The sequence below is a fragment of the Fringilla coelebs genome, assembly GCF_963513975.1.
Source record: "Fringilla coelebs genome assembly, chromosome: 3".
NCBI lineage: Eukaryota > Metazoa > Chordata > Aves > Passeriformes > Fringillidae > Fringilla > Fringilla coelebs.
In genome coordinates, this window is record NC_140030.1 from 43,605,805 (window position 1) to 43,677,893 (window position 72,089).

The 72,089-nt window shown below is 37.9% G+C and overlaps 1 protein-coding gene across 3 annotated transcripts; it reads right to left on the reverse strand.

Moving 5' to 3' along the window:
- Positions 1-6,496: 6,496 nt before the first annotated feature.
- HACE1 (HECT domain and ankyrin repeat containing E3 ubiquitin protein ligase 1) lies at positions 6,497-55,550 on the reverse strand. 3 transcript variants are annotated; one of them, XM_084202694.1, is made up of 24 exons: positions 55,369-55,550; positions 50,861-50,915; positions 49,674-49,763; positions 47,717-47,821; positions 46,344-46,419; positions 45,909-46,040; positions 44,965-45,047; positions 42,620-42,716; positions 39,949-40,050; positions 38,267-38,373; positions 34,356-34,506; positions 28,984-29,321; positions 27,837-27,905; positions 27,111-27,198; positions 25,818-25,929; positions 25,636-25,733; positions 25,364-25,451; positions 24,609-24,758; positions 18,494-18,690; positions 13,708-13,839; positions 12,921-13,019; positions 12,454-12,524; positions 7,775-7,888; positions 6,497-7,333 (listed from the first exon to the last, which is right to left on the reverse strand). In XM_084202694.1, exons 1-24 carry the CDS (start codon positions 55,442-55,444, stop codon positions 7,231-7,233), a joined length of 2,733 nt encoding a protein of 910 aa, XP_084058820.1. In that variant the 5' UTR covers positions 55,445-55,550; the 3' UTR covers positions 6,497-7,230. The 3 variants fall into 3 exon arrangements, with proteins under 3 accessions (XP_084058820.1, XP_084058821.1, XP_084058819.1); XM_084202695.1 differs by having other exon boundaries at positions 24,609-24,689; positions 47,717-47,848; XM_084202693.1 differs by having other exon boundaries at positions 47,717-47,848.
- Positions 55,551-72,089: the final 16,539 nt, after the last annotated feature.

A 72,089-nucleotide genomic window follows, 5' to 3' on the forward strand; every position in this document is an offset into this window, starting at 1 on the left:
AGACTCTAAGCATAGATTGCACTAGTGAGAGCTTGTACGTTTAGAAAAAAGGTAGGACCGACACAAGATGGACTTTTGGGATGGGTTCAAATTTAGATGGTTAGTCCTGGGACAGAAGTTGCCAGGTGATGTTGAATGGATACAGAAACAAACCCAAATAAGAGGAGCATAGCACTCACCATCAAGGCTTCTGAAAATTAAATTCACTTCTGCTTTAAGGAGAAAGTAAGATTTGCCATAGGATAACTCCTACTGCTTAAAAGTAACTTTTTAACTTTGTCACAAACTGGAAAGCAACACTTGGATCCTTATTTATCTGAAAGTTAAGGAATCAGCATTAAACCATGGGGATTTCCCACCTTATTAGAAGCACCCCCTCCATTCAGACCCTCACTGTCTGGGTGTAAAAGCCTCCAGCATCAAGGCTACAAAGGCTCTTGACAAGATGGTGCTTCTAGGACAAGTTAAAGCACCTGAGCCACACTTGGATGGAGCATCCCTAGCAGTCCACTGGTTATCAGACATGACTGCTTTCCAGACAGACCATAGGAATGAACGTATTCCCTCACCTTCCCCAAGCATACAAGCCTTGGAGAAAGTTTGGTTGATACCGAGCTCTTCTGTTACTTTCAAAAATTTATTGTTATTTTCAAAATTTGTGACTGGTGAGCACTAAACAGCATTTCCAAGATACCGAGGTTTCCTAAGCACAAGTTTATGACAGCCATCTGCTCGAGTTTTCTTCAGCTGCCAGAAGGGCTCAGCAGGATGGGTGGGACAGAAGAGCAAGTACACTCCTGAGACCCCACTCAAGGACAGTCCCTAAGGAACACAACTAAAGCCTGGGTAAAACCACAGACACTATGTCTGTATACTTCCACATATCCCTGCCAAACTCATCTGCTGTGCATAGCATCCCACAGACACACAGAGGCTGTCCCCATCCCTCAGAAGTTTACAGTCTAACTGCAATAGCACAGCCCACGTGCAGAGACACGAAGGGATTCTCCGAGGTTACAAAGGGGGTCAGTGCCAGACGCAGACACCAAACATGAGCCACAGCAGTCTGCCTGTCATCTGCCTGCCCATTGAACTCTGCTGTCTGTTAACTACAAAGATACATGACAGAGCAAAAGGCCCTGGTGAACTCACATCAAACCAGTCAAGACTGAGTAACTGAGAAGCTTGGTACTGGAAACAAGACAGAGAGAACAGCAGAAACAAAACCTACAGGCTAGCAGGGCAAGACACGGTCAAAGGTATTTTTTTCTTTTTTTTTTTTTCTGTAAAAGACAGTAAGAAAAACCTTTTCTTCAGGCATTTACACACACACACACAAAGTACACATTGCTATCAGCGTAATTACACACTGCTGGGCTTTTAGACAGTTTAAACCAAAGTATTAATGCACCTCACAGAAAGCATAGCTTTACATCAAAGTTTATCACAGTTGTTCACTCATCCATTTCTATTATTTTAGTCCATTCCTCTGGTAGCATTACCAGTGAAGACACAGGAGATTGTCACACAACACACAGAAACTCTAAGAAATAGGAAAGACTGAAAATACATTTGCCTGGTCTAAGACAGTTTTTAAATTGCCAGAATCCAGTCAATACTGAAGATGGAGATTCTAAATACACTAAAATAAAAACGCTTCCACAAAGAACCACAATCTAGACACACAATCAAAGACACACAGAGACTATTTCCAAAACAAACACACAACATAAATAAGGTGGATTTCAAAATGATGTCAAGCTGCTAAGGACCAAAAGTACAGATATAACTATTAACATGTCCTGCCCATGGAGCTTACATCTAGAATTTTCCTGAACTGAAGACACATTTCAGCAGTTATCCGTGCCACTGTGCTTAATGGGGAGCATCTCACCTGCACAGAAGGGAGTCCCTTCTCACATAAAATTTGAAGTGGTGCCCTTTCAGCAGAACCTTAACTCACTTTAGCAAATGCTGCCAAAAAATCTACCTTAAGGCATGGGGTGGGGGGGATATACCAAAATGACAAGTCAGCAGTAAGCTCATTCTGAGCTAGCATCAAACATAAAGAAAATCCACCATGCTCCAGCAACCCTCCTCCCTGAGCCCAACCAGTCTTCCCAATCTCAGTGGCAGCAGACTGCAGCCTTCAGGCCAGGCAGGGAAGAGAAAAGGATCATATTTCTGCAAGGCCCAGGCACTTTTCCCATCTGCCAGCTGAATGACATATCTGTTCTCAAAACACCCCTGTTATTCCACGTTTATACTCAGGACATGACTCACCTCTTTCCTGAAGATACTCTTCACTTTCAGAAGTGAACCTCTACCATTTATTTCATCTTTTTTCTTGCTTATAGTCCTACACCTAAGAGCATCCCCAATATGTCCCACAAATCAGGGGTAAAGCACAGTAGTTGTCTCCAAGCCACCTCTCCAGACGTAATATAACACAAAATTTAGATTCCCCATAGTGCAATCCCATTTTTAGCTGACATATGACTGCATGGCTTTTCGGTGTAATATCCACAGGCATCCAACTACCAATCAATAGCTGCATCACTTTGTAGAAATAAAGACAGCAATTAGAAGAATTAATCTAAAATAGTGCTTACACATTGATCTAAATACACCAGAATAAACTTACCAGCACAGAAAAGCTGTCTATAAGATACCTGTGAAATCTTTCCCCTATGCATGTTAACTAGTAGCATTCTTCAAGTATTCAGTTTTCTTTCCAATCCATGTAATTTGTAGACTGAAGGTGTTTTTATATACTGGACAGCACTTGGGTTCAGTTTCCTTTTACCAGGGCTTATAAATTTGACTAGACAGCAACAATGGCTTTTTAATCTAAGCAAACTGGTATGTCAGAGGCAATCAGTATGGTGAAGCCATCCCAGGAGTATCCTAATAATCCCAATGAATCACTTGGCGTTGTATGAAACTGAATAGTTGAACTCTTGGCACAGAATGTCACAAACACTTAATGCAGCAAGTATATGCAGCTGCAAACAGTGAGCTCAGGGACACTTCCCTTCATAGTGTTTGTACTCCTGCTCAACTTCTGCTCTTTTGGCATTAGTTTCCAATCACATTAGTGTATTTTATTTTTTTAAAACAATTTCCCATAGGAAAAACCTCACACAAATTTAGGGATGTTATTTGCTATTCCTACCAATGGTTATACATTACATTCAGAGAAAAAGATATGGAAAAATCTGGGTGGACTCTGATATAAAAGAAAATCTATCAATATAAAGCAGTTAATAAAATAAGAAGACCAAAGTGTTTCCTATGAGAGACTTTTAACACTAATGATTGACACATAAATGACATTGATTTCAGAGAAAATATTTCAGTGGACTGAAGCCCTTCTTAGTGGTGTTTGGAGCCTAATTTGTACCATTTCAAACATATTAAGTGAGTATTTCAAAAGCAATATTCTCCACCTAAATTATATACCATTTAGGGAAAGACATGCAAAAATGCCATTTTTAAACCCAAACTAAAGGTGCGGTCTATCTTAATTCCATTTTGATTAATATTTTCTATTAGTTTGAATTACATGCAGATTTTTAAAACTGAAACTAGAAATACTGCTTTACACACATAATCAGAAATGTTTCAATCTACCTAAATGCACAGAGCTATTTTCAAAGGAAACTAGCCAGTAATTAACCCAAGACTAAGTCAGTAACCTTTCACTAGGTTTCTTTATGTGGTGCGATTCCTACTGCCTCTAAACAACAGCAGAAGTACAGAAGCACATTAACTCTGTTAGTGTCATTAGAGTGTAAAATGTTGTTGAATTGACAAGTGTGTCATGTATAAAACATGTATCACAGTCTCTTGTCTATCTTGTCTCTTGTCCATAGCAAGTCTGCATAAACACAGATGTTCTGACTTGAAAATTACTTATCTTCACAACTCAAGAATCCCTGAGATGGCTTAATCTAGTTGATTTAAAGCTTTGGTTCTTAGCATCAGTTTAGTAGTTCACTGATTTTGCTTCTTAACTAGACAAATGCTCTTCTATGGACATGCTAAAAATTCTCAGTAAAAATAGCTGCATAAACTACTGACTTAACCACAATTTCTAAAGCACAGGTGATCCTAGCATTTTTTTCTACTGTGCATGTGAAAATCTCCAAGTATCTGGAAAATTCAAGCCAACCACCATCTTCCTGTCATTCCATTTTCCATCTTATTTGACTATGGAACATACAGTAGAAGTCATTAAGCTGCATTTCACAGTTTATGGTTTTAATGGTTTTGCAACATTAGATGCACAATACATTTTCAAGCATCAAAAACTAGGCTTTGCTATCTAACATTTCATAAAGACAATAAAAGCTAATGAGCACTCATGATCTATGATCTGACAAGACATCTGCTCTGTTCTTTCCAAGATAAAATACTCACCCTGCCTTGTTCTGGCACAGTGGGAGAACAAATATAAACCAATTAACCATTCTAAACTATAAGCTATATTAAGTTATAGTTTCTCAACAGGCTTTTCATACCCTGTTGCTAATAGGGCACAGGTGTCCTAAAAAACAGCCTTTCAATGCAGTAATTAAATCCTGCTAACTTCACATGGTCAGCTGCAGTCAACAGCACTGTTCAGTTTCAGCAGGAAAAAACCCTGTTCAAAACAAGCAATAACAGGGCTGATGTTATGCCAAGAGCCCAGCATCAACAGCTCCCTTCCCATTATCTACATATTTACATCATGCCTTCTTATTACAGGAGGATTTTAGAGGAATTTCATTCTAATCTCTTAGGGGGGTAAGTAGAGAAAACATTACAAGAAATCCTACAAGATACATCATAAGGGACATGACTAACGTGGGGCACAGAGGCAACAAAAAAAATTTGCTTTACCATTGTGAGGCTGTAAGAGGGAGATGTGTCATAGGAAACTGTTGAGAGTATTATTATTCTGCTCTCCCTTACATTTCAAAGCCAGCTGCCAAGCATGCTAGGTGAACTGTTTGAGACCAAACTCAGCTTGTTGTCACCTACAGTATAATACAGAAGTGGAAAAAATAATTTCTTTTTTGTCTTCATTCAGCCTTGCAGTATGACTTATTTTGAACACTGCAGGAGCATGCAATGTTTTGGCTTCCTGGAAACTGCTGTGTATTACTGTAAATAAAACATGTTAAAGGGAAAAAAAAAGCACAGATTGCATAGCTGTTAACTAACTAAAACCTTAGGTAAAGACAAAAATCCCAGTTTACATAAGAAAACAAATACCCAATGCCTGACAAATACCTCGTACAGCTCTATCAATGTACCTTGCAGAAGCACATCATTAAATAAGCAATAGAATCAGGGAACCAAGCACAGCCCAGCTGTGCAAGAAAGCCAAGTACTTTTGCTAAACTGAAGGATCCAAAGCAACTGGGATTAAATGTTACAACCCCACACATTCTCAAACATCTAACCTATTCTAATAGCCTAAGCTTCCTCAAGCTTGCCAGAGAAGAACAGCATCTCATTTCCTTTCAGGAAAGGGAATGAAGTCTTGTGATTTCAACGAGGATTAACTGGGCAAGCTTTGGTCCATTTCCCTACTCTTCTTATCATCCCATTCATTTTTATTGTTTTCACTTGATTTTGGATTTTTTTTTTCCTTAACATTTCATTTCTTTAGTTTTTACTCTCTCTTTGTTTACCTTTCTTCCCTCATTTGAGGATTTAATTGAAGTAACTTTGGCAAGTTTTGGTCCTTTTCACTGCCCCTCATTTCATCTCAGTCCATTTGGTTGTAGTCAGTTCATTTCCAAATTTTCTGGTTTCTTTCAATTGCATTTTTTTTGGTTGTATCTCCTTTCCAGAGCATTTGTTAGATTTTGCTGTATGATTTCAAGATTTCATTCCCTTTCCTGAAAGCAACAGCCAAGCAGCTTTCCCTAAACTGTTCTGCTGGAAGTGCCTGCTCTTTCCACTACCTAAAACTGGTATTCTCCTCATGTGGCAGCCACAGACTGTCTCAGAATTTAAACCAACATTTATAGAACATGTGTACAAAAGGAACAAAAAAGGAAATGAAGCTAATAAGTTCATGTATAAAGCTTAGTCCAGAGGAAAATTACTGTGGCAAGATGTCCCACAGACTTCTCTCTCACTCCTCAAGAGAGGTTATGTATGCTTTAGATTAAAATAAATAAAATCTGGAAAAAACAGCAATAAATAATTGTATATAAATTTTTGACATGAGATTCTAACTATCATAGTTTTGTCAGTTAACCTCATAAGCTCAATTTACTTCCTGGTGCATTTTTTTATGTCTATCCATACACTTTGACAATGACTCCGCAAATACTGGTTCCATGACAATTTAAAATAGAAAGATTAATAAAATCCTGGTAGAAAAAAGAATAATCTGCCCACAGAGACACACAAATTTGTCACATTCAGATTCTGGTTAAAATATTAAAATTTAATTGATACCTTTTGAACATACAATTATATCAAGGAAAGAGCAAAGGCATTCAAACAATGGATATAGATCTTAAACAATATTTACAAATTCTAAACTGCAAGTTGACTGTAAAGTCACAAATACTTTAAATATTTAGTAGAATATAGTGTAAATTCTAATATAAACTAGATAAACTCAATCTGTTGGTTTTTTCCAGTCATAACAGTCTAATCTTTACACATTATGTACATTAGAATACCAAAAAGTTATAAAATTTTCTTTCTGTTACTATGCAAAGAAATGGAAAATACATCAGCTCTGTCTTACTGTACAATATTCCAATTGAAATTTCTGTAGTGGTCTGCAAAAATAAATGGCACTTTCACATGCAACAAGGCATAAAGTACAACTCCTTCCATTTGCAGTATTCCATCTGAGTGCAAAGTAAACTGCAATGCAAATGTCATTTAACCACATGGATGGAAATCAAATGTAAACTGTGGAAAGAGATTCTGACAAACTTTCTCAGATTGAAGTAATAATGAAAAGCATGTAAACTGATTTCCATACAGATCTGTAATTTAAAAAAATGAAAATACAGCGTACTGAGAAGTTTGTTATGATGGTATCAGAGCTACCTTGACAACACAATAATGGAGGGAAAGCTGATGGTGCTGTTCTGAAATCCAGCCCTGCCAATGGGCTGCAGCATTTAAGATGCTTTTCTATTGACAGTTTCCAAAATTACTTCTGCCACTCAAAATTGCACATTAACAGTCAAATGGGTTTTCTAGACTTCATTATGCCATTGTGTAACCGTAGCTTCCACAGTGCAATGCCACAAGAAGCCTGTCTTTCAGAATTTCTTTACTTGGGTATTCAGGTAACTTCAGCATGTTGATACTGGAAAGAAAAAAAAAACAGACACCACAGTTCAGCAAAAAACTCAACAGTAAAGATTTCTGATTAAAAACCCTGAAGAAATTACATGTATGGAAGAAAACCAGCCTGTGCAGACTTTTAGTACCACTAATCATTTGAATATATGGTAGGAAATTAAGTTGTTTTTCACTTCAGAAAATTATGATACACTAATTTAACTTTAATATTGCTTTATTAATTTCACTACCTTTAATTAGACAAACTCAAGTTGCAAACAATGAGCAAACATAATGTAACATCATTTGGGATAAAACACACCACTTTCATGTGGGAGAGTGAATACTGCAGAAACTGTTTAAATTTTTTGGGACTTTCTAATATTCTAAAGAACTGTATTTTTGACTGTGACTGACATGAAAAAGCCCTGGTTTTAAGATATTTTATTGTGAATAGTTAACATACCATGTGCTTGATGTTGGTAAAAGATTTGCAGTATATGGCACAGCAGCAATAGTAAAATTTTGCAATCCGCTGCCACCCATTATATGGGCAAAGCCACCATGAGGCACCCTGGAACTGAGAAAATGTACAGAAATTAGAGCAGTGCAATAATGTTATAGGACAAAAAAATGTAATCTTTCCACTGAAAATATCTGACAGTTACTAACACTTTTACAAAAGTTCCTTTTTTCTTACCAATATAAAAATTCTCATTGTTTAAAAGTTTTTAATTACAAGACCAAGTAACATATTGGTCCACTGACAATAGGCACCATATTGTTTGGCTGACATTTAAGATAATTCTGCCTGTAAGAAGGACTCATTTCTATAACCAGTTTTTGTTGCAGAATGTTTATAGAATCAGAATATTCTGAGTTGGGAAGGACCCACAAGGATTGAAATCTGACTCCTAACTCTGCAGGGACCACACCATGTGCCTGAGACTGCTGTCTAAATCCTCCTTGAACTCTGTCAGGCTGGCGCTGTGACCACTTCCCTGGGGAGCCTGGTCCAGTGCCCACCCACCTTCTGGGGGAAAAGACTTTTCCTAATATCCAACCTAAACCTCCCTGACACAGCTTCACATCATTCCTTTGGGTCCTATCTCTGGTCACCAGAGATCAGTGCCTGCTCCTCCACTTCCCCTCCTGAGGAAGCTGTAGACTGCAATGAGCTCCCCACGCCCCGTCTGTCTCCTCCAGACTGAACAGACCAAGCGTCCTCAGCCGCTCCTTTTACAGCTTCCTCTCAAGGCCCTTCACCATCTTCATGGCCTCTCTGGATGCCTTCTAATAGATTTATATCCTTCTTATATTGTGGCATTATCTCAGTTAAGACAAACATGTCTATTTATGTTTAAAGTTTAAGCTACATCACAAAACAGTTTATTCTCTGATTACTATCTGTGGGACAAATGACCAAAGTGTCCTTGACATGTCTGTTCATTTACTACTTCAGGCCAAATATTTCAAGTAACTAATAAAACCATTACATCAGTCACACTATAGCCCAGTGACAAACTATGGCAAAACTAGAACACACTAAAAAATCACTTGCATCTTCAGGAATGCAATCTCACTTAATCATATCACTCTTTTTTTTTTCCCTTTACCAACGTATTATTCAAAGATTACTCCAGGTGTAAATGGGCAATAGCCCATTGTTCAGACTCCCTCTCTGTCATTCAAAACTAACCAATAGAATAAAATTCAAATATACAGATATTTTCATAACATCAAGCTGACATACACTACAAGATAACATCTTGCTAGCACAGCCCTTGCATCCATAAAAACCTCAAAAAAAAAAAAGCCAGAAGCAAGTGTTACAGAAGAAGTAATGTAAAACTACCTGGCAAAAATGCACAAGCATAATGGTTGCTGCTGCTGAATGTGAAGGAGATGGGACACAACTCACAGTAATACCTTTTAAACATACCTTTTAGAACTAGCTCTAGTATCCAACACATAAATCTGTATTACCCAGCTTAACAACAGCAATATTGAGCATATAGTTCAAACACTGCTAGACAAAGTAACCACTATGGAGAGAAGTGCTGATTATTTGCAGCATATAATTTCTGATACAAATGGAATTGTGCTTACAGCAACAATTCAGAACAGCAGTAAAGATGGTACATCAGTACTCTTATACCATGGTTTTGGCTCACATACCAATACAGTCCTGCCTCCCCTGCAATGACTTTTTTTTCTCCCCTCTGATAAACATCACACATTCAAATCAGCAATAAACAGAGAACTAACTGCTGAAATTTCTTTCAGTCCACTATTATCTAAAAATCTTTCCAATGTAACTTTTATAATACTTTCCATATAACAGGTCACAATCATAAAGCATGATCAAGGCTTTGAATGTTTAAAAGAAAGAGATTACTGCCAACTTGTGCCTCCAAGAATGAATTGTCTCCCCAAGCAAAACACTGCCAATATAGTGAAGAAAACCTTCTAAATAGATGCAAGAAGTATCACAATAACTGTGTGCAAGAGCAACAATATAATTTTATAACTTTGGAAATTTCTACGTTTACATCTGAATCATGACGTTTCTGTTTTTCTACTGACAAGTTTTGCATAAATTTGCTTGGAATGAAAACACTGTAGAAGAGATTTTAAGCTTGTTTCCTTTTATTATTATATGACAGCAGACACCTATATCTTTCATATTTAACAACTATGCTGAATTTTCCTTAAAAGAGCATAAGCATATTGCTCATTGCTCCACAAAAACTACAGTTCCCAAAGAAGTTCTACACAATCTTTGCAGCTGTAGACTTCAAATGAAGTAGAATTTATCATTTAGAATCTATCAAGCTGTCAACACTTCCTTCCAACTGTTCACTAAAAACTCCATCAGAAGTTGCCAGCAGAAAATTAACAATAAATTAGCCAAATACTATTATAAATATCAAACAGATCAAGAGGAGGAAAAATAAGAAAAGCCTGTAGAATTGGGAATATCTCAAGCAGCTGTTAGATGAGAAAGAATAAATGGCATCATAAGTGAATTTTCAGATCCCCAACATGAGCCACAAAAACATTTAGAATTTTTCATGAGTGTGCTAAGACCACCAAATATGTCAAACTTTGTTCATGACAATTACTTTACTATTAAAAGAGTCTCAAAATTGGTATTGACAACAAATGCAATGTTATCTCCACTGAAACTACAAAAGCAAGACTTCATAAGAGAAAAAGAGAAAGAGATGTAAAAATGGGGGAAGAACACAAAAGGAAACGTTTAAGAAATATTTAGAGATGTCAGAAAAACACTAAAGACAATCATAAATCTATTTTATTTAATTCACTTAATTAATTTTATAGTTTTTGATTGGAAAGAAAAAACAGTTACACTTCACACACGCACAAAAAAATCAAGTAAGTGAATGTACAGAAGAGAATAAGAGAAATGGAGGGAAAAAAAAAACTTTTGAATGTAGCCTGCCAACCAGTACCCATAGAAGCAAATTCTTCACTAAGGCCAGAAAAACATCATAGTTTGAAATCAGGCATACTTTTAATGTAAAATTTTACTAAAGGTATCAGCTGACTACTGTACTAGGCTCACAGAAAAGTCAGCATCTAAATCTTCCATTTAAAAGAAAGTAGGACTGTCTGGGGACTTATGTGCAAAAATGCCAGATGCCTATCACTATTAGAGGTAACTTTCAAAAGTTAAATTTTTATGGAAAAATACATCTATTGCATTTCAAACACTGAATAAAAAACAAAGGGTTCCTCCTAGGTGATACAGGGGAAAAAAAACAGATTGTTTTTAAATTCTGAACCAGAGTTCTTAAAGCCACACCAAAAATTTCTTTCCTACTAACAAGCAAATGGGTAAGAACAAGACAGTAGCTGATTTGTGACCTAAACGAATGATGCTGACGCACATATTAATCAGACAGTGTAACTGTTTACAGTTACAGAAAGCGCCTCTTAGAATTCAGTAGATTATCCCAAATGCAGTGAAAATACTGAATGCCACTTCAGTATCATTTGGAATGTTTTAAGAAGCATTTGAAACATGACCTTACATTTTAAAGATCCTTATTTGCTGTCTAGATTTAGAAATGGCCCAGTCCACTAAAAATGAAAGACCAGCAGTTGGCATGCCCCACATGCGCAGTTACAACTTCAGGAATCATTTCTTCAGAGGACAAAAAGATCAATGTGCATACAACTAGCTTCTCAAATCATCCATGATCCCTAAAACCAAGGAAATTCATAATCAATCAAGGGAAACTAATAGAATTTGGAGACCAGGCCATTTGATGATACATCCGTGGCTGTGAAATTCCTTAATATAAAAAGTAGTTTTGATGATCTTAATTTGTATTTTATCTTTGCTTAACCACAAAATTCACACACAAAAGTTCAGCTACTCTACTAATCCAAGAATATTAAGGGAACATCAAACCAAGATGTTGTGATCTCTGCCTGCTACCAGAAAAAGACTGGACTGCACAACTCAGGCGTCACATTTATGTCTATGGACCCACTTTGTGAAATGTCTGTACCCACAAGCTCGGCAACTCACCCTGCTCACAGGGGCATTTATTGCTAAAACATTCCCCCACTGCACCCAAACTATAAGGGAAATAAAAGTGGCTTTCCCTAGAGAACAAACAGAATTTAGGACAGAAAACCTTTATAAAGCACACAGTCTTCGATAAGGCTACATCTTTACTTATCTTGACACACTGCACTAATGTTGAATTCAACTCAGCTTGAGGAGAAGGATATTCTGTATATATTGACTGAATGTACTTATCTCATATATTACAGCCTCAGCTGTTTGCTGGAAAAGGCAAGAGTCACATAAACATGCAACAGGAAAAAGAATATAAAGCTCATTTAAATTCACTATGGCCTTGTCAAGAACAGCCTGGACAGCAACAAAGGCCTCTTGCAAAGTGGTCAAGTATAATAAATAAGTAATCAATCATTTTGCAGGTAACAGAGACAGCAAAAGTATTAACACATGCTTTGTCTTCTTCCATCAATGTATAGAACAACCAGTATGCAAAACAGTTTCTAGATGATCTTTTATGGTCTCTCAAGTCTCTGCCTCATTTCAGAGTATCTGGACAATGTATCTGTTCTTACAGAAGAGTCTCTCACCTGCCAGTAACAAACTGTAATAGTAACACTCTCTCTTCCTGAGTTAGTTCTTCCACCACGTCCCAGAACCACTAAATGACAAAAAAGTTAGTTTGCATTTTCCATTAAATACTTGTAGTAGTACTTGAAAATATATTGATAAAACGATAAATGGAATACATGTAAGTTTGCTATTTAAATTATGGAAATTTTTGTACCAAATTCATAAATAATTAAGTTACTTAATGTAGAAATACAGTATTAAAAAACCTCCACAAATTTCAGCCAAAATAAGTTTCCACAAACACACACAGATAATGACAACAAGACCATATTTTTTGGATTAAACAGTCTACATTGTCTTAAATAAATAAATAAAAATAAATAATTAAATAAATAAATAATTAAATAATTTTACCTGAATATTGTTTAAAATAAATATATAAATAAATAAGTAAATAAGTAGATAAATAAATAAATAAATGTACCTGAATAACTTGGTCTCCTCTCTCATAGCCACTGGTGTATTCTGTATTTTTTAACCAGTCATTCACATCAATTTCTGGCATACCAGACAACAAAAGCTCCTTCAGGAGAAGCACACAGATTGTGATTAGTCCTCCTGACTAACCACCTATTTCAAGAGTTTATGCTATTTTAAGAAGTAGAAAGCTTGCAGTGCTTTTTTATTTTATTACAACCTTATGGAACCCACAACTAAATTTTAATACATGAAGATTCTTGAATTCAGAAAACTTCACGTGATCTGTTTAATTTAAGTATGCACTAGCAAGGGAGAAAAATTATTGTCAAAGAACCTAAAAGAAAAAACCTCTGAGTCTTGCCATGGCTTCAGACATAATTTGAGATGTGCTGGTTACGGAAGATCAAACCACCAAGTATTTACCGGAATGTGACTCTGCGACTCAGAAAAAGTAAAGACAATAGACAGCATCTTACTCTTACAGGATTTCTGTCCTCCTCAAGGAAAATATGCAAAGACTTAAAGGCCACAACAAGCTGATTCCATACTGAAATTACAATTTAGGGCATTTATTACTGCCATGTGAAGTTTCAGGAAGATGGTAATCCTGAGTAACTAGAAAAAGCAGGAATACACATAATGAGATCCTCACTGATAGATGCCCAGGAAACAAAGCCAATGTGAAATCTAAAAAAATCTTTATTTTCTGGGTACTGAGCTTTACATCATTTCCACTGCTGATGAAATACGTTGAACAAAGCATTTAAAAATACATAGACATTTCAGCTTACCAGTTCATATTCATCAAAAAGTTGGATCAAAGATGGTGGAATGAACATATGGAAGCCTTGTAAAAAGGCATTTATCTGAGGCTGAATGGCTCTTGTCATTCTGAGCTCTGTCACAAGCTGGACATACTCAGCCTGCAACACAGAAAACAATATTAAGATAGACCCCAGCAAAATCACATAGGGCTCAAACTCACACACACAAATGCAGTCCACAATGCATTACAAATCTCTTCCACTGTAAGGTGTAAGAGTCCCTTTGCATTTTTCATGTGGAAGCAACCCAAAATAAGCCCCTTCTGCTCTTCCACCTTCCTTCCTAAGACAATTACAAAACATAAGTGTTTTAATTGTTACACAAACCAGTCAAAAAACAGATACTCAGACTAGGATAAAGGAAGCAAACAAAACTTGTCATGCCCACACCTAATCACTTCCATTAAGCTCAATTAAGGCCATAAACATACCAATGTTTGTAAGCAAAAATACTCCATTTAAGCAAACTGACATTACCTAGGAAAAAGGTAACTTCTGAAGCTAACTTCAGAAGCTAACTTCTGAAGGAATACTCGTGAAACAAAAAGCTTCCTTGCTTTCCCCTCCCTGCCTCTGGAAGCCTAAAATAATACATAATAAAGCCTGCAGAGTTTATTAGTCTTAATAAGAATTACATTTTTTTAAAGAAAGTCTTGAAAAATCTCCTTAGTTTTTAAAAAAGAAAAACACCATTAAACAACTTCCATCATAGCCAGGGAATAGACTATAACATGCTTTAGAGATCTGGGGACTCCTTTCCCTTTAAAAGATGCCAGCCAGAAAAGGAATCCACCAGAACTTTGCTTTTAAGAACACAAAAGCCTAGGAGGCGTTAATGGAAGAAGGCTTTTAGAAGGAGACAAGTGCCTTTCAGAAGGGAAAACTGCCTACATTAATATTCTATAAACATGTCTCATCTACCCCAACCAAATTACAAAAGTTTAATAAAGTTTCTTTACTCAAGAAAATAGTTTTCTACTTTAAAACAAAATTTATTCCTAGATTATTTAGGTACTCTGTTCAAAGAAATGCTTTGACTTTGTAATCATGACTTTTAATAAGAAAATCATGAAGTGTATCTCCCAATTAAACCATCTCAACTATCAGCTCCCTTCAAGAGAACAATCTTACGAAAATACTACTTTGATTTTTAATTTTAAAATATTTCAACCTCAACTTTTATGTTCTGAACCTGCACAAAAGCAACCCAGCATTTTTTCTTTCCTCCCTTTCTGAAAAAGAGAAGTAACTATGTAACATTTCAAAACAGAAGGATACTTTTTAAATACACCTCCTTACATTCACAGATGTACAGAGGGGTTGTTTGCAGTTGAAAGATACTTTTAAATGCATTATCACCATTTTATTAGATTGAGAGAACAATTAATTTGTGAAGTGCTCCGAAGAAGAAGAACATGACCTAATAATATCTTCAACTGCAGTACTGGTCTCAAAAATCTAGTTTCAGTCTAGTAATCTTCCCAGGTTGCTTCTACTATCAGTGGAGCTAAAGACAGCTCCCTTCTCTAAGGACTGAAGGGCAGCCAAAGGAGATTAACTGCACTAGACAAAAGTCAGTCTGTGAATACAGAAGAAATCAGAAATTTTTGCAATACCGGGATTCAAAACAATGTTAACACGGGTTGTTTCCAATGATCAGAAATGCTTGTTTTACATCTCTTAAACTGTTCTTATGTAAATTAGGCTACCCAGAAAAACAGGGCTGCGGAAAGAAAAATTCACAACCTTATTTTGAAAAATCCATTTAAAAAAAAATTACTTATTTTATGCATGACAAAAATACTACATTGAACACTTTAATTATGAGAGAAAGCAGTTGCTGTAGTTTAGGTGTAACAAGAAATGTTTAAAATAGCCTGGAACAGCCAACCATCCTGGCTATCAGCACTGGCACATGATAAAAGACCTAGCACAGAATTTACATAATACGTGTCAGTAAACAACCTGGTCAATTTGTTTTGCTTTCTCTGCACTTCATTTACATTTTTTTCCCCTCTGAAGCCTTAGGAGCACATTACAAAACAGAAATACATACATAATTTCAGATCTACATATGCATTCCTACATAGTACATAAAGTTATGATCTAGGCTTCTTTAAGGAAGGGAGATTTGATTGAACACACATTAGATGGGCATCACAAATATAATGACAAAGTCTAGTTTGGGTGAGGGGTTGTTCTGTATTTTACTTTGAGGTAAATAATACAGAGATCATGCTTCCTTGATTTCACAATCCCATATACTGTGAGAAAGGATCAATGGTTATGATCATTTTCAGATTCAGAGAGCAGCTCCATTTTAAAGCTGCCTGGAAAAAAAAAAAATACCTGCTATTTTACTGCCAAACAGAATGGCCAGCTCACAGACAGGTTCTGGGAGGACTGAGAAAGCCACGGGATTCTGGGGATCTGAACCTTTCTTTAATATAACATTAAGTCAAACCTTGACTATACCTGGTTTTGTTTTTTTCCTAAAAAGTAGAAAGCTGCGAAACGATATACAGCAAAGAGCAAAGAGAAACTCAGGACAAAGCCAGACTTTTCCCTTTGAAGTCTCTCCATTACCATGACAAAAGGCATTTGAACCAAGCTATAACTGTATTTCAGCTGGGCTCCATGGACACAGCAATTGCAAGACATGAATATTTGCATCATCTAATTGTCCCACAACCATTCTCCTATTACACAGTTGATATAAAAAAAGAAAATTACCCCATTCAAAGAAAATAACACTTTACAAATATCTCTTACTAGTCGTGCATTTATGCTGTTTCAGTTTTCAATAAGAGAAAGGGACTGCTGGGTTGTTTCTGTGGAGGGAGGGACAAGGGTGTGGTTTATTCTGGTTTTGGCACAGGGAATTTTTTTGTGTATGCTTGTTGTTTAGGTTTTTTAAGGGATAAAGATTCATGCATAATTGAATTTTAACAGGTTATCCACTAGTGTGCATTTTTAGCAAATTATTTTAGAAGTTGAATTTTCTTCTCCCAGAGGTATAATAAATACAATGAGTTTTAAACACTGATCTATTATTCCTTGGGTAAAGGAGGAAAAAAACCAAGATATCACTTGCAGGAGAAAAAGAGATTTTTGTTCATAAAGTAGAGACATTCCTATTTAAACTGATAGAATAGCTAAGCTAAAGTATACTGCAAAACTATGTTACATTAAACAAACTGGAAAAAAATCTCCCCAAACCAATAAAATACATATCTTCAATACAATGCCGTCTTACAGATATTTTTTGACTTCACATTTTGCAACTTCAAATTCAAAAAATGCATTAATAGTTTCAAAGCTACCACCAGAGCACCTCTTTCTTACCACCTTTCAAATTAAAGCTACATAAACTCTAGTCCTGCCATGTTGATGAAGGCTTGATGAGATAGAATGGAAGCATCTCTACACATTTTCAATCCCTCTTTTTAGACTGTGCCCCAGCTTTAAAATTAAGAAAGCAAATAAGGCTGCTAATGGGTAGTACCCTCATGTGGGCAAACTTCAAATATTATGCTAGTTGAAAATGGGTTTTAAATAGTTGTTATGAAACTAAATTTATGTTAAATACATCTTTTTTATATACTGAGAAGCTAAGACTGACCAGACACAAGAATCAACATTCTTGCTTGCTCCAACAGATAATAAAGAAATTAAGCATCCACTACCTTCACAATTAGACTTTTTTTACCATCACTTAGTCTTTCACGAATTCCTTCACAAATGACTGTATTGCAGGAATCAGTGCAGAACCAGGCTGATAACATGTATTCCTGCTATTGGAATGACACTCTGCCTTAATGAAAATGAGGATTAAGGCTACAAGAATCCAGTGCCAATTGCTCCAACACAAACTGCAATGTCCTTGCAACAAAGGCTGACACCAAGTGGCTGCTCCCCACTGCAGCAGCTGCTGTACCACTCCTGAGGCCAAATGCTTACTGAGCACAGAGAACAGGCTCAGCCAGCCCAACTCGAATAAAAATCAGAACACAAAGCCGACATCAGGACCAAAAGTCAATGTTATAAAAGACTACAGGTCAGGTCTACCTGTGATACTCCTGCTGTTATTCAGAACTGTTTAGTCAGGAACTGAAGGATTCAATCAGACTTGTGTCTATCATAATTTCTACACGATCTTCAAAATCTGGCTGTGTTTTCCCATATTTCTTTTTTTGAATTAATGCTGCAGAGGAATCAGGGGCTTTTCAACCTGCTACTAATTAAAGTAAATTTTAAAAGTAGGTTATTTCCATACACATCAAGTGACTTGCAAATGGCTGAAAAATCTTCCTGCAGACTTTTACACTGTCCATTATCTGCATTTTAATTAGAGCAATACAGTGCTATAGACTGACCTAGCAGGCAGCACACTTTGCAACATTACCTATAACTTTATGTTTAGCAAATGCTACTGTTCTACTTCCTTGGTATATATACCCAAGACTAAACTTTAGGAATACTTGTAACTTTTAAAATAAATCCTTCATTTAAATTGATCCTATTTTCCTTCCACAGTTCTGTCAGAAAGAAGAACCTCTAATCTGAACTATTTCTAAAATTTTAGCACTATCTCTGTAACATGCTAACTTAGAAAGAGGAAAGAGTGTTGGCAACTGCAATCTTTTTGTATTTTCTCCAAAACAGGTATACCATTCATCCTTCCATTTATTCACAAAGTCAGTTCAATGGCCTGTACTATACTACCATCTTCTGAATAAACCTGTACACTCACCTTGTTTTCCTGTGTAACAAGTATACTTGCACCCCCTGGCTTCAATGGCACTTCTTCCATTGCTCCAAACACATCAGTCTCAACAGAGAATGTCAGCTCTAAACCCAGATCACTGATATCATTATCTAAAATCCACTGCAAGTTCTTTGCATACTCTGGATCAATAGATGCTACATCCTGATAATTTACAGGTATGCCTAGGAAAAAAAAAACAAACAAAAAGACAAAACTGCTCAAATAAATAGGAAAAAGCAAAAAGGATTCTAACTTAATACATGGTAGAAGATTGCCCTCTAGAGAGAAACCAGAATAATGCAGTAATAGGAAAAGAGAAAAAGGGATGCACTGTTGCTAACTACAGCAGAACTGTGCACGCTGTATTTTTAAAATACTACAAGATCAAATTTCCTCCGTATGTTTTTCGTCCTAGTAAAGCAAATGACATACCACTCAGAAAAAAACAATTTGCACCATTTTAGTTCACTAATGGATTTCAGTAAAAGCATCTACTCATTCTGAACACCAAACATTAAATGTTTCCTACAAAGTCTTAAAGTTTTCTACCTAAATTTTAGCAACTCAAATACCATATTTCTCTATAACAGTAGCTTTTCCCTCAGAGCATTACTTGGGGGGTGAGGGGGAGACAACATTCCTGTATCCAGAAAACTATTACTCTTCAGTATTCTTATTTTTAATCATATTTGAAATTAGATCTATTATACAGTTTAAAATTATTAGTATTATAGGAATATTACATTTCAAACTGCACTTGCAACTAATTTAGAAGCATTAAAAGGAAAGTTGCTAGAAGTGTGACTTTCATCCAGGTACAGAAAGTGCCTGTTTACAAATCCCTTCACAGGCATGGCACTCAAGCACATTTGAGCAAATGAGCCCAGAACAAAGTGACCCCAGTATATGCTAGAGAGCTACCCTCTTCACAAGAAAGCAGACCTCGATTATTTTAACTCTGGTATGATAGATACTTCAACACTACCAAGACAGATAGAATATCTGGGAAAAGGGGCAGGGGGTGAGGGTAGCAGTAGGTTTAGGGGAAAGCAAGTTATTGGGAAGTACTGTCCTTGCTTCACCATCTTCCATGCACCGTGCAGTGTCATAAGGGCGCCCATTAGTAGAAGCCTTAGCACATTATGGATTGTGGATGTAATACCCCAGAGAAACAAAAAATGCAATGGTTAGCAGCCACTGCAAAACAACCAAGTGTAAAAAACATTATAGTATTTCCGTGGAAGAGCTGACAAGCGCTGCAAGAATATGTACACAGCTGTAAGGCACTGGTTTCCAAATAAAATCAAGCAACACTCCAGCCTAAGAGAGGGATAACTTACTAATTAAATATCACTGCCACTTCTCTCAAAATAAAAAAACTAACATCTGTCTAGTAGTTTCCAGAGGACTTTCACTTTTGCTAACTAGTAAGCATATGTGCACTTGACACATGAAACGTGGAAATAATGATGTCTCTGAGGGATATGCGCAAAATGTGGGAAAAGAAGACTGAAAAGTAGGAATCGGAGACTCCTTTAGAGAAGAAACTCAACAAGTGTTATGATGAGAGTACACTCATAGTCAGCATGCTGTGAGAACAAAGCACTAAGCTCAGTCATTTTCTTGACAGATATTTTACCAATGAAGTGACTCAAGCAGGCAGTTATAAAAAAATTTCATCAGATTTATCATGAAAAATGTGAATCCCTCAAAATATTATGTATCTTTCTCTTGTATACCCTTGAGGCCCCTACAGTTTGAAGAGAAATCTATCTTAGCATAATTGTGAGAAGCAGGTATGTTCTGTGCAACACAGAACTTCAAGAGATACAGGTAAGTTCTGAGACAAGCTTATAAATTATTCAAGATTTAAGGCCTCCAGTTCAAAATACACTGAGCCAGAAATTAATTTTCACTTTTGTTTATGCCATTTCAAGGACTACTTTCTATAATAGAGTGGAATGTAAGAGTAGATAGGACAGTTAAGAATGTATATGCTGTCTTTGTAAGCTGAAGGTAGAAGTTAACAGGAAAGTAACCCTATTCGTAAAGAAATACAAAATAACTTCAAAACCGCACTAGAGAAACATCTGCTCCTCCCCTGTTTAAGCAGAAGGCTGATAGGTAAGAAGCGTGAGAAAAGTAAACCCAAGAGGTGTGGGAACCCATTAAAATCCTCTGGCTGCCCTCGAGGGCTCAAGACCCTGCCCAGGGAGCTCAGAGACCTTGGCACAGAGCCCGAGACCCCTGTGCCTTTGATTTAGCCCTTGGGAAAAACAATTACCAACCGTTATATGAAGGATTACAAGCCATGAAGTTTAAGTGGAATGATAGTGAATTTATCAGGGGGTGAAAAATAGATTTGGGGGTTTTTAGAATGGGGGTTCTGGGGGCAAGATGGAGGAATGGGGGCATGTCTAGCCTTTATCCTTCTTCTTCTTGGCCTCCATCTTCTGCTGTGATGTTGGCACTTTTAGACTGGTTTAGAGTAGAAGCTCACTGTCTGACATAGGTGATAGGTATTGGAAAGTAATTGTAAATACTGTACACGTACTTTTTAGTATAAAGACATAACAGCACCCTGGGGGCAGGCAGAGTGCCTCTGGCTGTCTTGCTGAGTGGACCTCAGCAGGACAGGAGAAAGGGTTTTATAGACAAGATACAATAAACAACCTTGAGACCGAGAAATGAAGAGCTCTGACTCCTTCTTCGAGCGCCGGGCTGGGAAAAGAGACTTTTTAACTTATCTCAAAGTCACTCTGAACAGCGAGAGACCCCGAGACAGAGGTCTTACTAATTTTTGACTGTATTTCTTCCTGTGCTATATGTGGAATAGAGTGCAGCCTTAATAAACATGCAGACCTATGGAACACTGTTTGGTTTCACAGCACACACACAAAAAACAATCATGTGCACTACATATCTAATACCTTAAAAAGCACATGAGTGTGTTAGCGGAGTCATCACATATGTTAATGATCTTTCCTCACCTACCAGATGTTGCTGCAGGAAGACCTCAACTCACCACAGTGGAAAAAGGTAATGCATCCACCCGAGTCTCAAAGAAATGTATGAACATTTGTTTGTACAGGTATCAGCTTCTAATTAAGTCACTTCCACATCCTGTCTATTGACTAAAAAGAGAAGTTCCTCTCTAACAGTGTTCCTCAGACACAGAAGGGCTTAGCACACAACTGGTGGTTTCAGTGCTATCAACAGATGGATATACTTTCACTACAGAAAACAAGGATCTCAGTGCAAGGTGAAAAACCAAAGGAATGAAAACAGTCTCAGACTGAAAGAGATTTCATACTCCCTTTATTTAAGAACTGAAGGGAATTTCTACGTCTATAACCAGATAACTTGTATTTGACATGAACAAGAGCAAGCAAAAATAAAACAAATCTGCTCAGGAGCACCCACTGCTGCGCAACTCTAATTCCTTAAACAAGAAGACAGGAGATGTGCAAAGTTCATGGAAAAGGCCTTGGAAAGGTTTAAATAAATCACAGTGATTGAGGCAGAAAAAGCAACTACTTTGAGATGTGGAGGTGCAATTTTTCCAGTTCTTTGTCTCTAATAAGAAATAAGAAGAGATAAAGAATTGTGAGCATTTTGACCTTAAACAAGTTTAATGTGTATAAACCTCTAGAAAGTTCCAGGATGCCTGTAAAACAGAATGTTGGAATGACAAGACCAGTTAGATCTTATTAACAGAAACTAATGACTGCTGCTGGGTTTGCAATACTTTTCTAGCAAAGTGAAAAAAAAAAAAAGAAAAAAGTAATAGGTCATCTTGTCAATTCAGAAACCGACAATCAAGCATATAATCACAAGCAAAAAACAGTTAGGAACACAAAAACATTAGCAGTCCAAAAGAGCATTAGCATTTCCAAAAGAGGTGACAAGAACAACACTTCACTATCCTCAAGGTAACACTGAACAGCAGAAAAATAAGATTTTCTTTTTTGTGAATACATCACAAGGAAATTAGCCTGTGAGTGTTATTCATAGCAATGAAAGCAGTGTGGCCAGCGGGTCAAAGGCAATGATTCTGCCCCTCTACCTCACACTCATGAGACCCCATCTGGAGTACTGCAGCCAGCTCTGGGGCCCCAACATAAGGACAAAGGCCTGTTGGAGCAAGTCCAGCTGAGGCTACAATGATGATCAGATGACTGGAGCACCTCTCCTATGAAGACTGAAGCCTGAGACAGTTGGACTTGTTTCAGCCTAGAAAAGAGAAAGCTTCAGAGAGACCTTCAAGCAGCTTTCCAATACCAGAAGGCGGCCTACAAAAGAGCTGGAGAGGGACTTTCTTTTTACACAGGCAAGCAGTGACAGGACAAGGGGGAATGGTTTAAATCTGAAAGACAGTAAGTTTAAATTAGATATTAGGAAGAATTTCTTTACTGCGGGGGTGATGAAGCACTGGCACAGGTTGCCCAGAGAAGTTGTGGATGCCCCATTCCTGGAAGTGTTCCAAGACCAAGCTGTACAGGGCTTTGAGCAAGCTGGTCTAGAGGAAGATGACCCTGCCCAAGGTATCTAAGATCCCTTCAAACCCAAATCACTCATAATTCTTCTAATCACTCTTGATGTCAAAGGCCAAGGTTTAAGTCAACACCAAACTGTGCCATGCAATGATACCTCTACTTTAGAACCACTTTCCTGTGTAAAGATCAATGACTAGGGGAGCCTGAAGAAGCATTGCCAACGTGGTGCTGCAGACTGGCTGTGCTCCACTGACTCTTGCCCAGCATAGTCACTCTCACAGAAAGCAATACTGACGGAGAGGGGTAAAATACGCTCCTCTGTGAAGAAGATCTTGATAAAGATGACTGAGCCTGCACCTTTAATGAACAGCAAGTGTTCTCTGAACACTTGCAGGGAAGATAAACAGCAAACCTGAAGTTAAGAGTTAATCTGTCCTGGACTCAGCAAACATCACAGGAAAACTGTAGGTAGACAAAACAATGACAGAATACCATCAAGCTATCTTATACTTCCAAATATTAGTGACTGAACACCAAGGAAATTCTGCATGCAACAGCAAATAAATTGATGTACTTGGAAGAGTAACAATAATGCACAGGGAATCACATCTTCTTTCAAGAGAAATTTTTCACGACAACGCAGAAAAGGGGCATTTTGTTCAGCAATCAAGTGGCACAAAGGTTCTTAAAGAAAAGCAGAGTCCTAGACCACAGATACTGCCAGCTCATAGAGGTTATCCTACTAAAAAAGTTACATTTCTATAAAAACGTCTGTCTAATCCTCTTGAATACTACAGTAAAAGCCTATTAATTAACTTCTCACATTAAGGAGACAGGATGAACCTGCATTAGTTCTGAAACCCTGTTTTGGGAAATAAGTAGTATTAGTTGGAATAGGTGTAGACAGAGAGGTTTTCAACAGCAGGGCTTTTACCTTTTTAAAACCATTGCACAAGTGAAGAACTTCAGACATGATCAAGAATGCCTAATAGATTTTTGCGAGAGCTCACAAACATTCTCAGCTTTGTCTATCTGAAGTTAACTAGGGAAGATATCACCTGCTACACACTTGAAGGGCTTATTGAAGAGACGCCAAAAAAAAACAAGTGTAGAAGGTCGGTATGCCGAAATAATGAAGTTAGGGAGGAGTATTCAACCGACCACTTGTGTCTGTGAAGAGCAAGGAGGAGGGAATGGTGCAGGTTATGGCCCTGAAGTTACAACCAATAGTGCAAAAGAGCAAGTTGAGCTCGGTGGTCAGGGGGAAAGTAAGCGCTTGAAGACAATAACCTAAATCATGCATAACGTTGAATAGCTCAGTTCTCATGAGAAGCATGATTAATAGATAACCATGAGAATTATTAGATTAATAGATGACAATGAGAATTATTTTCATTTCTCAAGAATGACACTATGTAGAAGAGTAAATTAATTTCATAACTGTGATGCAAAGAATTGCTGTGACTCTGATGTACATAAAAGACTACAAAGACATTAATTTTCAAGGCTTTTTCATTTTTAACACACACAAAAGTGAAAAAGGGAAAGGTTTACTACTCAGCCAATTGTTATGACTAATAAGCAGGATTTTAATAAAACCATACCAAGAATATGTTTGTAGAATGACCTTGTGAAGTAGATGTTCACCAGCTGCCTGTGATTCAGAGCCAGCCCCAGGATCTGGCCTGCAAAACGGAAGTAGTTCAAATGATCTGGATTTACAGAAGAGTTGCTGTTTGGCTGGAATGTTGTTCCTACAAAACAAAAATACTATCACATTCCATTACTTTTTTTTTTTAATTAAGCTTTTATTTATCAAATACACTAAGCATCTGAAAACACTGCAAGAGCTTTATCTTGGGGTTTTGAAAGTCCGTTTGGGGTTTTTCATTTACACAAAAAAGATATCAGAAAGAAATGTCTAAGAATGTAACAACATCTTATTCCAATGATACTGCTTAGCCACTCTCCAAAGAACTGTTCTAAAATAATTATCATCAACACAAAGGTAATTACCAACTGCTAAATTTGGTCCTCCATCTTACTGTATTGCTATATACACATTTTACTCATTCTAATGGGCTTGGCTTCTGTCAACTATTGAACATGCTCAAAGGAAGGATGAGAATATATCTACTTCCTCTCATATGTCTCCAGCCAAATGCAGGCAGGAGACAGTCCAGTCCTAGCCTCCTTGGAGAAGACTACTTCAAACAGGCAGACCTGAACCTCTCCTTTTAGATTTCATGAAATAATCTGTGCCTCTACACTGATGCTTTGGATTATAAAAATGCTTCTATAAAAAATGACACCCTAAACTAAGGAAAAAAAAAGAAAAAAAAAAAGGAAAGAGACATACCATCAGCTGACTGGGTAAATAAGGCATAATCTGGGTTAACTATTTCACTCGATAAGATATCAAACCATTCACGCACCACACCTTGTCCCTGCATGTCAAGAGAATAAAACATATTAGTACACAAAACTTTCACTCAAAAGTTATGCTGAGTAACCACATATTTCTTTTTAAGTAATTTTAAAGTAGGCTTTAGCTAAAAACCACACTTGTGAATGAGAATTAATATTTCCATATGAAAATTCCATAAAAGAAAACCATGCACTTTTACCCACCATGCCTTCTTCTCCATGAAATCTCACAGCAATCCCCTGCTTTAATTTTGCACAGTTTGCTTTAGACACAACTTCACAGCTACTCCTAAAAATAGAATCTAAATACAAAATACCAATTAATTTTTTTTCATTTTCATTCATTTTCTTTCAAAGACATACTAATTCCATTTAGAATACAATACCTCTGTGAACCAAAAGTATGTCATTCTCATTGACAGGCCTGTGCACCATGTCTGAATCTGGCTGCCCAGCGTGCAGATGTTCATAGAACCATTCACAGCGATCTTTAAATGGCTACAAAACAAGGTGCAAAACCATATCATACAAATGCAAATGGTTATGCATAGTTTTCAATTAATTTTTGAGATGTGCAGAGTCACCCCAGCATGTTATACAGTATTTTGGGAAGAAGAAAGGACTAGACATGCACTTGAGTGCTTGCAGACAGACTGGACCACCAGCTATCCAGAAAAAGCTATTGAAGTTTTCTGCAGAAGAGAAAAATAGCACAAAACTCCTTGCAGGTTAGGGGAGAGCGTGAAGGAACTTAGATAAGAAATAAGTCACTGGCTTCTGTAAAACTACTGATAATCAACCACAGCTGAGCACAGAAGCACAAGTGATATGAACCAGCCCTATTTACAGTAAGGTTCATTGGCAATATAAAACAGCCCAAAGGAACCAGAAACCTTAGAAAGCAATTCCTAGGTGAGAAGGTTCTAACTTGTTTGACTCAGTGTTTATATTGACATTTTGCAGCTCTTTTGAGACAGATATGACACAAGTATGGCCTTTCTCATCCCCTGCAATTCACAACATGTACATAAGTTGATCTAACAAACAAGGTATCAGTTCTCAGGGTCTCCTCATTACTCATAGGCAGTGAGTTTCAAACACACACATTTCAATGAAAGATTGACTAAACAGTTCACCTACACCATGTCCCAAAAATGAAACTGCATTAATAAAAGCAATTTATCTCTAAAAACAAAAGCACAGTAAGGTTCACATCTTAGGAAATAAAGCTGCTGGAACAGACAACAAGACAACATGATGTTTCATTGAAGGAGCTGCCACTATGACCAAATCAAGCAACAGTGAAGTATTTATCCTCTGGTTTGTCACAAAATATAAGTCAGTTAGTGGAAAGTAAAGCATTTTAAAGTTCAATCTATTAGATATGCACAAGTAGATTTACAAACATAAATTTCACTCTTTAACTGAAAGTTGTATTTGTAAGACACATCCAACATTGCTTATCTCAAATGGACTCACCCATGTATTTTAGAGAATTATGAATACAGAAATCTGGCTGCCATGTCTGTTTAATATGATCTTTTCACATTACAGATGCAGAAGCATTAGAGGCCATGTTTAGTTCTTTCATCCTCCCCAAATGGAAATTCTTTAATTTTTTTTTTAAACACCCTTTGTATATTCACAGAAGTTGTAACTAAGCACCTCCTGACATTTACCTGAGCTTTTATGATGTGCATAAATCTGGACATTAATTCAGGACACTCCAGAAGAAAATGAAAGTGATCAAAAATTATTTTGGGATTTCTGAAAGAAAAATAGGTTAGAAGCCTGCTAGAGATTTCAATATAACGCTTCACAATGCAAAAAGGCTACATAAAGAAACAATGCAATTAAACATATAGAAAAGTTTCAAGAGATTCTTCTATTTTATCACTTTTTCCTAATTCTTGTCCCCAAACAACTTATACTACCTCATCTGTTAAACATGGGAGGATTAGAAGAGCTCCCTACATAGAAAGAAGGTTATAAACCTAGCAGTCCCAGAGAAACTCTGGAAAGAGCCAACTGTACAAAGATGGTTTAGACTCCTTTAAGTCATCACACATTTGAGGAAGAATAAAAGTTTTCATCTACCTTAAAAGCGAAGGCCTTATTTGGAACAAATATAAGGAAAGAATCCATTCATCAAATTATTCTGTTTCTCTGTGAAATAGAGTTCTAATCTTACAAATAGATCACTTAAATATGCACAAGAGTTCATTTAAGTCTGAGCTCTGAATCATTAATCTACACTGTTGAGTTCAGCAAGACCATTAAATCGCATATTGTTCATATATCACAGCAACAATCTAAAAATACAACTCAGCAAGAAGAAAAAAATGAATTACTTCTGGGGAGGAACAGAGGGGTGGATTACAAGATACATATTTGTTGAAGCTTACCGGTTAACAAAACACTTAAGGACATCATCATGTTTACAAACAAATTCTATAAAACGAGGTGACGTCATCCTGTTCAAAAATCGTAAGATGTTTTTGGTTAGTGCAATCGAAACTAATTTAAATTACATAAATTGCTGGTGGGTTTTTTAAATACTACACAAATAGAAACTGATGCTGTTTAACTAGTCACCATGAAACTAAATATTCAACAGCAAGATCTCATAACGAGAAATTTCAGAATTCTAACAGAAAAGGCAAAAATGTCAACAACCAATCATCTTCCAGAACATCCACAGAGAACTATGCCCCAGACAAATATTACTGGCCAATTTGAAAGCTTTTATTCAACTCAATTTGACAGAGAAAGAAAAACCCTTATGGTGATTAGGAACAACCAAGAGTTGACATGCAGTAGGACCCTTGTTTCTAGATTCCTCAGGGAGCTTGTAATACTTGCCTAATCTTCTAGTCATGAGGGCCAAAGTCATAAATATAATCCGTAACAATCTTGGACAGACTAGGACCTCAGTTACAAGTGCTCACACTTGTTTCCTTTTTAAACCAGACCTCAATGATATTAGGCTTACCTAAGCTGAACTGCATGGGCCACACAAAACTACATGTTTGTCAACCTGAGACAGGATCCCAAGTGAGCATTACTTTGAGACTGAACTCTCCTTATTATATATCATATAGTCAAGTCAGTTTTGCCCCAGCCATCATTTTCATACACAAGATAACTCACTTTTTTTTTGTCTGAGCTTATAGCTCTTCTTGTTGGATAATCACATTAAATTCAGGGTTAATTCAGCAAATATTCAGCAAATACAGCTAAGCTTCAAAATATCAAAATCCTACTACCTACAAGTACTACATGATTACAAAGAGCCATTAGACATACAAAACAAAATGTGCCCCAGTGCAGCTCATTCATAGGCAGCAGCACTATGGAAAACTTGCAGTGCTGTGCCTTTAGAACCATTGAAAAAAAAAAAGGCATTAAAATAACTGAACTAGTGAAAGCATTAAACAGCATAGCTTTGACTGTCACTAATACAATGTGGTCAGTATCAACATTCTTCCCAGAAAGTACGTATGATTTTAAAATGGTAATAGTTTGGGCAAGAAAAATTAATTGCTTCCTTACCCCTGAGGCATCTGACAGGAGCAGCACATATAGAAGGCTTGAATGACAGCACTTAGCCTGTTTGCTGTCATGGAGATAACATCCTGACAATCAGCACAAGCTTCCTGCTTCCCAGCAACATCATATGTTTTTAACTCAACAGCATCAGTGGACAGCTCTTTTCTTCCCTCAGCTCCTGCAGTGGCAAAAGAAGGCGCAGAAGTAGCATCTTGGTGATCTGGTCCTTTTTGCTTCAATAAAATAGAAGTAATGTTGGCAGAGTCCCTTTTGTTTTTCATCAGCTCTGTGGCTATCAGAACAAGCCATTCATCCAGAGAATGCCAGAGCAGTTCCAGTGGCTGCAATAAACACATGAAAAAACAGACAAAAAGAAACATGCTGACATTAGATAACATTAATAACGTGATAATCCTCTTAAGGAAAATAAATATCATGCACATTTTAAAGCTTTAAATGATCCTTTAGAGGTCATGTTAGAGATAAGAGGCAAATAGTCATTAAAAATTCTGCACTTGCAGCCAAACAGCACAAAGATAAAATTTCATATAGAAGGAAAACCAAGCAGCAGATGGAAGAAAGAAAAACTCATTTAGAAAGAACTACAGAAGAGCTATAGAACTGAATTATATGACAAAGTCTGGCTTCACATAGCACACTACTGCCTAACCACTGCAGCCAAACAGGGAAACAGGAATACATAGGTTGAGTTTCTAGAGTAAGAGAGTGCCAGTTCTCTAGGAACAACCTGGTAAAAAGAGCTTCTTCCACCAAGAAGACAGAGGAAATCCCAGACAACATCACACAAATTCAGGTTCATGTCTCGTAAGAATGTGCTTTATGCACAATGTGAGCTCATACAGCTCATTTTGATAGTACCTCAGATGTTTCAGAGTAAGGGTCACTAACATCTAGCTTTACAAAATAGAAACAAGTATCAGCAGAATCCCATATCAAATTATAAGGCTATACATTTTACTTTACTTTAACAAAGACATGTTTTTTTTACTACCACCTGCTAAAACCCAATATAATTGAAATCCAGTACAATTCCCTCATTACACATTTCCTCTGAGCTGCAGGCCTACTATGGAGGAGTAGTAGTACAAGCATAAAAAAATCCACAAGGGCTAACTGTGCTGCCCCTTAATGGTGTTTAAGGGCTTGTTTCACAAGCCCACAGCCTAGTGAGCAGAGGGATATGAATCCTACAGGGAGGTAATCTACTCAAGTACTTCACAGCAATCCAAAAGAGTGAACTTCTCCATGGATTCCTTTTTCCATATGTTACTGCTGCATCAATGTTTTTCATCAGTGAAAACATTCAAAGACTTAGCAAACACTGAGAGTTATGTTCTCATATTCTCAGGTTGCTTTTGAAAATAAAGAGCGGCTCACAGCATCTGTACACTATCTGGAGCACTGTCAGTTGCACCTCATAGTTGACACGCTCTCAATACACAATAAATTACTTCTCATAAGAGCTCTGTATTAAAAGATTCTGCTGAAATTCACAATTTAAAAATTTACCACTATGCTTCCACTTTTTCCCAATAAAAGTGGGGGGAAGCCAGCCGGATCTCTAATACTGGTAGGCTTTGCTCAATACTTTGTATGTGACTCAATGCTTGTGCTCCTAGTGACCACACATTTCTCTACATGGTGATCTGAATACCTCCAGCACAGGTAGCATTTTCTACATAAATGCCTGCCATACAGGATCAAGTTATCCTCCTCCCAAGACCCATCTGGCAGACTTTTACCACAAAACATAACAAAGAGAAATTTTCAAATGGAAAATCGGATTAATTGAATACACAGAAGAATGAAAATGCAGATGTACTCTCAACCTATAACTCAGGACAAACTAGGTAGTTATTTACTGGAATACTAGGTTTTTTCCCCTCAAACTTGTCAATGTTTAGCTTGCCAGACACCATATTCCCCCAATATCTTGTGGTTTATCTTTTATTTCTGACAGATTTAGCACACCTTTCAGAACTTTTCCACCCAATTTGTTTTTTCAAAGCTAGTTCTTCACAGCTTCTGATCATAAATATATTTAAAAGTCTAGTCAAGCACAGCAGCTTTAACATTTCATTTTCTTTCTTTCTAGTCCAACTTCAGGATATAAAACACTTCTAAATATTGCCCATCACCTCTATATCCATGACTGTCAGCATTTTATATTGTCATCCATGACCAGATCTTTTCAAGTGGCATATGGACATATTCAATCATACCACGAGCAATGTTTTTTTCGAACTACTAGTCAGCATTCTTCAGTTAATTCTTACCATGAACCTCATATTAAACAAAGACCTCCACTTAAACTTCAGTTGTATTTCACAGTAGAATTATACAGCTGAGTCTGATGGAGTACCCAGCTTTTACAGCTGCACACCTTACCTCCCAAATGCAAGAATTTACCTATGCAATGCCTTCCTCTTTACTCATCTAGAAAGCAAGACCAGTAACCAAATCCATAATCAAACTGCAACACTGAAGCAAAATCTTTTGGCAGATGTCAGAGAGCTTTTTAAGACACAGGGTGCAGGAGATCACTAATCCATGAAGTGACTTTGTCACAGCAGAGAAGTTACCTCAATTCTAGAAAAGAACAGTATCTGAAACAAGGAAAAAACATTAAGCACTTCCCAACCTTGTTCAATTACAGAGAAATTTTGCAGCAAGTTTCCCTAATATGCGATCACACTGAACAGCAATTGGAAGAGCAATACATGGAAAAGTAACAAGCGTAAACCTGGTCAAATTTACTACTCAGAGTTTCTCACTGGTAAGATCTTGTTCGGGTTAGCAGCTTGTTTCAAGCTTAGGAGACAAAATTCAATGATTCTTTTGTATCTTCCATCAGTACAAGAATGTGTTATCATTAGCTAGTGCTTCCACTTTAAAACATCTGGATATGCTGAATCACATAAAGGGAATTCCACGAAAGCAAAGACAGCCCTGTGATTTTCTTGACCTCATAAAGCAATAACATTTCTCTGTAGGCTCAGATCAAGAATACTCACTTTTTTAATCACTTCCCAGCTACATTACAGTGACAACTCTTCAAAATATGTTCAACTAGTACATTGATACAGAAAAATTTAATGAAGCATTACAAAAAGTCAGGTCTTTTTTATCTCCTCCCAAAAGGTGAAAAAGACCATCAAAAGCACATTTTCAAAGAAAGGTCAAAAAAGCAGAAGGAAAGGCAGGACTAAGAGAAAACTGGAAGTCATCCAATTCACTCAGCATTATATCTGATCTCCCACTATCCAGTCTACTGTAAATTCAGGGAAGAACAGACTAAACCAACCACAACTGAAGATAAACTTAACATTGCCAGACCTGTGTGCCCATTCCAAAACAACAATAAGTTCTCATCAGCACTTCTATATTTCTGAGTTTGAAATTTATATCAATCTTTAAAATACCATGGACATAACAGTGGCCCTACTGCAGGGTTGCCTCACTCAAAAAACTTCTAAATAAGTTACAATAATTGCAATAATGATTTTTAAATAATCCTGAAATTTTTGTTTTCTTAGGTAATGCAACAGTAGTATACATTTTGCTTATTTATTTAAAAACATACATATTGTTTTCACACAAGTGTGAAAGAATGATATTTTCTGGGACAACTGTGGCAGTTGTTTAATATAAGTTCACTGCACAAGACTTAAGTGCACAGTAATTTAAGAACATTCTTCAACATACAAAGTCGTTTGGGCATGCAGATAAGTGATTTTACTGATATACCACTTCCTTTGCAAATTGCAGTTGAATGCTTTTGTTTATTTCATACTGACTTCTGAAATGATGTAGAGTTGAAGAGCAGGAAACCTTTCTTTTTTCCTTTTTGGGCTTGGTAGCAGAATATCTCACTGGAGACAGTTCTTGTATCAAGTGTGTTTAACATCTGCTTGTTACTTAATCTGGTATACTTGGATCAATTGTCATTAAAACTGTTAGAAAGTGCTGCCTTTAATAAAATAATTCTTGTGATTTGGGTACCGCTTTGTTTTTTAAAAACAGAATTCTGGTTAAACCCACATTATTGCCCTATTTTGATGAACAATTCCAAAGGACAACTGTTACACTGCACACTGTATAATGCATTACATTTTGTAGAGATTCAAAATGTACAGACTCATTACATTTTGTTCAGACTCAAGCACTAGTTTTATATTCATTATATAAATCAATTTGTTCTTAAAACTATTGTGCTACCAGAAGAACAAACATTTGTGCTTGCATGTTTTTTGTTTTTAACAGTCTCATGATTTTCTTCTTTCCAAGAGAAGAAATTTAAACAAAAACTCAGATACTTCACTAAATAAACAGGAATTAAGAGTATCATCTTCCACATCTTATCAATATAGCTCTGTCTTAAAACCCCTTAGAAGTAACCTGATGAACATATATCATCAAATAATTGCAGTAATTTCAAAATACTGTTTTCACAACACGGTGGAAGAAGCGTAAAAGAAAGAAAAATCCTCAATTACTGGCATCTAAATTTCTTGGTATGAGCTGTGCTGTGTAAGAGTATGGAGCAAGATGGCAGAAGAAAAATTACCCTACAGTTTTTTTTTATTAGGTGCTCTGAAAAATATGGCAGTTGTATATCCAATGAAGACTGAGTGGCACACAGGAAACTAGGGCATCTTTACCAATAGGCAATCTTTGACTTTCTACAGAGAGATTCCTTAACAAACAAACATAAAAATACCAAACACCTTCAGGAACTAAACCTCTAAATGGCAGCTACCTAAAGCATATGTTTGAAAACAGCTATAAATCAGTAACCTTGCAAGGGTAGTAGTGAGCTGATATGTTTAAAAGCACGTAATGAGAAAAACCAAGAACAACTTGGGAAAAGATTTCATGATCACAGTGAGAACAACAAACAGATCAAGAATTCAATTGTTTCCATTTGTCTAGTGAAGCTGGATAAAGCCTACTGATCAGCAGTCCATCTGCGTATCGCCAACTACCATTTTGAAATTACATTAATATAATCAATTATATTAATATCACCACATTTTGATATTACGATACTCTTAATAGAAATAAAAACAAAATTTACCAAGGTCACCGGGTAGCTAAACCTTCCACACCTAATAAACAATCTACTAAATAAGAAATAAACAGAAATCATAACATGAGATGTGCATCAGTGGCTAAATTAATTAATTAAGTGGGGAAAAAAATACAGGAGAAGGAGAGAGGTAGGTTTAACTTAAAAAGGGAACATCAACCAAACTTACTTCCTGTTCATGAGATGTCTGATTAATGAATGCATGCTTTGTGAAATTCATCTCTTTAACGTCTATCTTCCTAACAACATCATATACTTTTCTGACCTTGAACACCTGACTTCTTGGAGTTTTATTTCCATTGTAGCCCATGTCATTTCCATTACTGGGAGAGGATGGGCCAATGCGAAAGACATGGCAAAATATCCTCACGATCCTTAAGAGACTCTTCATTTGAGCTTCATAATTACTTGACAAGCTGAGGGAAAAAAATGGCATGTGTAAGTTTCTTTTCCTAGATGAAACAATTTAGTATAATAAGGAGCAAGCAATGTAATGGTAGGGTCTGGATACATATGTTGGAAAAAACCCCAAAGCTCCAAACCCCAGAAAATTTTAACTTTCATTTCCTGCACCAGCCCCAGAACTCAAATATAAGCATTATCATTTTACTAACATGTAGAGGTAACTTTAACTAGAAGTAAGAACAACAAATTCCAGATCTTTCAAAATACTTCCTTTTTTTTTTTTAATACACTTCTTATGAGCCCCTGGGAGGAAATCCAACTTCCTAAGGATCTCAGTGCATGAAGCAAATCCATACGAAAATGTTTCTCAGCCCAGAAAAGAGAGCATCCAACAGTAAAAGCCTACTGACAGATCAGATATGCTGCCACAGTCCATCCTTACCAGCTGTTATTCTAGATGCCCATTAACTACCTCAACCAGACAAGGGATCAGGACGGTAAGGATGCCGCTTTTCTTTTCAAGAAAAATTTAATCTAAAAGATACTAAACAAAACCACCACTGTCTTATTTATTTATCCAACAAATATACTAAAAGTTCTATGTCTCCTTAATTGAACTGGCAAACACTGAACTCCATACCAAAGCAACGCAAAATATGAGATATTCATTACTTTATGCACAAGCAGAACATTCTCCACCAAACTCAACTAGGTTTTCTTTCTTAAACCCCAAGTAGTAAGAATTCTTCTGTTTTGAATGCATAACGGACTACAAGAAATTAATCCTTTTTCCATCAAAACCTACTAACTTACAAATATTACAGAAGAAAGCACATACTCAAGTCTATCCTTAAAGTACTTGCAACTTAAAAGCATGCTTCCCAGATAGATCAGTAAACAGCAGAAAACTGACATTTTATAGGGTGCTGTAAACATCTGTTGCAATTAATGATCTGTTAATACACCAACCTGAAACACAGTTAGTTGTAACAACTAGCATAGCTTTATGATGATCTCATTCACCCAATAGCATCAGCAAAATACCTATTTGTTTTCAGCACTACATTTTAATAACGAAGAGTTAACTTTTAAAAGCAATGTACTAAGAATTCTATCAAACTACCATACAAAGTACAACTTTCTCGTGACAATTTCTACTTTAACCTGGTGAGTTTTCAGTAAACCAATATAAGAAAGGAACAAAGACAGCAAACAGTACTACAGTAGGAATGTTAAGTTTTTAACCAGGTAAAGAAAATCCCCTGACTGGCAGTCTACAATTGTGTTACCAGAAGCTCTCATCACAGCTAAAAGCTAGCATTTGTAAAATCTTTGCTTTTATACCAAAAGAATCCATGAATAAAAGAAGCTAAGCAAACTTGAGAGGTTAACTATTGAAGAGAAAAAAAAAATTAAAACTTTCTAACATTTCAACTGAGGTTTATCATGTCTCAGCAGCGGTGTTTTCCTGGTGAAATTTCCTGATCTCCAGGATAAGGACACACACATGTAGAAAAAACCTTAGAGGGCTTTTAATAGCTTACTGATGATGTTTGTAAACATTCATCTGGGCCTAACCTGCACCAGCAAGACCAAATCATGTCACACGTCAATTATTTTCTTGGAAAAAGGGAATACTTGGTGAAGATAATGCTAAGTGAAACAGGATCCTTGATTGTACTCAAGGCAGAAGTCTTCAGGCAAAAACTTAGTGGCACTCCTGGATATTTGCTAGAGGCATTACAAGAAACAATTTTAGACACTTTGAACTAAACAACAGACAAACCCAAAAGCAACAGGTTGTGGGTTAATACCCAGGAAATTCATAGAGATGATATTAATTGAGCCATGCAAGAATATCACTATTGGAGGTTTTCATGTGCAAAGTACATTTTACACATTTTTGTTGGAAGAAGGAGAGAGAGGAAAGAGGCCCAAGCTCAGAGTATTCACCAAGTACTACCTTAATCCCCACTGTATTTATAAGAAAGCAACTGAGAAATACTTCTTGAAGTAGAAATTCACTGCTTCTGCCAGGAAACCAAGCTGGAGAGAAAAGACACACAGTCTTTGCAAAACTGTGAAACTGTCTTGGAATTGTTTCTTTTGCTATCACATTTCTGTATTACAAAGTACCAAAGAGAAGCTGGCCAGTAAGAGTCCACAGGACACTCCAAGTCCTGGCATCTCTAGAAATGAGTCCTCATCCAATGCATTGCAACCCTTCGATCCTGTCTTCAGCCTCCACTGGCTCACCCATACACAGCAATACAGGAGCACACAGAGGCTCAAATTCAGAAACGGTACAGGCACAGAGCTACTGTTTCTACAGCCACACTGGCATTGCTCAAATCAGAAGAGCAGTAGCAGTAACAAATCAAATCTAAAGGACAATCAATGTCATTTACCTCTGAAGACACTGAAACAGAAGCAAATACTACCTTGTATGATATAATCCAGCTACCACAACTTCCAATAACATCCCTATACAGAGCAAGTTTGAAACTCTTTCCTGCACTATGGTTTTACACCTTACCACAATTTACTTGTGGCAGATTTATTTGCTCTAAGGAAGTCTGGAGACAAAAAGGAATGTGTTACAAGTTAAGCTGATACACACTGCAACAGCAGAAATTCTTCAGAAAATTATCTTTGCAGCAACAATCTCATTAATGTCTACACACTTTAATCCCTTTAAACACCAAAGTTTAAAGGGATTCAGACCTTTACATTAATTCATCAAAGTGAACAGTCACAAGCATAAGATTTATTAACGATGTAATGAATTTCCTACCATCATCCAGGAGTTCTGACTTGCTATTTACAAGGTCCATTTAAATTTAACATGACTAATGGGAAACAAATATAAAGTATCTAGGAGTAAGAATATGCTATTTATTTTCCATCTCACTGATGGTCTCCTCAGACCCCAGCCCAAGTTTAAAAAAAGCTTCCCAAGTCATAATCCTCAACAACCTATGCTGACATGTTTCTCTGATTACAGAACACTTTCAAAGCTCTCTTTGCCAAAATCCCATCTAAAATATGTTAATAAGGAACATCACTCATGCTTTCAGACCCTTCACTCTTTCAGTAAAGATTTTCTAGTAAAGCATAAAGGCTACACCAAAATCTGTTAGCTGTTGAGAGCAGTAAGATGTTCCAATAAATTGCAGACCAAGTGTTTTGCACAAACCCAAACAGACACCACAAAAACCAAGAAAGCATACCAGGTAAATATGCTTGCCTGTGTCATGCATCTCCCCAAGTTACTGCTGCTGAGACAGCACACTGATAGATGAAATTTTTTATCTCATATATATCAGTAGCCATGAAAGGGGACCAGAGCCAGCAAACATGAGACAGGTGTCTGAACTAACAAAACTCTCCTCAAGCATACTAAGGAACCATGTACAAAAGTAAAAATGTGGACGGGAAGAAAAAGTGAGAAGGGAGAAGGTAAAAAAAAAGAATTATTTGATAGTTGTCTAAAAAGCTTCCCTTCCTAGGGCTGACATACACAAAACTAACCAAACAAAAAATACACTTCCCTGCAACTCAAGCTTCTAGATACCAGCAGCCATACAAGGGCACCAACTTTTTCTCTGGAAGCCTTTGTGAAGACAGTGATCTAAACAGACATTATCATATAAATCAGATTTGAGATCCATCTACTCCAGCATGTGCTGAGCATCAGATAGTTTGAACTATTAAAACTATTAAGTGGCAATAACTGCGGGGTAGTTTATCAGCCTGTGACCTCACACTTACCTGAGCAATTTGTGACCATTTGTTGTAGCAACTTCAGCAAGACTTGTCAAGATTTTAAGATACTGGCTTTCGCTCTGCTGAGACAAGTGTTCCAGAACTTGCCGCAACTGAAGGATTCAAACAAAAACAATTGCATTGTGTCAAGGAGCATCAGATCAACAATAATTTATCAATTATGTAGAACACTATCACCCAAGCATTATAATAATGTATATCTATACTGTACAACCTCTAATCTAGCCTCAGTTAACATTTCATTGTCATTTACAAAGATTACAAACATGCAAAGGTACACATTCTAGTGTCAATGCATGTACTACAGGGTATTTAACATTACAGAATGTTACAAACACTGAATGCTTCACCCTGTATTGTTAATTCATAAGAACAACTTATGGCATTTAAAAGATGAGTCCTGACTTGTAACACATACCCAGTTTCCTTATGTCATCACTTCTAGATAATATAGACTGGTCATTACCCAAGACTAAGCAGAACAGCTCAGACTTGGCCATAGAAAAAAATTTTCAATATATGATCACATTTTGGCAATGAAGCAGAACTATACCACATATTAGCTAATATATTTTGCATACACTCTCATTAAGATGTTGTTTTTGCACACAGCTCCACTATTATTCAGAGAGATGAAAAAATTTTCTCACTTTTTTCCTTCACTTCTACAAGATACATAAGGTCTTTTTGTTCCATTTTTTAATTTTCCCTTTTAATTTAAATAATCTGTAGCATCTCCCCTCACATCTAACATACACTTTGAGAATTCTCACCTGCATCATTTCACTCTGTAAAACTCAACCTTGTCTCAGCAATTTAAACACTGACTTGGAAATCCTCAGTATTATAGTGGAAGTAATGGAGTTATAGGGAAAATGAAAACATCAGAAATCTAGCAAACTAAATTAAGTAATTTTAATTGGTTTTTTTACAGTCTGTAAGGTTGTTTGCAGTCATTTTAAAACAAATAATGTATTAAAAACCCACAGTGAGTTAGATTAACAAGGGGGGAGAGGCATCCCATGCTTCATTTCCCTTACACAATTAAGAAACAAAACTTATTTCCTTGATTTTTCTTTGCTTTAGATTGTACTACCCCACAATAACCAAAGAAGCAAGGTGTAAGAAAATAATTTAAAAAGAAACAGAGTAGTTTCATCTACAGAAATAATAATCAAATGTAATTGTGGCTGCAATCTTTTACACTCTAATTGTACAAGACAACTTCACACAGATGAGTGCTCATACCACATACTTTTAAGTTAATTCTAGATGATTTAGCCTCAAGACACATCCTAGAATGGATGTCTGCAGATAATGACTAAATGAAGGAAAATAGGCCCTGTTACACAAAGTAACTGTATATATAGGATGCTCTAGGAATGCTCTACCAGTACCTTTGTATTGAAGCTTGCAATGTCTGCTCTTTAAACTGTCTCGATCACTTTCCCAAATGTACAAAGTTAGAACACTAAATGAAAACAGATCCTATATTTAATTCCAAATTCTTGTGTTTAAAATTATATGAAGACTGCCCATTTTCCCTGAGGAAAGAAAGATACCTAGTGGTCAACTACTGTGGTACTGATTGCCACTCATATTAAGAACTAAGCTCTCCACCAAACACAGTGAGATCCCTGGCTATAACACACAGAATCCCATATTACCATGTTTTCCCGCAGATCTTCATTCTGTGTCATTTGAATTATTGTCTGGAAAAGCCGAGGATGGTACTGTATTAAGACTTCACAAGTCTCTCCATAACCACCCTAAGAAAACATTTTAATTAAAAGAAACATTAGAATGGAGAGTTAAGACTATTACAAGCAAAAACATCTTTTTTTATTTTTATTAAGGATAACAATTTTTTTTAATGCAGGAGAAATCCTATTCTAAAATAATTTGAAATTAAAAAATGTAGCAAAGTTAGGTATCCCAAAATGTTTGGGAGAAGACAGAATCAATTTTTTTCCAGTATACTGGCTCACATATATCCACTCCCATTTTTCTGTTTTTTAAAACATTTTCCTACTTACCAAAATAAAGGTATAGTTGAAAAGAACTTCAGCCAACAATCACCAGAGATTAAAAACATTGCAATATTTCACTTCTCTTCCTCCTGATGATATCTACTTAATTACACCTAGAATCTAATTCTTCAAAACACTTTCTAAAAGTTCATAGGACACACATCTGACTTGTTCCAGGAAGAAATAGGATAAACCCATGAAAGGTTACTTAACTTTAAAATCAATACACAAGTATAATTCCTTAGACTAACTTCATGCCCTTCTGAAAAAAAATGTTTTCTGGAAAGAAAATAACTTGATTTTGGTGGTTTACTTGTATCAAATCTGCATTTTTAAGCAGACACCTAACTCCTGAATATGCCCCTGAGAAAATGACCGTGTAATGTATTAACGGCTGCAACTTCAGGGACTCCCCTGTGAATGACAGTTGACATTACCTCAGTGAAAACCATACATTAAAAGGATTCATTTAATTGTTTCTGGTACCAAGAAATTAAGTATTAAAAATAAACCCACCCAGAATCTGTAAAAATTAATGAAAGTCAAATCTTCAAGATCAAGGTAATGTTTGCAAGAAGTGTATGAGTCTATAATTTCAGTCTTCTGAAAGCATGTATTGACTTTGAAAAACAAACCTTTCAGCATAGAATAAAACCCACAATGTAAAAAGAAAGAAAACATATTGTTTTCTCCATTCTTACTTGGCATCATGAATTTGTATACTGCATGATCTTGAACACAGTAAGATCATCACTACAAAACAAACACCAGGTGTCACTACTCACACCTAAAAAAGTTAACATAAGGTTTGTGTGTAAAAATGTGCCCTAGAAATTGCAAAACTGGAGACTGAAGCAGGAACTCAAAACATTAATCATAAAAAATAATAACTCTGCCATTAAGCACACACTGGTATAGAATCACAGAATCATTTAGGAAAATACCTTTAAGATCATCAAGACCAAACATATGCCTAGCACCACCCCTATGTATGCTACTAAACCACATCCTCAAGTGCCATATCCACCATTTTTTCAAACACTTTCAGGGATGGAGACTCCACCACTTCCCTGGGCAGTCCTCTCCAATGCTTTACAGCCCTTCCCATGAAGAAATTATTCCTAATATCTAATCTAAACCTCTCCTGCCATATACTGTCTTACAGGTCTGTGGCTGTAGAGTACCTTGAAACTGTTCAGACTCCGTGTGACTTTATGTAGCAAGAAGTAATTCTGCCATAACAAATCAAAAAAAAACCTGAGTTCCACAATCGAGTCAGCAGTGAGACAGACCAGAGCTGAGGACTTACTTGGTTTCTTATATGCAAAAAGAAATACTGTAAGTAACCTAACTGGATCAAGGTCTTACACAAACAGTCTATAAAATAAAGCTTCCCAAGTTAAACATTCCAAAAATATCCCACAGGTACTGGGGACAGCACTCTTGCACAAACACACAACTACTTCAAGTGCAAGTCTTAGGCACAAAGACACCTCAGAAATTAAATAACTTGAGGTTGAAATAGTCTGAAAATACAGAAAAAAAATAGAAAATTTCAATTTTATCCTGACAAACTAATGACATGCACAAAGGTAGTGTGATGTCCACTCACTCCACTGACTTAGTTTTTTCAGCTTTCAGTTCAGTTTTCTAGCCTAATTACTAGCAGAGGTTCACAGGCTTCCATTCAATTGTGTGATTTACACACTGACCTGCAACTGATCTGACAGGAAAAAAGTGTAAGTGTTCACAAATAAAAAAAAAATCACTTTAGGATTTAGAACAAGCAGTAGGTAATGAGGAAATTGTTTTGCAGTTGAAAATGTCACATTACTTGAAAATAGGCAAGAATTTTGTTCCTCATCCAGATATAGAAATATCTTTGAAAAGTAAGAACCATCATCATGCAAGTTTTGTTTGCAATAGCAACATCTCCTCAAGAGAAAAGAAAATCTATTATTTGAGATTTTTTAAAAATCACTCCTTTCTGTATGCCTTTACTTCTTACTTGTTAACAAGTAAGCACCTAAATTGTGTACTACCATTATACCAAGGATTCCAAAACTTTCTAGTCAACTGGAGTTCAGGAAACTCTTTCTCATGATTCTTGCATCTGACTTATGCAAAGTGCAGAAATTATGAACCTGCCTGTAGGATCAATTTCATTATTAAAAATTACATTTTGCACTTGTTTTACCAAATGACTGCCATCTTTCAGAGGTCTTAAGAATAAGAAAAGGTAATAATGATCATGTGACATTGTAGTAAATCAGAGAAATTCACTGGAAAAGTGTTGCTAATTTAATACCTGTACACAGAGATCCAGTGGAGTAACACCGTTCTTGTCTGGTAAATATTTGGCTCCTCTCATCAAAAGAATTTGTGCAGTGTCTCTCTGACCATGGCTATTCAAAAGAGAAAAAACACAGTTAATAGAGCAGTTATGATCTGCGTCATAAATCTGTCTTTATTGAATCTAACAAACAAAACCAATATAAGCTAGAAGAAAATAGTAACTGCAAAAGAGCAGTGCAAAATTCAAGCTATTTATGAAGTCAGAGTCACTCTCCTCAGTCAGAAATGATTCATCTTAGCCTCGCCTCAAATATTTACGAGCTGCATTTCCTGCAAAAAGAGAGCTCTTTCTCAATTTACATTCTAATTTACTTCACAGATGAAGTTATCTTTGCCAAGTTCTTTGCTCACTTCTACCATATTTGGGGGAAAACAATCTAATTGTGCTTTAACCATCAATAAAATATTAGCAAGATATTTTTATTGATAATTCTTTCTTTTGTACAAGAGATAAATATATCACTCAAATGGCTCTAATTTCTATATATAAATGTCTTGCATAGCCTCTAGAAGTGAGAGTTTTACTTTTACATTCAAAGTCTACTCACTAATCTGCTTATAGGCTGTATAGGACCCTCAATTCTCTCAAGTTAAAAATTTCCCAACACGCTAGCATTGCCTAGAAAACAGAAAAAACAACTATTTATACCTCTCAACACTTTTCCAATTCCTTTCTTCAGAAAAAAATGAGAAATTGAGTACCAGTGATCAGAGGTTTACTTCATTAAAAACACATTAAACGATTACTTGAATATTGCCTTCACCAGAATTAAGTGCATATACTGCCAAACATAACAGAAAGTGTCTAAAGGGTGAAATGAAAAACTGATAAAAAAGACATAGCAATTAAGGTATATAAGTTTTTTCAGTGACGTTTTATTCCTCAAGCTAATTTGCAGTACACCTTTACACCAATGGATATGAGTATTTGGCATTCTGGAAGATACAAGAGGCTGCCTGCATCCTCAGCCTGATAGGTGCAGCCTATCAGTTCAGAAAGGGCACAGATAAAGTGACAACTGACAGCTGAGGGGCAAGAGGTAGCTTCACTGATCTCTCAATAACTCACAGATGAGTTCTCCTCACTCCTGTCCTTCCAGCCCAGGAAGCCAACAGGTTAATCTAATGTACCAGACTTTGTCTCAATGCAAATAAACACTAAAGGTCAGAAAGGAGCTAAGACTAATGGTCTACTTGCAGCATCTTCACTGTAATTCTCTAGACTAAGTGCACAATCCAACACTGACAAAACAGGTGCTTCAGACTCAGACTTTGAATACTGATACCCTTCCTGCAGCTATCATCTGCCACTGCTACCACATCCTGCCCTCCCTGTCATCAGGAAGCTACAACCTTTCTTTCCAGGTTTGCTTTAGTACACACCCTGTTCATTCTACCCTGCCAGATGCTCCAGTTGGTAATTTCTAAAGAATATGACTCCTGTACTTGCCACATTCCCTTCCTGTGAAAAACCTCCAAGCCAAGACTGCTTACTTCTTTTAAAGTGTGTACAAATATCAGTCCCTAAATCAAGGACCAAGGCTAGCAGCTATTTATTCTCCACTTCTCTTCTTCTTAACTGCCACAAGTCAACAAACACAAGTCAGCACTCCAGAGACCACAGCTCCCAGAATGTAGCTCTTAGCAGAGCAGCAGGTCAGTCCATTTCTCCTTTTGCTTATAGTAACAGTTAATCTTATGTGAACTATTTAACCTGTAATCAAAGCACAGGGAATGCAAAAATTGTAAATGTTCTAACAAATTGCAGAAATGCTCTAATTAAAACAAAATATCATCATATGTGTTTATCATATGTGTTTAATTTTGAAATATAACTATGAAGACAGAATAATTGATTAAAGCAACAATGTAATTTTAGTTCAATATTGTAACTTTGACACATATATGCACATTTCAAGTATACTGTAATACCATACTGTACATTAAGGAATAGCCAAACTTGCCTTATAAAAGGCTCTGGTTTTAGTCTACTCAAAATAATCTAAGTTGGCAGAATTCATTTTTTCAGAAAAGGGTTCAGCAGTCATCAATTTATGATTCATGCTAGAGCATGTACAGGTATGTGTTTAACATGTCTGTTAGAAAGAGGTACGTAAGCATGCAGTACTAACCTAAGTATTACAATAAGACACTAAACCACACTCAAAAATGAGACAAGATTAAACTCCAGTCAGCTTTTATATTTCCTATATTTTGTAATTTCTAATTAGTTATTGCAAAAGGGGAAAAAAAATATTTCACTTTTAGGCTGGTATTCAAAAGTTAGAAGTATATAACCTGCAAGCAAAATAAAGCGGAGTTGCCCCAGAAACGTTCGGCCTGTTTATGTCTGCACCACTGTCCAGCAAGCACTGCACTGTCTGCAAGAAAACAAAACATCACCTTTAGAAAAACAGCAGTGGAAAACCCTATTGGCTTGCAAATATTTAGTGCATGTCTAAAATATGAAAACACTGAGCAGACTCCCAAACAACTTTTGTTATATTTCAGTCACATAAATTTGCTACATGTATAGGAAACAATTTTTCAGAATTTGGCCTTCCAAAATCCAGCACTGACAAGGACAACAGAAAAGATCTAGGTAGAATTACAATTTATTCTTTTCAGTAGTAAATAGTTCTGGTGGCAATCTGTATAACTCTATAGGGCTCTAATGTATCCAAAATAATACCATGAATAGAAATACTCAGCCCTAATGCAAGGCCAGACATAAAAATTATTCAGACAGATCAATAATGGAAGAGTTTATTTGAGCTTGTTTACTTCTAAAGTTAAACTGTAACTGATCCAACTCTGTTTTCATTTTTTATTCACAGTAAATTAATATTTCAGATTTCAAAATCACATAATAGCTTACACAATTATGAATTAAACATATTCTGAAAAATAAGGCAAAACATTTTCAAACATTTAAAATTACATAAAAACTCGATATTGACAAGCCAATAACAGCACTACAGAAGAGCTAAACAGTATACATCAAGTCATCTCAACTCCCATAGGCACTGCAATCAATCAGCTCCACAAGAATAAATAAGTTGTTCCCATGGAAGTGCATGCAGTCGATACCAAGACACACAACAGCATTCTTCTCACTTGTAGCCATTACCATGTGCATTACTACTCTGAAGTTTATAACAAACTTCTTTATGCCACAACAACTTTGAGGCATTACCAAGGTCTTCACAAATCAACTGTGTTCATACAGTTTAGAAACTTACTGTCTTGTGTCCATTTTGACAAGCTACGTGAAGGGCTGTCTGTCCCATGGCATCTTCAACATCAACATTACTGACGTGCTGAACAAGATCATGAAGCAATTCTGTTCGTCCATTGACAGCCAACCAATGAATCTAAGCACAAAATGATGATACATGTGTTTCCTTTAGCAATGATACGTATATATCCCAAAAAAATTATTTTAAACCTGGCTGTATTATTGTCAACACTTTCACAAAGAGAAGATTTGCATAATATTAAGAGAAGCTTTGAACAATACAATCATATGCTTGGGTATTTTGATCACATCTTTTCATTCTTGATGGCACTGGACACACAGCAATTTGGTTTTATGTGTAAGATGGCAAAAGCTTAAAAACCGAATCCCCAAATTCTTCATTCATTTTATGAACATCATGATAATTAATAGCACTTACTGCAGTCAAGCCTTCATTATTACAAATGTTGACATCTGCACTGTATTCCAGCAGCTTGCTCATACATTTTTTCTGGCTGTTAGCAAAAGAATACATTAAAATTCAGTCAGGGAAAATCACTTACAAAGACTAAAATCTTCTTAGAGCTCCACTAACTCTAATTTATCATTTTTCTAAGCATAACAGGTGGTTCCAATTTATAAGGAGTACAGTACTGAGCATGTGAAAGAGAGAAGTGATCTTCACAGACAGTGCAAGGGTAGCAAACAACAACATAGGGCTAAAATCATAGCTGTTTTTGTGGAAAGTGCAGAAGCACTTAACCACTACTCTAACAGTTTCAGCTCTGCATGAACCACCCTTTCAAGACAAAAAGCATGAGTTCAGCAAACAGAAGTTCATGAAGTTCACCATCGCCTGTACATGTCAGTGGACATGTTCACAGTACGCCAGTAAATCATTACTTAATGAGACAGTCATTGTAAAACTAAGTAAATCCTTGTTAAGTACAAGCACTTTCTTAATAAAAGTAGAGGTATTTTTTCCTAATTCATGTTTTGTTTGGTTTTTTAACATTTTTAATGTTCTAAGTGCTTTACCTTTACAAATTTATTTTGCTTTTCCTTTTTACTTGGCACCTTTCACACCCTTCTTGTACCTCATTTCCATATAACTGTCTCCTGAGTGTATTTCTGCATTTCATTATATACCACTTGCCCACTTCTCTCCTCTCCTACAAACAGACCTCACACATACCCAGAAGCCACTAAACACTACCACCTCCTCACCTGAAGTACCAGCTGTGATACAATTCAGTCATTGTATCACACACATCCTAAAAATAAAAAAGACAACATTACCTTCATAGCTGCATGTTTTCACATATACAATTCCAGAAGCAGGATCTTAAAAAGGTACTTGCTCGCTGGTTTGGAGTTCTTTCTCTGCCTCTCTCCTAACATTGTGCCAGCATTGTATTCCTTTTCTTGCAGGAAAATTTTCTTAGAGACACCATCTCAGAAAAATCAGAAGTCTCTGACCTCCTCCAAGCCCTCCAAAATCTTTTCTTACTCAGCTAACTGGAAGGTGAATGCATCCCTCGTTCAATTACTGTTGTAAGAATAATTATGCCCCCAATTAACAGAAAACACTAAAATGACTGGTACTGGAATTGGTATTTTAGACATGACTTACTATTTATAAAATATTATTCTGTGAATACTCAAAGTAAGGATTTGAACCTCCATGTTCTCGATTTTCAAAAGTGAAAACCAAAAGTCTTCTTTTGAACTATGCAAAAATATTACAGAACATGCCATCTCAAGTGTATTATGCAAAAAATTTTTAAGAGCTTAAGGATTTTAAAAACTTACCCATTCCTTGCTGCTAAATGGAGAGGAGTACATCCTGAGATGTCTTGATAGTTTGGATTTGCTCCTTTTTTTAATAACAGAACAAGGCATTCAACTGATCCACAGCTAAGAAGAAAATAAGAAAGGGAAAAACTGTAACAAGGATATTTACAAATCAGTATTGGTATAAAGACAACAGCAATATTATGCACAGATCACACTCACTAGAACATCTTTACATAAAATTGTTTTACACCCTCATAGTTCAGGCTACAGAAAGCTAAAGGAAAGTCACTTAATGCAGCAAGAAGTGACCAAATACAACTGGTAGCAATGAAAAGATGCCAGCCTTCTCTTTGATTTTAATGACTATAAAACACAACAGTGAGTCTTTAGGACTGTAAATTCTTTAAACTATAAACAAAATTATTTAAGTTTTGCTTTCAATTTCCTCTCACCTCCCTCATCCCTAATCTATTAACAGGACTGAATTTTCCATTACAATTTTTGGGGTTTGTTATGCTTCTGTGTCTGGAAGTTATGTTTAGAAGTTTGAATATCAAGAAAATTCTAAAGCTCGTAAAAATATTTATTTCCTGTACAAATATTTCTTTGCTATCAATTTTGAACCTGTAATAAAGAGCTGAACTCTTTTACTTTACATAATATAGCAGCTCTTCAGGATGACCAATGTCGCTAAGAGGACAGAAACTTTGCATTATATATTTATCTTCCTCCTGAGCTCTTTAAGAGGAAGCGCTGATTGAAAAGATAAACAGAGTACTTTTGTATCTGTTGTGACCAGTTAATCCATTTTTACAAATCTTCCCAGCATCAGAACTGCAACACAACAAACCAGAGAAACTGAAGACTAACTGTACAATATGTTGCAAAACCAGCAGCTTGATGACCCCTTTGTGACCCAATAACTAAGTCAAGATAAAAGACAATTCAGAAACTAAGTGTAATACAACTTCTTGTATCTTTAGAATCAGGAAATACAGTGTATTTTCAAATATACTTCTAAAGCATATGCTAAAAATTTGCTTGCATTTTTGTAAGTACTTCCTTAGGTAAATTTTATATAAGCACTATGTAATTCTTAGATGAAAATTTGGGAAACAGCTATTTTTAATAGTCTGTTTAAGAAGCTGGAATTTCCACCTTAATTGGGACCAAATACTGCTCTATATATGCAATACTACTACTATTTTGATTTGGGGTTTTTTTTTTTTTGCACTTTTTTAACCATTTAAATGTAAGAACTTTCAAGATATTTAAAAGGGGAGATAAATACAGGGCATTCATTCATCAGTTTAAAGATTAGTTTCCTGAAAGGTCATGTCAAACACTATCAGGTTAATTTCTATCTATATGATTGTAACCTGTCTGTTTCTTGGCAGAGTTACATATAAAATAGTCATCCCCATTGAAGAGCTATACAAACAATAAATAATGTAGCTCAAAATCTGCACTTAAGCCCTCTATCCAGGATACAAAACTTATTAGAAGTGAGCTCCTGAGTTATATTCCCTTCAGTTATTACAGTTACACGAAGTACTTTGGAACAGCTGCTTCCCAACAAACATCCAAATGCTTCCCATTGTTTTAAAATACCTCAAGAAGAATCAGCACCTGCAAATGAAGAGTTCCCTACCTCTACAAAGGCAAGAGTAACCCAGCTATACGGGATGCACATCGTGGCTGCATTTTTTAAAAGATTTGAGATTTCACAGAAAGGTAAAAAAGTATCTAGCCAGACTTCCTTCACTGGAATTTGAAAAGCCATTTGATACCAGGTGTAAAATCTGTGCTCTATAGGAGGCAGGTACATTACTAGGAAGAACAAAGAGGATACAAAAAGTGTGAAAACAAAATGTTAACTGACACTACAGAGTTTTCCAGCTTACATTGGTGCCTTAGATTTGTGGCAATATTTTCATTGTTAACTTCTGGACTGGACTCAAGTAAGTCTTACTTTGCTGCAATATGAAGCAAACTTCTCTTCACACGTCCAAAGGCATAATTCACATCAAATTTTGAATTTGACAGCAGCTCTGAGACAGACCTTCAAACAGAAAAATAATTTTTTAATTTCAAAAATAGCTTACACTATCCAAGCAAAGTTTATACTCTAAATTGTACACAAGTACTCTGTTTCTTACTTAATCACTATTTCTTGTCCATCCAACTAATTACAAAGAGATCACATAATTTTTAAGCATTTGCTGATTAAGAATACCTTTTAATTTCTTACTGTACATAAAAAACGAACAGTGACACTGGGAAACTGTTTCAAATGCAAACTAGTAAGAATTAGACCAAACAACCAAATCACTTCTTTACAAATACAAAAAATAAGCACTTCAACAGCTTTGGTTTAAACAAAATATAAATTCACATTTCCCCCTTATCACAATCACCCCAACCACATATCCAACAGTTTTTCCAAACGCAGGCAAAGTTCAGAGGAAAGACTGGTATGTGAAATCATAATGATGAAGTAGAAGGATACAAGTTTAGGATAAAAAATTTAAATAGGACCTTTCAACTTCCAATAATAGGCTGATCACACAATTTAAAACCCTTGCATGGGATCTCAAAAAACTACAGAGCAGAACAAATGTTTATCCTGGCTGGAAAAGCAGCTTTCTCTTTCTGTAAGAGTTACTGCCTGCTTCCCCACAAAATTCATGGAAGCACCACTTAGCTGTCTTTATACAGCCTCCAGGTTCCAAGCACTTTGAGGACAACTCAGTAAGAGAAACAGCTGCTCATCTGAGGAATTCCAGAAGTCTCACTCTCATTGTCCAACTCTTATTCCATGAGTTTCTGAGATGTCTAATGAGACTAAGAGCTTCTATGCTGTCCATAAATACACTCAGAACTAAGACACAGTTACAAAACAACACTATTGTTCTTATCCTAGGACAAATTTCCCTCTGTGCTTCAACAGAACAAATCCCAGTTCCAGTCTATGGCATAAATCAAAACAGGCATGCTGGGATGCACACAGTCACTGACTAACTTTCAAATTAGAACACAAGTCAGCAATTCAGCAGCTGGACTTCTGAGAGTGCCTTAGGAGCTAGGACTTCAGCCAACAGCCTGGGTTTTTCAGACCGTTAAAAAAAAAAAAAAAAGTAAATTCAAAGAAGCTCTCACCTGTGCTGGTCAGCCATAACCATCGGCATCAGTGTATAGACAGCAGTTTCATTATCTGGGAAGAAATTAAATTACTCTGTTACCATAAGGATATATTTTATCTAAACTAAATGTATCTAGCAACATTTATCTACATTTCCAAGTGTCCACTTGAAATAAATAGGTTTTTTTAATCTGTATTAAAAAACACACACGATGTTTCATTAAAAAGAAAAAGCCACCATATTTATTTAGATAAAAGAGAGAATTAACAGAATTGTATTATATGAAATTTCAATGTGGCTTTTTTCTTTTACAAAGTAAAAAATACAGCATTTTCAGTGGAGTGTCAATTTCTTTGAATTGACAATTCTGTTCACTAAATCCAAGTTTTTAAGAGATGTGCATTAAAAAAACCCAAACAAAACAAAACCACTTAACTATTTAATTTTAAAAAGAAGGAAGTTTCCTGTCTTCCAAGGTGACTTCCATAGTCCCGTGACTATGATTTTGTAGTAGTGACTTTTTAAAATTACTTCATAACTATTCCATTTTGTCTCTATACTTGAATACCTGAGTGCAATAAGTTTCATTTCACTTTTTAACCTCTAATCAGTTTCATATTTCACACTTGAAGGCAACAAAAAAAGGCCAGAAGACAAAGATCCATGTCACTGGTGGGAACACACTGACATTCAGCCATACAGACTCTGTCATCACTACTGCTGCAAATGCCAGGGCACTGCATGGGTGTGATGAGCCTGTTTGGTCACTTACAGACTTCCTGAAGAAAAATACTCTTTTTAGAAGATTATTTTGACAAAACTTAAAATCTTTTAACATAGAATAATTATGAATGGTTTTAATGCGCATTATTTTTTTCTTTTATTATGGACAATTATTAAAATTTTTCCCTTCAACAAGCTACCCATTTTTGAGAGTACAATCTCCACAGATTGTTCATGTAGATACCAACTTATGACAGGAGGGGCTATGCTTTCTGAGAACCCAGGTATATGGTTTCAGGATATGGAAATACAGGACTGTTCTCAAAAATTTTTTATTTTCCTCATCACCTGCCTTGATCCAAACTTACAAAGCAACCAGAACAGGAAGAATTAAAACAGTCCCAAACAAGCATAGTATTTCATGTCTTTTACATACCATGCCTCTACATAATCACTACTTCCACTAGGTAGGCAAGGTGGCATCTACTGAATTTTAAATACAGATTCCTCAGAATTCTGAAGTGGAATCCAAGAAGTTGTTATCATGCTGCAGCTATGCTATTTGTTCTACACTGCTCCAAGGTTACTGCTGCTATCAGCTACTTGAAGTTGTATGTCCCTAGCGAACAAAAGAAAGCAGCAACAAAAGAAAACTTCTTTTTAACAATCTATTATTATTACCTTTGAACACTGGACAGAGATAAGTCAAATTCAAATCACATTTCATCAGCTATAAAAATTTTAAAACAAAATTTTTAAAAATCAACATTGCTTATAGAAAACACATGGTGCAAGAGACACAAGCCTCCCAAAACAACAAATTATGATTAAACATTCCAGAGAGTCACCAACCATCACCAAGCTAAAGTCTGAACTCTCTACAAATTGTTTCTTATGGCAGAGTTCTGTGAGCATCAGAAAACTCCATCTCCAACACACACCCCTAAAATTTGACTGCTCGGGGAAGAACAAGAGGGGAGGGAGGGGACACAGAGGGAAAGAATCCTGAAACAAAATTAAATAGATGCTAAATAAATATCAATTGTGGAAATATTTTTCAAAATCTATTGTGGAAAACTTTTTCAAAATCTATCCATGATTAGCTCCTTGTATACACAAACTAAAAAAAAAAAAAAAATCTCGAGCTCTGTTTCAAAGCGCTCTGGGCAGGAAGATAAAGCTTTCCAAATAAAAAAAAAAATTTAAGAACATCAACTAAATTTAAACATTACATCTATATATTTCCACAATCAGGCCCTATACAAGACACCAAAAAAAGGTGAAAAAAACTTTTAAATATATCAGTACACTTAACTGAAATGCTTAATATTGATTCTAACTATATTTAACTATATTGCAAGCGCAGTGATCCAGAAAAAGTCAATAGTTAAATACAAGTGTAGATGGGCCATAACAGGCATTTATGACACAGTTACAAACCAAGCCTTTTGCTATTCTATTAACAGAAATTACACGGTGGAGCACATGCAAATTTTCTCAGAGTTTTTCTGTAAAAAGTAATTAAGAGGGTGTGGGACTAAGGATCTTCTATGCCTGTCTTTGGTGATTATTTTCTCTAGTCATAAAAAACTCCAGCTGACATAAACTACATGACAGCAGGTAGAGAAAAAGCATTATACACCTCATGGACTCACTGAACTTATTTGCTTGCAACTATATAAAGACAAAAAAAAAAAAGGCACACCAAACATAGTGTCACAGCTTTGGGCTGCAAGACCTAGTTTTCAGTCACTGAGCCTTAATAGTAGCATCCAGAAATTTGTGTCAAGCTCTCAAGTGTCCAGAAAGCAATTGCTGAAGGATACTTTGGGAGAGTGATTAAAAAAAAAGTTTTACTTGTAAGCTCAGGGTGTTCACTGGCACTGGACTCAGGTGTTAAGACTTGCTTTAAGGAAAAAAACACTTGAAATTCATCATCTAGAATCCTGCCCTGGCAAGACACACTGACTACTTTATTTCCTCAAAGATACTGTCGTGAAGTTGGCAGAGATCACAATCCTAAAGAAGTGTCAGCACTGTGCACATAATACCCAAGTGGCTATGGCACATGCCATGGAAGTTTAATACTTCCATTTATTGGGATTTACTGCCTTCTTCAGCATAAGTAAAATCAAACATACATCTCCATCTCCTGTGAGAGAACCATGACTCTCACTTTAAGGATGGAGGGGTAAACTATGTATCTTTCAAATTAAATGTCAAATTAAAGTTATTCAAATACAGTGGGGGTAAAGAGGGGGGGGAGTCATAATTCAAGAGGCCAGACACAGCACACAACAAGCCACCAAACTACATATTATCCTAGACCAGTGTGGAATATCCCAAGCTGATCCTGTCAGTACATGTTTGGAACAACATACTACAAGCCAAACCTGCTTCTCAAGAAGAGTTTGGGCAGACCTGCATGAACCTAAGGAACACCAAGGTCAAGAAAGAAGATACCTAACAAACTAAGACGAACTCAAAGTTGGATGGCCATTGAACAGAGACCTTCTTGCAATGCAGTTTGAGACTTCAGTGTGTTAAGCCCATTTATCTCCTTGTATCAGTCCCACTGATTTGTTTCATGCAATTCCTAAGGACCGCATAGAACTAGAATCCTTCTGCACTACAGGATGACAGAAGCACTTGCTCCAAAGGTCTCAGGGCTTGCACTTGCACTACAGGATGACAGAAGTACTCGTTCCAAAGGTCTCAAGGCTTGCACTTGCACTGCCATTCCACAGACATAACTACCTATAAAGCATAAGATAAAAATGCCCAAGATGGAAAGAAAACAGACAAAATTCAGAATCAATTTGCCTACATCAGTACTGAAGCAAATTTAAAGCAGCTCCAACTGACAGGGGTTGTGCAAAGTGCAAAGTGTTATTCATATTAGCATCTCCAATCATTATTTCTGTAAGTCTAAGCTTAAGTTAATAGTATTACATCAATTTTCACTGCTGCCATTCAAAGGCTTACAAGCAGCAGCAAAATCTGCCTGAAACTTGCCTGTCAAGTGAAATTTATGAGCAACTGCACTGCAAGACACTGGACCTGTGACAGGTGACAATAAGTGAAGGGTGCAGTAGCACAGCTCAGCAGGACACCAGGAAGTCCAAACAGGGAATGCACAGAGAAAACAGAATATTATTCCCTCTCCTCCGCCACTGGAGATGAAAGCTGGCAGACAGGCAGCCAAAGACTCATCCAATAAAGTAAACACTGAAGAAAGCACAGTGACAGCACATGACTCACATGAACAGAAATTCTGCACGTCCAAGAGTTTTACAGTTAGTCCTCCCAAAAACTGGACGTGGCTGGGACAAACCACTTGCCGTAAGAGCCTGAAGCTCTGTTTGAAATCCAACCTGATATGGGGGACCAGCACCCATGTGAAGCGGTTTAGAGCCGAAAAAAATTAGGCTGTGACGGGTGACAGTGACAAAAAAAAAAAAAACAACCACGAAGACTTTTCATCACTACTCTGTCATCGACGAGGCACCTGGCGAAGGATTTAGGAGCGAATACAGCCGGCGTCCGGCACCCCGGCCACCCACTCGCCCGGGCTCAGGGCGGCAGCAGCCGGCAGGGATCCCCCGCGCCCCGCCACGGAGGCGGCGAGGCAGCGGGGGAAGGAAGGGGACGCCGCTGCTGCTGTCAGCACCACAAACAAACAGAGCGTGTCAGAGACGGAGTGAGCCCGTTCCCATCCTCCCCAGCCGCCTCAACTCATCCCCGCCGGTTCGGGCGCGGAGGCCGCCTGGACCGACCGCTATGTCAGGGCCCCGCTCCTACCGTCCGGCAGCTCCACGGTGCGGGCGCGGCGCAGGGACCTGGTCAGCCGGTTGAGCTGCTCCATGGCTCTCTCCATCCTCGGAGCGCCCAGCCCGGAGCCGCGGACACCCCCCGCCGCCACCGCCTGCCCTCACTCAGCCCATCGCGGCGCTGGCGGCGCCGAGGCCGCCCAGGCCGCCGCCACCCCGGGATGCTGCGCGCATGCGCGGGGCGGAGCTGGGGGCGGTGGCCAACTCCCTCAGTTTTCTTCTTCCCCAAGGAAGGAAAGGGGTGTGGGCGATGAATTTTCAAATCTCGTATAAAATGGATCTTTAAACATCTGCTTGTGACAAATAAAAATAAAAAAGTGCTGCATTTTGAAGCCGCCCCTGCCGGTGATCCTACCCGGGCGGGCTCAGTTCCCCGGAAGCACGGAAGGGAATGGGGCTGCAAACGCACCTGAGAATCACAGAATCGATCAGGTTGGAAAAGACCTCTGAAAACGTCGAGTCCAGCCTATGACTGAGCACCACCATGTCACCTAGACCGTGGCACCAAGTGCTACACCCAGTCTTTTCTTAAACACCTCCAAGGATGGTGATCCTGCCTCCTCCTTGGGCATCCCATTCCAATGCCTCATCATCCTTTTTGTGAAGAACTTTTCCCTGGTGTCCAGCCCAAACCTACCCTGGTGCAGCTTACCACTATGTCCTCTCGTCCTGTCGCTGGTTGCCTGGGAGAAGAGACCAAGCCCGCCTGGCTGCAGCCTCCTTTCAGGTGATAAGGTCGTCCCAAGCCTCCTTTTCTCCAGGCTAAACACCCCCAGCTCCCTCAGCTGCTGCTCACAGGACTTGTGCTCCAGACCCTTCACCAGCTTCACTGCCCTTCTAGTGCCAGCACAAAATCTACAGACACTTGGAACTGTGCAAGGAAACAACTACAAGCGTGAGCCTGTCAATTCATTTCTTCCTCTAGGACAATAATACATGTTGTCAAGCGTGAAGGAGCATTCAGGGTTGGGTATTTTGGCTTTAGTGATGCTTCAGGTGTTGATGCAATCTTGGCAAACCAGGGGAGTATGGGCTACATAACAATGCTGTTAAGTGAGAATGAAAAAATTATGTAAAAATTGAATGTAAAGAAAACATACCCCAACAAGATTTTATTCATGATCAGCTTCCAAATACAAGAATGTATATGGGAGTCCACAGGTCTCTGTTGTGATCTGGTTCTGTGTAATGCTTTCATTGTTTCATTCTGTAAAATGCTCCAATGACTCTGACTTGGAAAAATGAAGAAAAGCTATCTAAGATTTGAAAAAGGTTCAGAAGGGACGACAAGGACAATCAAGAATCATGGGATAGTGTCATGGTTTGACCCGGAAGAGAGTTTTTTTTTGGAAAGTTATGGTCAAACCAATCAGTGGCCAGATGTGAAATTGGCATTTGGTGTGGCCACTGAGGATTTGGGTACGCCTCCGAGAACACACTCAGTGGGTTAAAAAGCAGAGGATTTAGAGAAGACCTTCCTCTTTGGAGTCCGGCCGGTGAGTTGCTCTGACCTCTCCCCTGCCCAGCGGCGTCTGGGCGGGGGAGGGGAGGCCATGCGGCCTGGGAAGGAAGGCCGGAGCCCCGGCAAGGTGCAGGGGTGGAGGAGTCCTGGGATGGTTTGGGCAGCCCCCCTGGGAGAGAGGATGATAGAGACTGTGCAGGCTGGAAATTTGTTATCTTGTGCTGGGAGCACAGCCAGGAGGAGAAAGTGGGGGGGGCGGCAGGTGCCCAGCCGCCAGCAGACCGGGCTGAGCTTTTAACCTTTTTGTGAATTTTTGGAAGCTGTAAAAACACTGATCCTCCCCAGCTGAGGAGTGAGAGGGGAAAGAGGATGGGAAAGAAGAAGAAGTTTGACTAGGTGAAGGAATGCTTGCAGATGAGAGTGCCCTAGGTGGAGGAGATGAGTGGAGTGGCTTTGGCTGGACTTTTCTCTTACACAGCCACGGGCGAAACCAAGTTCTTCTGATAATACAGAGACTGCTCCTTGGCGGAGGCGTTGGCTAGAAGCCAGGAGTGACAAGGCCGCGAGGAGAAGCGGAGAGAACAGAGACTGAGGGGGAGGGTGTGGTGGAGCCCTCTGCCTCCAGGGAAGGATCTCTGTTCCTGAGAGCCCCAGGCCCCAGGGGAAATAATATGGGGGGGACAGGTGTCCCAAATGGTGAGAGGCGGCCACTTCTTGGAACTGGGCAAAGCATTCTTAAAAGGACCTAAGGAGCAGTTTGGATCCATGGACAGTGGTGAGAGCGCTGGACATGGAAGGAAGATGGTCACCGCTACAGATTTTCTTCGGGCGGCTGCAGCGTGTGACATGGAAGCACTGGGGACTTTGCAGTGTTTTCCTGGGGAGGCCCATGGTGTGAGAGGAAGACTCCTCTCTCCTGATGAACTGGGGAGAGTGTGTGTGAAGGAGGGTATTGGATTGAGAATTGATGTGTTAGAGGGGATTTGTTTGTTGGAGAGGTGGGGGGAGGAGAAGTGTTTTTGAAGATGTTTCCATTGTGGATTGTTGTGTGTAGTTCTTCCCTTTTCCCCTTTTGTGTCTATGTAGATTAATAAAATGTTGGTTTTTTTTTCCCTCCATTCCCAAGTTGGAGCCTGTTTTGTTCTGTTCCTGGGTCACATCTCACGGTAACCATTTTAGAGATCCACCTTTCATGGGGGCGCTGGCACTGTGCCAGGGTCAACCCATGACAGATAGTTTAAATTGGAATAGACTTTTAAAGGTCACCCATTCCAACCTCTCTGCAATGAACAGGGACATCTTCAACTAGATCAGGTTGCTCAAAGCACTGTCCCACCTGACCTTACACGTTTGCAGGTCTGTGGCATCCACCTGTCTGAGCAACCTGTCCCAGCATTTCACTACTCTCATTGTAAAAATCATTTTTCTTATATCTAATCTAAATCAACCCTCCTGCAGTTTAAAACCATGACCCCTTGTTCTATTGCAAAAGGCCCTGTGAATTGGATTCCATGTAAGTGAGAGCTGACTTGTACTCTGCTATCTGGAAAAGAAACACTGTACAGGACAAAGTAAAAGTGGAAAAATAATGCATGTCATGAAGATATGACCTGGGCAAAAAATTAATTTAATTTATTACTAACCAAATCAGAGTCGATTAATGAGAAACAGAAACTAAATTTAAAAAAACACCTTTCCTCCCCACAACTCCCTTCTTCCTCAACTTCATGCCTAAATTCTCCACCTTCTCCCCACCAGCAGTGGAGGGGGACAGGAAATGGGGGCTGTGGTGAGTTCATCACACACTCTCTATGCTGTTCCTTCTTCCCCAGAGGGAGGACATCTCTCACCTTCATTCCAGTGTGGAGTCATTCCCGCAGAAGTCAGTCCCCCACAAACTTCTCCAACGTACGTCCCCCTTCCACAGGCTGCAGTTCTTCATGAACTGCTCCAGCATGAGTCCCTTCCATGGAGTGCAGGCCTTCAGGACCAGGCTGCTCCCGTGTGGGTCCCCACAGGGTCACAACTCCTGCCAGCAAATCTGCTGCAGCATAGGCTCCTCAATGCACAGAACCTTAGAGAATAATTTCCTTTTATTCCAAGTTTCATGGGGCTGATGTTAGAGTTTATTCCAATCTCTAAATGTTCTCACTAATGGAGAGAATTAATTAAGTGACCACTTGAGGTCCATTTCCTTTTCTGTGAGAATGATTCAGACACACCTAATATTAGAACTACAATATGTATGAACAACTGTTCATAGAAATCAAAGAGGAAAGTGAGTAAACTGGAGAATGTACTCTTTTTTTCTAAATTAATATCTTTTGAAACTCTCTGTAAGCACAATAATAGCCCTTCAGTGCAATACTGCCACAAGATTTGGTGGCATCTTTTAAAAGCACCAAAATATATTCAGGATGCATCCTCAAAAGTTAAAGGGGTGATACAACAGTATAAAATCCTTAGTAAATTTTTGTTTTAAATATAGAGTGTTTTACTGTGATCTGCAGTCAGCAGGGAGGAAATGCTATTGGTGGACATAGAGAGATAATACAAGTTCTTACTCTTACTTTGCAGCCTTACTTGATATCATTGTGGTTTAAATTCTTCTTAGTTCTTCTTGTGACAGAGAGTGGATAAAAATCTTGGTGGTTATTATCTTCCATGCGGTCACAAACGGCTTAGGAAAGAAGGGAATGAGCATACATACTGACTCATTTCCATAGCAGTAATCTACACAGTCTCCCAACCTAAACACAAGGTCTTCCTTGACCTAATAGCAGGTTCTTCTACTCTCTGTCTCCTGGGGTCTTTGTGGTTTAACCACAGCCAGCAACTCAGCCCCTCCCAGCCACTCATTTACTCCCTCCCGGTGGGACAGGGAAGAAAATCGGAAGGGTAAAAGTGAGAAAACTCATGGGTTGTGAGAAAGGCAATTTAAAAGGTAAAACAAAATCTGCACACACAGTCAAAGCAGAACAAGGCATTCGTTCACCATTTCCCATGAGCAGGCAGGTGTTCAGCCGTGCCAAGGAAAGCAGGGCTCCACCACGTGTAGTGATGGCTTGGGAAGACAAACGCCATCACTCCAAACATCCCTGCCTTCTCTCCCTCCATTTTTGACTCTATTTCAGGTTTTCTTGCACAGACTCATTGTACTTGCCAAGACATTCCCAAACAGATAGGGCATGTGGATGGGCATTTGCAGCTTTGTAGCCTTATTTTTTCCGCTACAGCATGAAGAAGTCTACAATGTTCAATAACTGTTTTAATTGATGACTGTGTAAAACGTCAAGGAAGGAAAACCCAGTGGAGGGCAGAAAGCAATCCAGGTAGGGGTGACATAATCTCAGTGGTCATTGTCAATGGTCACAACGTTCAGTCTCCCTTTCAGAGGATGATCTAATTCCAGATCCACCCTGTTGGTTTGAGGGCTGCATACATGGCTAAGGTTTCTCTTTTTTGTAGACTACTTTGTAGTAGACTTCATCATTCCAAAAAAGTCTCAGCTTGACTCTATGAGCTTTTAGTATGTTCCAGGAAGTTTCTACTTGAACACTTTGCTTTTCCGGTGGTATTGCAGCTGTCCATGCCTATATTGACTGCTGTGGAGAACTAGGCACCTCTGCATGGTAATTAATTCTGTCTAGTTTAGACATGGTTATTGCAGTAGAATTAGACACCTTCAGAGGTGTTTGTAAGTCTTACCTGTAGTAAGACTATGTCTTAAATGGAGAACTTTTAAGTGAGTAAAATTAGCAGAAAATAGTAAAATTAGCTCAATTTGTTTATACTATGACAGGTGTAGCAATACTTCCAAATTTTATTAATTTTCTTGATGTCAAGGCAAAAATTGACATGTCAAGGAAAGATTAAGGTTCCCAAGTTATCACCTAAGGTTTAAGTCATTTGCTCATTGAATGCAGTCAGCAGAGTTCCCTTCAATACTGAGATAAGGGAACCTCAGTATGTCTGTCCCTTGCACTTACATATCTGAAGATGTCATGTTCAACTGACTACAGGCAATTGGTCAAACTTTTCTTTCACAGTGAATTAAATCAAACCAATTATCAGCCCTGTGAAAGAAACACTGTCCTTGCTGTGTAGAGTAATTTCATTGCTGTGAGCAGTCTCAGGGAGGACGAGAGGTAGACTGTTTCTTTTTAAAAAAAAAAAATAATACCATCCTTTACAGTTAAAATTCTGGTGCTCATGGCATTTTTTTTTCTACAAGAAAACTTTTCTTCAGAGATAAGAATTACTGTGTTTTCAGAATTGGGATGAATACAGATTGTTGTCAGAAATGGAATGCAGTACTATGTAAAACTAAAAGCCTTCAGCTCTTTCACTCTGTTTTTTCCTCTTCTTCTGTACATTCTTCACAAAGACATACAAAATTAGAAGAACTTTATGCTAGTTAGCCTACAGCATGGAAGTGAGGAATTGATATTGATTTTTCTGTGTTTAAATGCCAAGAGAAATTTGTGGCATAAAGCCTTTGTAAACTTTGGATCTCAGGTTTTTTCTGTCTTTAGATTGCTAGTTATTCACAAAGAGCCTTCTCTGGACAGTGCTGAGCTCAAGCATCCAGTCCTAAACTGTACCTTTTCTCATCACAGAACACCAAAATACAAGAACAAATTCAATGTGTGGGAAAGTGCATTTCATCTATAGTTTGTTTTCTCCATTTACCAAAAAAATAAAAGGGTTTCTGCTTGGATTCAGTTCAACAGGCCCTATTAATTTACAAGAAAACTATGAGACAGGACTGCTTTGAAAAAATACTGAATCTCTGCAGAAAGGAAAAATACCAGTAAATACTTAGAAATAGATAAAAGAGCATAACATTTTATTTTGCCTGCAAAGAGCTCTAGGATCCTTGAGTCCAGCCATTAACCCAGCACTGCTATGTCCTGCACTAAACCAGGTCCGTAAGTACCAGTACTGCACAACTTTCAAATACCTCCAGCGATGATGACTCAACCACTTCCCTGGGCAGCCTGTTCCAGTGATTGACAACCCTTTTGGTGAAGAAATTTCTCCTAATATCCCATCTAAACCTCCTCTGATTCAGCTTGATCTGTTTGGTCTTATCCTATCTTCTGTTATTTGGGAGATGAGACCAGCTCCTGCCTCACCTACTCCTTTCAGGTAATTGCAGAGAGCAGTAAGGTCCCCCCAAGCCTCCTTTTCCCCAGGCTAAACAACCCAGGTCCCCATTCCTTAGAAGACTGTACTCCAGACCCTTAACCTGCTTTGTTGCTCCTCTCTGGACTCATTCCAGCACCTCAATGTTCTTCTTGTAGTAAGGGGCCTGGAACTGAACACAGAATTCAAGGTGCAGCTTCACCATTGCTGAGTACAAGGGTATGATCATTGCCCTGGTCCTGCTGGCTACACTGTTTCTGATACAAACCAAGATAGCATGGTAGTCCATGTTTCATCAAGGAATCAGCTAAAAATCTGAAAAGAGTATGGTACTTTTAAGGGATACCCAAGATAGACAGACACGAGCCAATGTTCTTCCTGCTGCAATTCCATTTGCCTTGATTCTGTTCCCCGGCACTGAGCTCTAAGTGCAATCAGAGCTCTTCTTGGAAGCAGCTCTGCCAGCAGAGATTTTCTTCTCCTCTGCATTGCAGGGTTAGGAGTCAGCACATCTTTGGAGTGTGGCTTGGAGCCATTTTTCCCAACAGCCATGTGCTCCTTGTGGGCTGAGTCAGCTTCTTCTGGATGTGCCAGCAGACTAAGGTTGAAAACTGCCCACTTATACTGTGCTGGGACTTGCCTGCAATGAAGATGAAGCTATATAACTGAGGACCTTTGCAGAATTTAGTGGAGATCAACTTAATTCACAGAGATCTTCAACTACCTTTCTCTTCTCCATGTTACCATCAAAGAGCATAAGATATTCACAGGCAACGTGTGCATGGTGCTTTCCCTCTGCTCTTGGGGGGGCTTGTCTTCATAGAATCAAAGTGTGGCTTGGATTAGATGAGACCATAAAAGTCATCTAGCTCCAGCACCCTGCCATGGGCAGGGACACCTTCCACTAGACTGAAGTTCTTAGGGCCCCATCTAGTCTGCTCTTGAGCACCTCCAGGGATGGGACATCCACAACTTCTCTAGGCAGCTTGTTCCAGTGCCTCACCATCCTCACACTAAAGAATTTTTTTCCTTTATCTATTCTAAACCTGTCCTCTTTCAGCTTAAAGCCATTCCCCCTTGTCCTATCACTACATGCCCTTGTGATAAGTCTCTGTCCAGCCTTCTTCCAAGCCCCCTTTATGTGCTGCAAGGCCACAGAAGATCTCCCTGAGCCTTCCCTTTTCCAGGACAAACAGCCCCAACTCTCAGTCTATTTTCATAGGAGAGCTGTTCCAACCCTGTGATCCATTCAGTGATCCCATAAATGATCCAGTCTTGGGATTGAGGGGATTAGACCAAGGCACTGCAGTCAGAGAACTGTGCATAATCCCAATGAAAACAGTAACAGAGGGTCTATACCTATCTCTGAGAATTCTAGTGCTACCACAGCTGCGTGTCTCCTATACACAAATTCATGCAGCTGTGTTTTAGTGTATCTGACCATGTAAAATGCTACCTCAGTAAAACTTCAAGCCACGTTTTTCATCATTGGATAGATAAGCTTCATACATGTATGCATGAATTCTTGTTTTTCCAGAGATTTTTCCAGAGATTTTTTGGATTCCAAAATTTAGATTTCACCTTGTTATCATTAGTATTGAGGGTAAGAAAATGTAGCTTTAAACTGTTTCACTTTTATGTGTTATTTGTACTGGAAATCAATTTTTAATTTGCATATCTGTCTTAAAAACAATCAATGCAACCCCGCTTTTTTGTCAATGGGGTTAAAAGTCAGTAACAATGATATGGATTATCTCTACATTTATTTCTATTGTCAAAAGAAATGTGAACTTGGCTGATTTCAGATTTGATTTCTGATCCTCATTTTTTATTCTACAGATGACAAAGCAATACTAATAGAGGCTGCATTAATAAATAATAAAATAATATTTTATATTGATGATTATTATCTTAACAATAATTAACTATAATAATAATTATAAAAAACTCACAAAAAAGGATCCATTCTTTTTATGCCTTGTCTTATTTTTGAGTAACACGATCCTATGTAAAAATATGCTGGCTTTATAATCACTTAATGGGATTTCTTGAAGTCATTTTAATATATTATTTTAAAGGACAAACTTAGTGCCCTAGATAACATTGAAAACCATGTTCTAGAAAAGTATGAACTGTATATACTTTTACTGGCTTTTTTTTTTTTCATTTTAGGGTGAAGAAATTTCATCAAGGAGGAAAAATTGCTCAGAGAGGGCCCTGAAAGCATCACAGCTGCTTTGATTCTGCCAACTGACAGGTCAGCAGTTATGGCTCAGGACATCACAAAAATTCCCCATCACTTTTTATGGTTTTATTTTATCTGCCTTGTTGAACTATTTTGCCTTTTATTTCTTTGCTGCTTTGCTGCATGAGCTATACTAAGTCCTGGTTTCTCTTTCTGAGATTATGGCACTGCTGAAAAAGAGGTATAAATTTTTTTTAAATAAGGTTTAAAATGTTATTGTCTATTTTTATGACCCACATGATTTACACAGACTGTCAAAATTTCTAAACTAAAGGACCATCAATTACAGCTTGTGCAGTATCCATTTCTATTCTCTGTGCAGCAGTTGATGCCTACCTACATTTCCTTAAAACTGGGTTGCTGATATTTCTCAAAAATAATATGTCCAGGCTTGAAGATATGTTTTTAAACTTCATCTAATTCACCCAGGCTCCTGGTCTGAAGCAGTTCCTACCAGTTCTATTTCTGCTATATTTGTGCTACATCTCCCTTGCATTAATTTTTCAAAAGGAAGCTTTAATGTGCCTCAAAACAAATCCAGAGTGCTCAAGGATTAGAGTGAAAATACTTTGAACTATTTTCATAATGTCATAGCCCTGAAGTTAGCATTGTCTTTACTGGAGCTTGAAAAGCTTACAACTACATCTCATATATAAAAAATGTCATAATTCTTCTTTTAGAAAAACCCATCTGCACAAAGCATTTTTAAGAAAAAAAAATACCAAAGAGCAAGTAAGATATAAACATAAAAGCTTTTTTTTTTCCTGCTAATCATTATGCTTCTCTCAGTATTAGTCTAGGTGGAATCAGGGAAGAGCCAAGTATTTAAACACCTGCTTGGCCAAGAAGAAATCAATACCATTATGTCCTTGTCTCTCTAACACTGGTGATGTTGTTCTCGAAAGATTATTTCTAGCTGTCATGTTTTCCCTACCATTTCTCTGGTTAGTTGTGTTTGTTTATTCTGTGCAGCAGGAGCTCTCTACAGATGTTAGGGAAGTTTTCTCCAGATCTCATGACCATTTTTTTATATTCTCTATGTTTCTAGAACATGCATGTTTACAATACTTCAACAATAAACATAATTTAAGGTCTGTAACTCATCACCACTACACTCAAGCAGAGATCAAAAGGAAACATGCAAGGTGAAAAATGCTGAAATACTATGTTACATTCTGAACAACAATGTAAAAATATTGAATGAATAGTGGAACCATTATTTTGCTCCATTTGCTGCAAATATTTAGTTTGTGCCATGCTGAGGTTCTCATTATCTCTCCTGTTTCAGGTCCTTGTTAACTCTGTAAAAATTGAATTCAGGCTGACACTATTTGCTGTCATTCTAGAACTGATTCTGTTTTGAAGGACAAGCAAAATCTATTAATTTGGTCCTAATCAACTCATTTTCATCTTGGAAGTGTATTAAAACTGGGCTATTTTTAGTTGTTGGGAGACAAAGAAGCATTCTGTCAGTCAGAAAAGTTCAAAGGATGGCAATCTCCTTTGTTTTCTCAAGCAAATAAATAAATGAATTAGTTTCATACACTGGGTTGATCTATCCTCACTTGATAAAGTAGCTGAAGATATTTGTTCTGCTGTTTCTCTGTTACTTGCTGCTGATGCTACACAGGTGAACTCCCCTTGTATATCCCAGACCTCATGTAAAGCATTCCTGCAGGCATTGTCGATGCCTATGAACAAGCTAATCAAGTACCAAAAAAAGATTGCAGAGCTTCAGATAAACATCCCAATTACATTCTAGCTTGGTATCAACACATTGCCAGTTGCAAACATCTGTTTAAGAAAGATACTTTTATTTTAAAATTTAGAAGAATGTGAATATTGAGCCTCTTAACACAATCCCTGAGATTAAAAAAAAATGTGGCTGTTTCTATAGTCTTTGAACTGGCAAAAATAGTATTCTCTGAAATGGATCCCATTTTGCAGGAGGTGCATCTTTTACCCTAGCACCGCACTAAAATACATGATGAAACCTTGGGGAGCACACCTGAGTCTTGATTCAATACATGCAAAAAGCAGGTCTCACTATAAGCATTATGCTGGACATGGTAACTTTTAACTCACAAAGGACAGAACATCATTAAAGAGACTTTCAAACCAAAGGAGACTCCATTGTTACTCTAGCCAAGGCATGAAGTTTGCTTAGTGTTCTAGGATAGGATTACTAACATTTTTTAAAATATTTGAGATCGTAAATATTATCATGTAAACAGAGACAAGATTAAAGAGACTGTGATTGCAGTAGTAAGAATGTTTTTGTGCATTAACAATTCAACACCATAAAGCTCTGCGGGGGGGAAAAAAAAAGATAATTAAATTTTGATACAGTATTAATTCTTTTCTCAGCTCCCTGGTGGGGCTACTGAATAATTTTCAGAATCGTGTGACTAATACATGGTCAGTAACATAGCGAGGGTGTACAGTAACTGTTTAAGCCGACGGATAAATTCAGTCTTTCCTAAATTCGGGCAGAAGGCGTCATCCTAAAAGCAACCACAAGATGTCAGTCTTAATGAATTACAGTAGTTTATTCTGATTGGCTCCTTTCTGGTGAGTAACTAGGCAGGGGGAAACTATTGATCATATTGAAATATTTATGGAGGAAGTGATATAGCAATAATATTGATAGTCCTAAACATATTCATGAAAATGAACAATCATTTCCAAGTATAGCCCCTGTGCATATTTGTTTCTTCTAGAAGATTTAACCCTTTTGCTGGGGACTCACAGGAAGGACATAGCAGGGATTTGTTCCTCCTCTTGCCCTCTTCCACACATTTTCTCCAAGCATCTTTCATCAGACTATACAGACTTTTGGATTTTTTCTGTAAAGCTATTTTTTTTTTCCTAATAGTCTTGACCATGTTCTAATCCTACAGTTTTGAATGTTTGTAAGATAATAAGAAAGTCCAATTTCCATTTCCAGCCCAGGGACAGATATTGATCATTGTTCCTGGAATACTTTGCAATCCATTCCTTCATAGTTCACCATCTGAGCCCTGACAAAGGAGCTGTGCTCTACATTGGAATTTTTTTTGAGGGACACTCTATTTACCTCTTGCTACTCACACCAGCGCTGTTCTTGTATTTGCTACCTGATTTTGCTCACCAGGTTTACCATTGGCTACTGCCAGCAGTCACAACCTTCTGTTGTTGTTTCTGCTGGTTGTTCACACTGTGCTGCTTTGCTCTGCTCTGATTTGCAACAAAACTGCTGTCTGCTTCTGTGCCTCTGCTCAACCCTTTATTTCTGCAGTCCATACAGTCTTCCAGTTGTGCTCAAAAAGTTGAAGTGATATCCAGGATCTGTAAAGAGACCTTGTGGAAAAAAAAGGCAATTTTTCAGCAGGATCTTTCCCAGATTCTGAAAAATGCAGAAAAAACACCAAAATATGCTTTGACCCAAATTTGCTTTTACTTCTTTTACTGTGAGATCCCATGACAAGCTGCAGCATTTGCTTCCTCATCAATCACAGACAGGTTGCCCATAACACAATTAAATCCCTTACAAATCATCTTGTAGCTAAAATATCCCAAGGCACCACAACACTTACTAGGAAATTAAACTTGGAATCTTTGGTTCCTTCACTGGCTCACTGCAGACAGGCCATCTTATGGGATCCTCACAAAGGCTGTCAGCCTGCCCTGCACCTCACACCTCCAGCCTTACAAAGCACTTGACTGAAGTTCACTGACTCTTGGCATTCAGCTATTAACAGAAAGCAATTTTACTAAAGTTACTTTATAAAAATTTAATTCACCTACTGTATCTTCAGGTTTCATAATGCACTGGTTGATGGTTGCAAGTCTCCCTTGGGGCATTTTCTTCTGCTTTCTGATGAGAGCAGGCATCCTAATATGCAGATTAAAGGTGCTGTGGGGTTTGGCCTTGGTTTTCTCAGTGGTGAGAAGATGACAGAGAGCAGAGACACCACTCTGCAACTGCCTAATAGTAATCCCAAAACAGGGACATACCAAATGCACTCATACAGGGCAGGAAGGGAGATGGTGCACTCATGTGGAGCCTCCAGTTGTCTGAACCTGCATCCTGTGGCTGAAAGTCTCCTGCCATCTGGGACAAGCATGGCTGCAAATGTAGGTTATTTGCATGCCTGGTTGAAAGATGATTCGTGTTCTGCTGAGATCTGTTCTGTGCTTTGTAAAATGAATGGCTGTAGTAGGATGTTTCAAAATTTAGGAGGGAAAAAGTTTTGGGATGTTAAAGCTTTTTCCTTATACATAATTTATAATAACAGTATCCTTTACTGACAATAATCCTTTGCAAATATTAAAAGTAAAAAGGTAAAGGATGAAAACCTGTTTTTTTTTTTTGTTTCTCTCAACTTCTGTCTTGTAATTTGCCTGGAATCTTGTCTAGTTTTGGTACATAATCAGTTCATTCCTCTGTACTTTCTGTTCTGGAAAGCAGCTAGACATACTGGCCACTAACATAGTCACGAGGGATGCAGAATCATAGACTCAGAAGTTAACTTACATTGATTTAGTGCTCATCAATTATTTTATAATGAGTATCACTGGAGCAAAATGTCAGCAAGACAATAAAATTTCAGAACTTCTCTAAAAATATATCTAACATAGATAATTTCTGCAGAAAGTCCAATGCTTCCAACAGAAAAAAAAATCAATTTTCAGATTAGTCAGATAACAATATTTATATTATTCAATACCTATAAACACACTCTTAGAATTCATCATTTAAAGAGCTTGTTCATGTCACAAGACTAAGTAGTGTAGCACCCCAGCTCTTACACTAGAAGCTCATGAAGCCTTGGTTTCATGTGTATCTTTACATTAGTCGGTACAACCCAAGCTCAAGTTTCATTGAAGGCACCTAATAGAGTTACTGTATTCCATTAAAAGAAAGTTTTCTTTCCTTGCCTGATGCTTAATTGGTTTCTTAAATGTTATTCTCTTGCTCACTCTTCTCAGTATGTGCTTTTCTGGTTTTACCATTTTAAGACAAAGTTATTGTACTGGTTCCAGCTGGGACAGAGTTAATTTTCTTCCTTGTGGCTCTTATGGGGCTGTGTTTTGGACGTGTGCTGAACACAGGGGTGATAGTACAGAAATGTTCCTGTTATTGCTGGGCTTGCACAGAGCCAGGACATTTTCTGCTTTCCATACTGCCATGCTGAAAAAGGAAGTAGGAGTGCATGGGAGATTGGGAAGAGACAGCCAGGACAGGTGACCCAAAGTGACCAAAGGGATATTCCAGACCATATTGACATCATGCTTAGTATATAAAGTGGAAGGAAAAAGGAGGAAGGAGGAAATTTGAAGAGATGGCATTTGTCTTCCCAAGTCACTGCTAGGTAAGATGGGGCCCTGCTCTTCTGGAAATGGCTGAACATACCTGCCCATGGGGAACAGTGAATCAGTTCCTTGTTTTTCTTTGCTTATGTGCTTGGCTTTTGTTTTCCCTATTAAATTGTCTTTATCTCAACCGACGAGTTCTCTGCTTTTTACCCTTCAGATTCTCTGCCTGATCTCTCTGGTGGGGGAGTGAGTGAGCCACTGCATGGGGCTTGATTGTTGGCTGGGGTTAAACCATGTCTTATTTTGGCACCCAATGTGGGGTTCAAAGACTTTGAGGTAATGGTAGATTTGATTGGCATGTGGCAGACTGAATTTACATCTGATAGTGCTGTTTAGCTAGTAATGAGCAGGCTCCTTTGCTTCCTTGGGGCTTGCCTTCCTGACTGTATTGTGCTGGTTATTGGCTGCTTTTCACTTTCACTGCTGCTGTGCTGCTTATCACCTCATTCTGTTGTGCCTGGGAACACTCTGATAACAGCCATGGCAATGCGCCTGGGCTGGCAGGTGGCCAGGCATTGCTGCTGTGTTCTGTGCTGCTCTACTGGACAGGCTGGAACTCCAGTGTCAACTTGAGTTGAAGGGACTGTGATGGGTGAATGAGTCCACAAGAGAGCAGAGATACACGTGTGGAGGACTCCATGCTGGAGCAGGTGGATGTCTGAAGGAGGACGTGACATGACCCTGTGAGAAGCCCATGCTGGGGCAGGTTTGCTGGTAGGACTTGTGACCCCCCAGGGGACCAGGGCTGGAGATTGTAATGGATGTGCCTTTAAACTGTTGTAAGCTATGATTTGAGTTGTATGTTTCAGGAATTACTGGAACAGGAACAACCCAACCTAATGGAGGGGAAACCTTACAAGAGGCAATTGCAGTGGAGCAGTGACCTGACTTGAGCTGGCTTTGGTGTGCAGTAACTCCCACATACACCACCTCTCCTGTCCTGAGTGACCATAACAGATGGAGCCCAAAGTCATGGACTGCATAAATTCAACAGATATTTTATGGACATTGTGTGGACATTTTGCAGGGGTGGTCCATAGGCTAAGGGAACAATATCTGTGTGTTATATTAAAGAATTGGTAGGGGGGTGGTGGTTAATTGGGTTGTATTGAATAGTGTGTTGCTGGTATGGGGCTGTGTTGGGGATTTATGCTGAAGACAGGGCTGATAATGTAGAGATGTTTTTGTTATTGCTGAGCAGGGTTTGGACAGAACCCAGGCCTTTTCTGCTTTTCATGCTGCCATGCTGGAAAGAAAGTTGGGAGATTCATTGAAGATTGGGAGGACACATAGCCAGGACAGGTGACCCAAAGGGACCAAAGGGATATTCCAGACCCTATGACATCATGTTCAGTATACAAAGTGGAAGGAAGAAAGGGGAAGTGGGGGAGGACATTTGGAGTGGTGGCATTTTTATCTTTCTAAGTCACCATTACACATGATGGGGCCCTGCTCCTCTGGAAATGGCTGAATATCTGCGTGCCCAAGAGTAGCAACAAATTAGTTCCTTGCTTTTCTTTGCTTGTGTACTTGGCTTTTACTTTCCCTATTAAACTGTCTTCATCTCAACCCCCAAGTTCTCTGGCTTTCACCTTTCCAATTCTCTCCCCAGTCTCACTGGTGGGGGAGTGAGTGAGTGGCTGTGTGGGGCTTGATTGTTGGCTGGGGTTAAATCACAACAGTCACGGATGGATGCTTCTCTCAGTGCCAGTTTTAACCATTGACAGTGACAATGATAGAGGATGTATACCTTCCCCCATGGCAAGACACTAATTCAGAATGCATTTCCTGCCCTGCATTCCTAAGATTGCCCATTACATTCCTTATCTTCTATTCTGCCACTTTTATTTTAAAAATTTGCCCACCCATAACCACTACAGTCATCCACCTACTCTGTGTCGGCTTCCACTGTCTCTTGGGACCTCCCAAACACACACAGGCAGAAAACAAACCAACCCAGACCTGATTAATGTTACCAGTCTTCTGTCTCATTTTTCTCCTTGCACTGGAGCATTTTCCAGAGGGCAGGATGCAGCTAAGGACTGTGCCTGAAGAGCCAGCCAAGCAAATGGGAATGTTGTGTACCATAAGATGTCTTTTTAAAAGCTTGTGGCAACGGTATGGAAGGATAGGATTTGGGTTGTTATTCTGGGTTTACCTTCCAAAAAATTATTAAAAAGACAATTTTCCAGATTTTTTTTTTTTTGTATGTGTGTGTTTTCCTGTACTGCATAAACCCCATATTTGGATTTTGACATTTTTGGACCTCTCAGCATCTTTGTCATTCACCTTTTTTCTCCCTGAATTTGGATGTATGGCAAGGTTCCTGTGCAACAAAGGACCTGCTGAGGAGCAAAACTGTAGCTGGGGAGTCTGTTTTACAGCACGTACCTCTGGGTGCTCCTGAGCTCTGTGGCCTCCCTTGCCCTCCCTGACACATGGAACTGATCATTTGGGTTTGCAGCTGCACCTGGCCTGT

Excerpts from the sequence above, each read along its gene's own strand:
- HACE1 (XM_084202693.1), bottom strand. The coding sequence starts at position 55,444 with ATGGAGAGAGCCATGGAGCAGCTCAACCGGCTGACCAGGTCCCTGCGC. Across the intron at positions 46,041-46,343 it reads ATAATGAAGGCTTGACTGCA|ATTCATTGGTTGGCTGTCAA; the intron begins GTAAGTGCTATT and ends TTTTGTGCTTAG. Across the intron at positions 25,930-27,110 it reads TGCACATCATAAAAGCTCAG|CCATTTAAAGATCGCTGTGA; the intron begins GTAAATGTCAGG and ends CTTGTTTTGTAG.